We start from the raw sequence: 72,089 nt of genomic DNA, 5'->3' as shown, positions 1-72,089 counted from the left end.
AGGCCGATCTCAAAACTTGCCTTACTTCTGGAAGCCACTGACTGAGACTGACGAGCCTTCTTTCTATCTCTTTTTCTATCTCTCTGTCCCTCTCTTTTCTCTTGCTCTTTCACTTGACGTTTACACTGATTCCTGTAAATAGCATTTTTTTTTTTTTTTTCTTCATGATGAACTGATTTTTGATGAACTGATTTTTTATGAACTGATGCGTTACGTCTACTAAAAAAAAAAAAATTAACAAAAAAAGGAGTGTGTTGGTAAACTGGATGTAAATTTTTTGTAAATATTATCTGCCTCCTATAGTATGTTTGTAATTGTACTGTTTTTTCACAGAACAATTAGGGGCCGGTATGTTGGAGCCAGACTTGCTTTCTTTATTATGGTTTGAGTCGAATTATTATAGTAATGTGTTTTGTTAACAATAGTTTGGTGTGGTTATGTTACATTTGTTTATATTCAGATTTTTTTTGCTTTAATATTGCTTTGGTTTGTTTTTCTATGAGTGCAACATGGAGGTGTGTGTTATTGAACCCGCCCACCAGCAATCAGGTGACTGCAGCACCTGTTTTATGGGTTCAATCAAACCCGGAGCTCAGTGGTGTTTGAAAGTGATTTGTCGTGGCTAGCGAGGTGCAGCCGTATATTTTCTTTGACCGCTCATTTATCCCGTAACTTTGGATTATTTACTGAAAGCTCCATCACCCTCCCTGATGCACGGTAGGACAATAAAACCACTGGAAATTCAGGTACAATCATTCACATGACATGCAATAAAAAACTTCAATGGAATGAAACGGACTCGATGAGTTATGTTTGAGCGCGTCAGTGATTGGCTGCAACACTAAGAAAAGTACAGTGTGGCTTTCAACCAAGAACATTCCTCTCCGCTCCGTTTCTAATAAACTTGCTCCCAAATTCATCGGCCCGTTTCCTGTCACCAAGATCATTAGTCCGGTGGCAGTCCGACTCAAACTTCCTCCATGAGAATTCATCCCGCCTTTCATGTGTCAAAGATTAAACCTGTGTTTCGTGCACGCATTAATCCGCCAGTCCCGGTCCCCCCCCCCCGCCGCGTCTTGTAGATGGGGAACCAACGTATTCGGTTAACCATATTCTGGACTCGAGAAGGAGGGGATGCGGATTTCAGTACCTGGTGGACTGGGAAGGTTACGGTCCGGAGGAGAGAAGTTGGGTTCCTGCTAGAGACATTCTAGATCACTCCCTTATCGATGATTACAATCGACAGGTAAGTCCGTCGGGAAACGCCAGGAGGCGTTCCTAGGGGAGGGGGTACTGTCACGGTTCATGAATTCACTGTCTCTCTCTAGTCTAACTTGCTGTTGTGGTTGTGGTTTCCCGGTGTGTTTCCCGTGCCTGTTCCTGTGTTCCTCGTGTTGAATTGGATTCCCGTGTCTTCGTCGTGTCGTCTTTGGATTCTCTGCACTCTGCACTGGATCATCGAGCACCGTCACGAGGGATTATTCACTGCACCAGAGCACCATCACGAGGGATCATCACTGGACCACAGCACCAGCACCTGTTGCCCACTGAGGTCCCTGCGTCACCATACCACCAGCGTTTGTGTCCGCCCACCAGTCCCGCTGTGTTGGCGGTCATCTGTGTTCTGTGTCCTGACCCATTGTGTGTTTCTAATAAAGAGCGTTATTGCATTTACTTCCTGTTCTGTCATCCGTTACATTAATGTTATGGGGCTATTTTTTTTGCTGGAGGTCCAGGACATCTTGTTCAGATACATGGCATTATGGAATCAAAATCAACAGAAAAAATAAGAAAAAAAATACCTGATTGCCTCTGTTACAAATCTTATAATGGGACTTGTTTGGATCTCCCACCTGGATAATGATCAAAAACAAACATTAAAAACAAGGGTAACTGAGCACAAAATCTTCTGCAGAATGCAGGTTCTGCCATGGCCATCCCAGTCCCCTGACCTAAACCCTGTTGAAAACGTAAGAGGAAAGTGTATCAATGTGGACTTGGGGAAACTGAAGGATCTGGACAGATTCTGTATGGAGGAGTGCTCTCTGACCTCTTGTCAGGTGTCAGGTCTGGTCACCTTCGACTTCTGTTGAGATTGTGAAGTGTGCATACGATGGACACTTTACTATCCCATGAGGCCACAGGAGAGGATTTATGAATGACGTAACTGACGCTGGTAGGTCACATGATAATGACAACATGGTGAATGAAGTACGTCCGGATTACATTCATACTATATAGAACATACTTTTTTTAGCGGTCATGAAGTAATTACTTATTCAAAATAAGGAACCTGTTCAAGAGAGTATGCGATTTCAGAGGCAGCCCGTGACATGAAAGAATCGGCGGATGAGCGATCATTATACAGTGCTCCTACTGATGACGGTTTGGTCGCGGCTGACCAATCAGGTTTAAGCATTTCAGAGAGCCATGAAAAACAAATTACCTTCAATATTGAGACAAATGCATTACCTGCCAAATACCCGTAGACTCCAACTTCAGCAAGAGTAAGAATCTTCTGATCTCCAGGAATATGAACAACCATATAACGTCCCACCATCCCGCCGCATGAGTAAGTGGCCGTGGCACTGTCAGCAAGACTAGAAATTACAGCACATCTACAGACAGAGAGATAATCTGTTATCAGTTTCTGGTCATCTTCAGCCACATTAATCAAAACAGTCAAAGAAAGACTCACATGGTGTTGCTGTAAATGTCAAGGTAGTTCCCGATGCGAATCACTGCCCCGTTTATCCTCGAAGCATAGCCGATTCTGTTAGTGATGGTCACTCTGTTCACTCTGTATACCTTCAATAGATCCACTCTCCACCACGGGTTTGTCACGGATGGTCAAAAAGTGAAGCGAGGATTCAAGTGCAGGTAAGGATTTTAATAAATAATAAACAAAATAAAACTACAAACAAAAACTCCCCGTGGGGGAAAACAAGGCAGGCATAATCAGGAACATAACACAGGGGAAACATAGACAACGATCCACACAGACTGCAAACAAGAGGGAACTAATAAAGGGAAACTAATCAAGGGGGAACAGGTGGGAGAACTCAAACAATAATCAGATAACGAGTGGGAGGGACCAGACAATGACATGAGCACATGGCCCAAAATAACAAAACACCCATGTGCAGCACAAGACAGGACAGGCATGTGACATTACCCCCTCCCTACGGAGCGGCTACCAGACGCTCCATCAGACCAGGGCGGGGCGGGAGTGACAGACCAGGGCGGGACGGGAGTGACAGACCAGGGCGGGACGGGAGGGACAGACCAGGGTGAAACAGGGGGAACAGGGGGAACAGGAAGGACAGACCAGGGTGGGGCAGGGAAAATGGACAGTTCGGGAGGCCAGGGCGGAGCTGAAAGTCCATCGGGCGGCCAGGGCGGAGCAGAGAGTCCATCGGGCGGCCAGGGCGGAGCAGACTTTCCCTCGGGCGGCCAGGGCGGAGCAGACTTTCCCTCGGGCGGCCAGGGCGGAGCAGACTTTCCCTCGGGCGGCCAGGGCGGAGCAGACCTTCCCTCGGGCGGCCAGGGCGGAGACCTTCCCTCGGGCGGCCAGGGCGGAGACTTTCCCTCGGGCGGCCACGGCGGAGACTTTCCCTCGGGCGGCCACGGCGGAGACGACCCCTCGGGCGGCCTGGGCGGAGACGACCCCTCGGGCGGCCAGGGCGGCGACGACCCCTCGGGCGGCCAGGGCGGCGACGACCCCTCGGGCGGCCAGGGCGGAGACGACCCCTCGGGCGGCCAGGGCGGCGACGACCCCTCGGGCGGCCAGGGCGGCGACGACCCCTCGGGCGGCCAGGGCGGCGACGACCCCTCGGGCGGCCAGGGCGGCGACGACCCCTCGGGCTGCAAGGGCTGCGACGACCCCTCGGGCGGTGTAACTGGCACCAACGGCTCAGGCACTGGAACTGGCACCAACGGCTCAGGCACTGGAACTGGCACCAACGGCTCAGGCACTGGAACTGGCACCAACGGCTCAGGCACTGGAACTGGCACCAACGGCTCCGGCTCAGGAACAGGCACCAACGGTTCAGGCACTGGAACTGGCACCAACGGCTCCGGCTCTGGAACTGGCACCAACGGCTCCGGCTCTGGAACTGGCACCACCGGCTCAGGCACTGGAACAGACACCACCGGCCCAGGAACAGACACCACCGGCCCAGGAACAGACACCACCGGGCCAGGAACAGGAACAGACACCACCGGCTCAGGTACTGGAACAGACACCTCCGGCTCAGGAACAGACACTGGCTGCGGCTCAGGAACAAACACTGGCTCCGGCTCAGGAACAGACACTGGCTCCGGCTCCGGCTCAGGAACAGACACTGGCTCCGGCTCCGGCTCAGGAACAGACACTGGCTCCGGCTCCGGCTCAGGAACAGACACTGGCTCCGGCTCCGGCTCAGGAACAGACACTGGCTCCGGCTCCGGCTCAGGAACAGACACTGGCTCCGGCTCCGGCTCAGGAACAGACACTGGCTCCGGCTCAGGAACAGACACTGGCTCCGGCTCAGGAACAGACACTGGCTCCGGCTCAGGAACAGACACTGGCTCCGGCTCAGGAACAGACACTGGCTCTGGCTCAGGAACAGACACTGGCACTGACTCTGGCTCCGGCTCAGGAACAGACACTGGCTCTGGCTCCGGCTCAGGAACAGACACTGGCTCTGGCTCCGGCTCAGGAACAGACACTGGCTCTGGCTCCGGCTCAGGAACAGACACTGGCTCTGGCTCCGGCTCAGGAACAGACACTGGCTCTGGCTCCGGCTCAGGAACAGACACTGGCTCTGGCTCAGGCTCAGGAACAGACACTGGCTCAGGCTCCGGCTTAGGAACAGACACCACCAACTCGGCGGCGGCAATCTTGTCTGAAGACACAGGCTCTGCAGACGTGATGTGAACAGTCGCTGTGGCGGCCATCTTGTCTGAAGACACAGGCCAGGCAGACGTGACGTGAACACTCTCTGCAGCGGCCATCTTGTCCGAAGACCCAGGCTCGGCAGCGGCTGCCATCTTGTCAGAAGACACAGGCTCGGCAAACGTGACGTTAACAGTCTCTGACTGGGCAGACGTGACGTGAACAGTCTCTGGCTGGGCAGGCGTGACGTGAACAGTCTCTGGCTGGGCAGACGTGACGTGAACAGTCTCTGGCTGGGCAGACGTGACATGAACAGTCTCTGGCTGGGCAGACGTGACGTGAACAGTCTCTGGCTGAGCAGACGTGACGTGAACCGTCTCTGGCTGGGCAGGCGTGACGTGAACAGTCTCTGACTGGGCAGACGTGACGTGAACAGTCTCTGGCTGGACAGACGTGACGTGCTTCCTCTTCCTCCTCCGCCTCCGGACCACCGGACTCGAGACCACCGAATCCGGGACCATCGAAACTGGGACCCCCGGAACTGGAACCACCGGACTCGGGACCACCGGAACTGGGACCACCGGAACTGGGATCACCGGCACTGGAACCTTCTTAGCAGGGGGTTTACAGTGACGCTCCAAGGAATTAACTAATTCCTCAAACGTCAGATGTCTCAGGGCTCTCATGACCATAAAGTCGATGGGTTCATCAAGGGCGTAATTAAACAAATCCTTCATAGCCATAACCCCAAGCCCCAGTCCCTCTGCAGCAGCGCAGAACCTCAATGAAAACTCCCGGATGTCAGTCCCCTTCTGACGAAGGGAACTCAACACACAAAATCTCTCGATGCGTTCAAAATGAGGGCAGGAAATAGGAGGCTGGAGTGAATCCTTCCGCTGAATCCTCTTCATGGTGGATCGTTCTGTCACGGATGGTCAAAAAGTGAAGCGAGGATTCAAGTGCAGGTAAGGATTTTAATAAATAATAAACAAAATAAAACTACAAACAAAAACTCCCCGTGGGGGAAAACAAGGCAGGCATAATCAGGAACATAACACAGGGGAAACATAGACAACGATCCACACAGACTGCAAACAAGAGGGAACTAATAAAGGGAAACTAATCAAGGGGGAACAGGTGGGAGAACTCAAACAATAATCAGATAACGAGTGGGAGGGACCAGACAATGACATGAGCACATGGCCCAAAATAACAAAACACCCATGTGCAGCACAAGACAGGACAGGCATGTGACAGGGTTGGTCTCTGTGTCAGTGTGGGCCCAGGTGGTTAATAAACCATCAATAGCATCTGTAGATACCCAATCTCCATAATTTGATGACAGACTAGTATCACCCCATAGTGCTGCGTTCTCTGAAAAATGTTTCAAGGACAAAGACCAGAAAGTTGTCACCATCGTTTTAATCTTTTTTTTTTTATTCTTTTTTTTAATTATATTTATTGTAGTATTTTCAGTTTTACAGACAGATAGACAGTACAATCACAGGACAGGACCAAAGATTCAAGTTTGCAGTTAACCACAACACTAAGCACAGGCAAGCGAGGTAAAAACAGATTTTTCCCCAACGTGACAATATGGAAAAGGTGACATTGTACAAATGGACCAAATAACTGTACTGTAATACTGTATAGGCAATCGATTAGCATAATGAAGGCGCTGCGAGGAAGCCGACCAGCCAAGAACGGCAGTCGAAGAACCCAAGGGAAGCTCACATGCATAAGCTTCAGAAAGAAATTGAAAAACTTCTGACCAGAATTCACCAAGTTTTGGGCATGCCCAGAGAAGATGACCAAGAGAGCCCTCCGCAGATTCACACTTATTGCAGAGGGGGGAGAAAGGTTAATAAAGTTTTGCTTTTTTAAATTAGGTTTTATTTTAATATCGTTTTCAATTTTGCTTTAAACTCAGTTTAGTTTTAGTTAGTTTTTATTTTGCAAAGACATTTCTATTTATTTTTTATTTTATTTAGTTTCAGTTTTAGTAATTATAGTTTAGCAGAGCAAACAGAACACTTCCAGTGTAGACCAAAGTGAGACGTTTAATTTCGGCAAAGTTTAGTGTTTGCACAGATTACAGTTAACTGTCGTGCAGACATCTTAATAATAAAAATTTAATAATAGTTTGAGATTGAAAAAAGCAAATGGAACTTAAAAGTATAACTAAATAAAAACCCAGCTCAATTCAACTGACTACAGCCAACACAACCAGCTGTGAAGCCAGTGTGATTAAATAATGAAGTATCTATGCAGCGTGTGAGTGTGTACATGTTTTTCTATCCCGGTGGGGACTGAAAGCTACAATATGTAATTTTTTCGCCGCTAGGGGTCGCTAACCTCTTACAATAGCAAAGGCGTCTATTGATGACGCATGATGACGCATAAGCAGAATTATGGAACTTGCCGTCATGCCGAAGGATCTAATAATGTTTATGGATGAGTGAATACATTGATGTTTTTAACATGACTGTTGTATGAAGGTCGCGATTACTAATGAGAGACAGATATCAGCGCCACACGCGAGTCCCGCAGATATAAAGGAATAAGGACATTTCATTCTACCGAACTAACTTACCCGCAAGTGCTGAATTACTAACTTACTCACACAGGTCAGTTTATAAGACGAAATAAACTTGTGAGGTAACGCAGCGCTGTTTCACATGGTCTACACTATCACACTAAACTGCATTTGAGTGTGTTGAAAGTTATAATGTTATTCTATGTGTTAGTTTGTGTGTATGAGACTAGCAGTGCGCTAGATCAACATTAGAATAACACACTGATCATATTCTAACATTTCATCATGTTGAGCAATATAACATTGATTAGTTTTATGTACATTTGCTCACCTCTACATTTGCATGAAACATTACATTACGAAAATGATTATTTATTTTTGCTAATTATTATTTTATTTCAGTAAGTTTTTCAGTAACTGTTGTTAGTTTCGTTTAGTCTTAGTTTTTCATTTATTATGAATTTATAATTTTATTTCAGTTTACAAAATGTTTTTTGACCAATAGTTTTACTCTTAGTTTTAGTTTTCGTTTACAAAAATAACCTTGGAGGGGAGTTAAACCCTTGTTTAACCCTTGAGTAATGCAATCTGTGCAACACCTTGTACTGAATAAGTTGGTGTCACGGTTCGCAGGTTCGCCTGTTCATTCTGTGTGTACTGTTCTGGTGTGATTGTTTATCGGCATCAGCTGCGCTGACAAGCAATCAGATCAGTGAGGACTCGTTTATGTGTCCTATATGTAGTCTTGTGTTTGTCATGTTCATTGTCAGATCGTTTGTCACTGTTTTCACCTTGTCTTGCTGTCTGTGCAGTTCTCTATCCCGTTCCTGATCAACCGGACTATTCCTGAGCCTCAAACTTTTGCCCGGGTTTGTTTTGGCTTGTCTTCATCGGATATTTTTGTCCACTAGGACTTGGATATAGCCCACTGCAGTCTCCGCCCTGCCAAGGACTTATTGCCGACCTGCTATTCTACACCAACCTGTCTTGTCTTGATCATTTGCTGTTTCAAAATAAACCTTACCTTTCATTCGCAACTGGATCTTGTGTTCCGTGACCCAACAGTTGGTGTCTAGCATTAATAGAACAGGTGTATATATTTTTAAGAAACTTTACCCAGTCCTCCTCAGAGATTTGAACATCTAGTTCGTCTTCCAAATAATTGTTTCGGATGAAAAGTGGAAATATCTTACGTCTCAGTTACATATGTAACCAGGATATCAGGATATCGTGAGAGTTGGCTGGCCCGAATTCTAGGCACGTTTCGTTGACAGAAAATCGTTGCCCTCACTCCTACCCATCTTGCAGGAAAGAAAGCACAGAAGTGATCGAACACCTTTGGGGTTTTTTTCGTGAGAAGAACAGGTTCCACTTCAGGTCGTAAGCAAGCCTCACTTTTTTAGAGGGAGCTCTCGCAGAAGTGATGGTATCTAAGATCATTTTGAGGTAGATACCTGAACCAATGCATCGAGACATGGAGTTTCCAGAGGTCTGGCGCGGGTGCCAATGGTGGAGTAGACAGTTCTGGGTTGCTGAGATACAGAATAATATAATCTGCATAGAGGGAAATATGATGCTTAATTTGGCCTAAATTCAGGGGCGAAAATAAAGGGATCTTTTTAATTGCAAGGGTGACAGGTTCATTTGCAATTGCAAAAAGCAGGGGCAACAGAGAACAGCCCTGTCGAGTGCCTGTATGTAATTGGAATTGTGATGACTTGTTGAAATTGGTGAGCACTGAAGCAGTAGGATGGGCATATAACATCTTCCCCCAAGAGGCAAAGTTATCAACCATGGCCCGGTTTCCCGATAACGCTCACTCTTAGCGCGCTAAGAAAGCTCGAAAGATATATCTTACCAAAGTTGTTTATGTTCCTAAGTGTGTTCCCCGAACCATACCTTAGGAAGCTGCTTAAGATATACCTTCTTACGTGCAACGTTACCCGGCACTGTCCGTGGCGATGGTGCTGAATTGGTTGATATCGATGGCTCGAGAATCAATTATTCTCTCGTGCAGGGGCTGTTTATGTGAGAAAGCGGTGATCTTTATAAATGAAGCACTTCAGAAATAGTTGAAATTGCAATTTATTATGATTATTGGATATTATAAAAAATAATCCAAACTATAATAGCCTATAATAGCCTAGCCTACATATTTTAAAATTGTAACATATATTGCTGCCACAATAACCTTTTCAAAAATTTACGTGCCTTCTTCTCTTTCCCATTTTTGTTCGCTGAGGTGGAGCTGCGATGAAATATTGTTCTTGTAAATACTTTCCAGCATTTCAGTAATAAAAGTTTACATCTTGCGTACGGTGCTCGGCAGTGATCAAAAAGGATTTAAACCGTGAATTTTGAATCTCTTGTAAACTCAGAGATGTGGATTCAGACGGCAATTAAATGACCACACGACCTGTTTGTCAAAAAACAGAAGGTACTAATTTGGCCAGGGATTTTTACGCGGGTTGGGTGAGAAAAACACTGTTATTATGGATTCGGACGGCACTAAAATCACCGACTCACCCCTATAAATGTTTAAAATACCGGACGAGCCCATGAGAAACAATATTAGCGTCCGAATAGGACTTAACTGACAGTAGCCTATGCTTTCACTGGCCTTTAAAAGAGCGTTTTAATTAAATTAATAATATTGTATAATAATATAATTAAAAATCTCTTTTTCATTTATTATGAATTTATAATTTTATTTCAGTTTACAAAATGTTTTTTGACCAATAGTTTTACTCTTAGTTTTAGTTTTCGTTTACAAAAATAACCTTGGAGGGGAGTTAAACCCTTGTTTAACCCTTGAGTAATGCAATCTGTGCAACACCTTGTACTGAATAAGTTGGTGTCACGGTTCGCAGGTTCGCCTGTTCATTCTGTGTGTACTGTTCTGGTGTGATTGTTTATCGGCATCAGCTGCGCTGACAAGCAATCAGATCAGTGAGGACTCGTTTATGTGTCCTATATGTAGTCTTGTGTTTGTCATGTTCATTGTCAGATCGTTTGTCACTGTTTTCACCTTGTCTTGCTGTCTGTGCAGTTCTCTATCCCGTTCCTGATCAACCGGACTATTCCTGAGCCTCAAACTTTTGCCCGGGTTTGTTTTGGCTTGTCTTCATCGGATATTTTTGTCCACTAGGACTTGGATATAGCCCACTGCAGTCTCCGCCCTGCCAAGGACTTATTGCCGACCTGCTATTCTACACCAACCTGTCTTGTCTTGATCATTTGCTGTTTCAAAATAAACCTTACCTTTCATTCGCAACTGGATCTTGTGTTCCGTGACCCAACAGTTGGTGTCTAGCATTAATAGAACAGGTGTATATATTTTTAAGAAACTTTACCCAGTCCTCCTCAGAGATTTGAACATCTAGTTCGTCTTCCAAATAATTGTTTCGGATGAAAAGTGGAAATATCTTACGTCTCAGTTACATATGTAACCAGGATATCAGGATATCGTGAGAGTTGGCTGGCCCGAATTCTAGGCACGTTTCGTTGACAGAAAATCGTTCTGTCAACAGACAGACCACACAATTAAATGGTCAATTAAAAAACAGACGGCAATTAAATGACCACACGACCTGTTTGTCAAAAAACAGAAGGTACTAATTTGGCCAGGGATTTTTACGCGGGTTGGGTGAGAAAAACACTGTTATTATGGATTCGGACGGCACTAAAATCACCGACTCACCCCTATAAATGTTTAAAATACCGGACGAGCCCATGAGAAACAATATTAGCGTCCGAATAGGACTTAACTGACAGTTCACTGCTTTCACTGGCCTTTAAAAGAGCGTTTTAATTAAATTAATAATATTGTATAATAATATAATTAAAAATCTAACAACAATCAGTGTAATGACAATTTTATTCTTTGCATGAAAACACTTGAATTAGCTTAATTTAATACTGTCTGGGTGTATTAAAACTTCAGAATTATATTCATATAGACCTGCAACAGTGATAAGGTAAAGCTAAGAGTGGTCCAGACCAACCTTACGAAAGTGTGACTTACAGAAGATATACTTAGCGAACGAACGTTTCGGGAATCGTGCCATAAGGTTAAGAGAGAGGTTAAGGAATAGGTTAAGAACTACTTAGAGATAAGAACGCTTTGGGAAACCGGGCCCATATCAAATTCTCTAATTACAGCTAAAATATAATCCCATTCAATTTGGTCAAACGCCTTTTCTGCATCTGGTATATAACATATTCATTAAACGCCTGACATTAAAGAAAGAAAAACGGCCAGGGATAAAACCAGATTGGGTCAGGGTGGATAATTTCCCCAATGCAGTTATTTACCCTATTAGCCAGAATCTTAGTAAAAATGTTAAGATCAGAGTTCAAAAGAGCTATGGGTCAATATGATGATGGGTCAGTTTCTTCTTTACCATATTTAAGAATCAAAGAAATATTTACGTCACACAAGGACTGGGGGAGTTTGTGTATGCCAAATGATTAATTAAACATCCTCAACAACAGAGGAGAGAGCATCTGAGCATATCTTTTATAAAATTCAATCCCGAAGCCATCTGGGCCCGACGCCTATCCACTGGGGAAAAATTTAATAGCATCTAGTATTTCAACTACCGTTATGTCTGCATTCAAAGCTGTCTGCTCTATACACCCCAACTTTGGATGATGTAGTGAATGAAGGAAAATAGCTAATGCTGAGGGGTCAGAACAATCCTTTGATTTGTATAATTTTGCATAAAAGTCTTTACATGTATCATTGATTTCTCTGGGATTTGTTAGAATGACACCATTTTTGTTCTTGATTTTATGAATTGCTCAGGTGGCTTGTAGCCCCCTCATTTGGGGAGAAAGCAATTTGTCTGGTTCATCCCCAAGTTCAAACTGTTTTTGCTTAACTTTTAACAACATATTATTAACTTGAATCAAAAGAATCAAGTTATATTCCAATTTAAGCGCTGTAATTTCATTAAGCACATCCGAGTCTGCAGAATCTCTGTAAGCTTCTTCCAACCAGACGATTATCAATTTCTAGAAGGCATCTAGAGTAGGGTCCAACACTAAAGGTGTATTCACACCTGCCTTGTTTGGTTCGACTGAATTGAACTCAAGTTCGTTCCCCCCCCTTGGTGCGGATCTTTTGGGCAGGTGTGAATAAAACAATCGCACTCGGGTGCGGACCAAACAACCGAACCGAGACCCAGCTGAAGAGGTGGTCTCGGTACGGTTCCAAACGAACTCTGGTACGGTTCGTTTACAGTGTGAACATGAACCGACCCAATTGCAGAAAGCACTGCGCCTTTAAGACTTTATTTGACTGCTCTTATGAGGATACTTAACAAAACTGACATTTTGGCATAATTGTGTATTATTGTTCGTTCACGCGCGAAAGAGAAAGACAATTCCAGCGCGCTGTGAATATTTATGTCTTTTTTTACTGCATCGAGAAACAATCCAGAACAGCAGATCAAGAAGGGTTTTGTTCAGTGATGGTGTTCACAAAAACTTAAGCCTCCGAGACCAAACCAAAGATTTTCTTGTTAGTGCCCTGGGTGACAATAAGACGTGCGGGGAACAGCATTCCAAATCGAACACCGGCATCCTTCAATTTCTTTTTGACTCCGTCAAACGGCCATCGCTGGGAGAGTACCTCTGCCGTGAAATCTGGGAAGATGGAGATTTGTACACGATCAACTTTAATCCCTCCAGGAAAGTTCTCGGCTCCAAGGAGGTTCGAGATTAATTTTTCCACAAACTCTGTTGGGCGACCAGACTACACGTTCTCGGGTAGGCGGACAATTTTAATATTCTGTGGTCGGGAATGGCCCTCAAGATCATCCAGTTTAGCACATAGGGCCTTATTAGCTGTTAGGATTTCCTGACAGGAGGCCTCAAGGTCAGAAATGCGGATTTCGTGCTCAACTTTAACATTCTCAAGGTCTGTGATATACAAAGTGGTTTCAGACAGCGCTGTTTGTAACTGAGATAAAGTCGAGTGCAGCTAATTAAATCTGTCGTTCATACTGTTGTTCATAGTTTGAATGGCCGACAGGATAACAGTTGAGTCTGGGAACGTGCAGCAATCACGATCAATCTCATGTTTGTTAGATGACGGATTCTCGGCTTGGATTTAGCCTTTTTCATTTCACTGTTAGATATTGTTGAGCAAACTTTCATGGTGAAAATAGTCAAAAAACACAAATTTATAGAGGCTTATTGAGGGAGCTCACTTAAAATTACTTCCACTCCATGTGGTGCTCTCTAGCGCCCCCAGCGTTTTATTCTAATCAAACATTAGGTCTCAAAGAGGATTTTTAAAACATCTTACCAAACTGATCTTTATTACTCATCATAAGTAACGTGTGTCACAGAGACAGAAACTAAGGCCCTTAGTCTAAGGGCAGGTATTTAAAATGAAGGGGGCAAAAGAATTATCCTTTTTTATTTTATTGGTTATTCAACATTTCTCATTTGATGGTTTTGGTGTGCTATATTATATTATTATTTAGTGATAAAAAGGATATCAAACTGCCCAGTGCTTAATGTCAGAGCTACATTTCTATATTTGCCAGTTCAAACAAACAAAACAGAACAAAGATTTGAATAAAATTAATGATTCGTACCTTCTTGTCCTCTTGCCATGTCCTCAATCAATAAAAACCCTGTGGAATCGAGATTCAAGTGAGTATCAGAGAACCAGGTTTTGTTGAATCACATTCAGATTTGTGTTTAATTTACTTTGAAATTGTCAGTAACAAAATGTAGTCAATGATAATAGAAACACTGATCTGTGTAATGAACACATTGGAGGAAACTACTGACACAATAATAATAATAATAATAATAATAATAATAATAATAATAATAATATACAAACAGCAGAATATTGTAATCTAAAGTGGGATGAGGAATCACTTACAGAGATTCTTGACAAACACAGACATAAAGACTGTCAGACCATTTACATACACAAATGAGCATCTATTTAACATAAGATTTGTTTGGTAAAATAAACTGAGAAAAACTATCCCAGAGATCCACAAGCAAAGCCATAATCTATACTACCGTTTAAACTTTATTTAAATAAATTACTTATTTACTTCATTACTAATGCATTAAATTGATCAAAAGTGACAGTAAAGACAGTTATAATTTTACAAAAAATTCTGTGTCAAATAAACTCTGTTCTTTTAAATTTTGTTCATCAAAGAATCCTGAAAAATTAAATGTATCACGGTTTCCACAAAAATCTAAAGCAGCACAACTGTTTTTAACTTTAATAATCATAAATGTTTCTTGAGCATCAAATCATCATATTAGAGTGATTTCCGAAGGATCATGTGACACTGAAGACTGGAGTAATGATGTTGAAATTCAGCTTTGATCACAGGAATAAATTACAGTTTACTATATTTTCACATAGAAAACTTTTTTTTTTTAATTGTTATAATACTTCATTACTGGTTAATATATGCCTTCATTATAGGCAAGCATGAATGTATGAAACAACAACTAATCTAGAATATTTCAAAACTTTATGCTATAAACCCACAGTAGAGAGATGAGTGTAAACTAAACTACAAACAGAGCAACATTCTGAACACGGGGAGATTGTAGAAACCGCAGATAATATTAGTGTGAATCTAGTAAAATAGCAGATGCATGTATGTTGTACTTTACCCAGTAAGATCCACAGGCACTTGAAGAGCTTCTTCATGGTTGATTAAAGGTGTCTGTCTTTCTTTTAGGATGGAGAGTGAGAGGGATACTCGTTTTATGGAGGACGATGTTTAAATGTGCATCACATGATCAACCGTGTCTCTCCTCCCTTCTGTCACACACCTGTCTTCAAGCAAATACTATTTGCATTTACCTTCTCTGTAACACTTTACAATAAGGTTCATTAGTTAACATTAGTTAACTACCTTAGGTAACATGAACTAAGAATGAACAATACTTCTACAACATTTATTATTATTGGTTAAAGCTGCAGTCCGTAGCTTTTTTGGGTTAAAAATTATCCAAAATAAATTTTTGAGCAAGTACATAACCAGCCAGTGTTCAAAACTCTCTGCTTGCCTTAGCTCGATCCAAAATGGTAAGTTTGTAATAATGCTTTTAATTCCAGAGGTACTGGTGGATTTCCGCGGGAAATTCGAGCATGTCTTTGCGTCATTACGTCACATCTGAACACATAAAGAAGAGTCTCGGCTAGTCGGCTATGAATGTGAGGATGTTGGAGGTGGAGATTTATAGCCTTTACCCACAGCACTTGATATAATTAAACTTATCAATTTGATGGTGGATCCAGAAAGATTCAAACGACAATCACCAGTGACAACTGGAGATTCACCCGTTGTAAAACACAAAAGACTTCAGAGAAAAAAAGAGACTGCAACCGGCCCATGCGAAAACAAGGACAAATATCGGAAGTACATTAAATGTAGTCATGCAATGCTGATGTTGTTAACATTAACAATTTGAGAACAAAGTATAATTTGCACGGTTTGACGTGATATGATAAGCGATTGTTAGATTTAATCGCGATTTACTGCAATGCTTTTTTCCCCTTAGTTGGTCAGAACAAAAGTGGATGTTACTTGCTTGTTCAGACGACATTTTCTGGTGAAAATTCTTATGTTGGTCATACTTCCAAAAAGTAGAATCTGTGATTGTGAATGACAGTATCCACACCGGCACGGCGACTGACAGCCACACATTCTCCTCAAAACATTGGATTCATCCGCGGTGCCATGCCGAGGCACAACACATATAAAGTGTTACCACTTTGTCCTAATGTCTGTTGAATCAATGTGAATTTTCTGCAGTTGTTATTGTGTACATCAGAGGTCTTCAATCCTGCTCCTGGAGGGTCACTGTCCTACAAAGTTTAGTTCCAACCCTAATCAAACACACCTGAATCAGCTCATCAAGCACTTCAGAATCGCTTGAGTATTCAAAGGCAGGTGTGCTGAAGCAGGTTGGAACTAAACTCTGCAGGACAGTGGCCCTCCAGGAGCAGGATTGAAGACCTCTGGTGTACATCTTTATTTTATATTCATGAACCTGTATAAAGAACTGTAGCATATTGTGTTCAGCACAGTTCCCTTTCAGTCAGTCACTACAAGTTACTTCAGAGACTGACGAATGGGTTTTTTTCTAGAGAGACCTTCGAGTTATTAGAAAATAAGACAATGGTATGAAAATACCATGGGTCTGCGGAATTTGCATTGCGAACTCCACCCCACCGTGTGGGTATAAAAGGAGCCGCGAATGCAATCTCAATTTTTTTTCTGCTTCGGAGCCGAAATGCTGATGTGCTTCTCTTCGCCTTCATCAAAGCAACGAGCATCTCTCTTCAGCGGTGTTGGTGTGACGGCGCGTTTCAGCGGGTTCACGGTCCTGCTGCTGGTCTGTGCAGTAACTGCTGAGAGAGCTTTTCTTTTTCTAAAAGAGCTGTACGGGTACGTCTTTTTAAAGATGTCTCGCCCATGTGTTTCTGGATGTGGGCGCGTGGTCCATCCGCCTGACGGTCACGAGCACATCCTAAAGTGTTTGGGCTTTAACATGACTCGTAGATGAGTCTCATTGCGGGAATATGCCCATCGCGATGTTAAGATCAAGACTCAAGTCCCCTCTGCCACACCCCAATTTATCTCCTCCTCGAGAGGGGATACTTTGGCTGGTGGCCAGGGTACACTAGGGATGCAATTGTGTCCCCAGAGCGCCTCCACCTAGCCGTTGGTGCAGCACCCTCAGTCTGCTTCCCGCCGTGGCCGCCCTCCTGCGGTTCCCACCCCTGCCGTTCGGCCCAAGCAGCAGCCTTCACCCGGGTAGAACTGACTCCCCTTCCGCCGAGCCCCAGGAGGCCGCGGATGGCAGTGTGCAACGCTATACCTCGCCACTCTCGTCCCCCTCTGTTGCCAGACCCCTGTCAGAGCAGGCCGCCCGCGAAATGCTCGTCCTCCCCTGGCCTCCTCTGTTAGGACACGGAACTTGGCCACGCCTTCACACCGGGACGCTACATGTCTGGGCTGGTCGTTCCGCATCGCTGCCCCATCATGGGTACGCCTGTAGTTCCAATGACCCACAATGACCCACAGTTTTCCAGGCATGTTGTTGTGTCAACAGATGCCTCCACCACGGGTTGGGGTGCCATGTGCAATGGGCATGCTGCTGCAGGCTCCCAGACAGGACCCTAGCGCCTATGGCATGTCAATTGCCTTGAGTTGCAGGCTGTATGTCTAGCACCGTTTTCAGACGTTGCTGGAGGGCAAGCACGTACTGGTCTATTCAGACAACATGGCGACAGTAGCGTAAATCAACCATCAGGGTGGTCTGCACTCCTGCCGTATGTCGCAACTCGCACGCCATCTCCTCATATGGAGTCAGAAGCATCTGAGGTCCCTTCGAGCCATTCACATCCCGGGAGAACTGAATCGTGCAGCCGACGAGCTCTTACGACTATGGCCTTATCCCGGGGAATGGAGACTCCATCCCCAGACGGTTCAGCTGATTTGGGAACAGTTCAGCGACGCACAGGTAGATCTGTTTGCCTCCACAGACACTTACCACTGCCACTGGTTTTACTCCCTGACTGAGGGGACCCTCCGCTCGGATGCACTAGCTCACATCTGACCACGGGGCCTCCGCAAGTATGCGTTTCCCCCAGTTAGCCTTCTTGCACAGGTCTTGTGCAAGATCAGGGAGGACGAGGAGCAGGTCCTTTTGGTTGCACCTCATTGGCCCACACGTACTTGGTTCTACGAACTGGTGCTCCTCACGACAGCCCCTCCCTGGCCAATTCCTCTGAGGGAGGACCTCCTTTCTCAGAGACGGGGCACCCTTTGGCACCCACACCCATCTCTGGAACCTGCACATGTGGGTCCTGGATGGGACGCGGAAGGTTTGAGTGCCCTACCACCTGAGGTGGTGGCTACCATCACTTCAGCTAGAGCCTTGTCCACGAGACACACCTATGGTCTGAAGTGGAACCTCTTCATCACCTGGTGTTCTTCTCGCCGAGAAGATCCCAGAAAACCCGACCCGATCAGGTCTGTGCTCTCCTTCCTCTAAGAAAGGTTGGAACAAAGGTTGTCTCCTTCCACCCTTAAGGTTTATGTGGCTGCGATCTCTGCGCACCACAACATTGTGGAGTCTAAGACGGTAGGACAGCATGACCTGGTCATCAGGTTCCTTAGGGGGGCCAGGAGGGTAAATCCTCCCCGCCCCCCTCATATGCCCTCTTGGTTCTATCTGCACTGCAGAGAGCTCCATTCGAGCCATTGCACTCAGTTGAGCTTAAGTACCTATCTATGAAGACGGAGCCCCTGGTCGCTTTGGCCTCCATCAAGAGGGGGACCTGCAGGCATTTTCGGTGCGTGCCTGGAATTCGGGCCGGCTAACTCTCACGTCATCTTGAGACCACGGCCTGGATATGTGCCCAAGGTTGTGTGATGGATTTTTTAAATTAATCATAACTAACATTTATTTTTCTTGCAGGAACAACATTTATATGCTTTTATGCATTTATGCATTTATAACTGTTTCCCCTTTAGGCAAAAACTTGTGACTTTGAGTGTGTGAGTGTATAAATAACAAATAAATGGGAAATGAAACTAGACAGATGTCTAGGTTTGAAACCTTGTGATTATGAAGTAATCAAGAAAACAGAGTTTGCTTCTACCTAGTAACAGAAAACAGAATATTATTGCTGCACAGCAAGTTAGTAAGGGGAACAAGTTAGAGAGAGGGGACGTCGATTGTAGACGAGACCCAGATAGACTAAACGTCGACTGTAGACGTTCGGGGACGACAGTTGTAGACGAGACCCAGGTAGACTTAGGTCAGGTGCAAAATAGAGAAAAATCTACCACAATTCCCACCACTCCTTTGAGGGATCAGGTAACGTCTCCATTCCCTCCTTCAGGGAACGAGGGTTACATACGTAACTGAGACGATTTCCAGTGTGTTTGACCCCTGTCAGTTTACACAGACCTACAGGTTTCAATAACACAGACAAACAAATAAGTGTCAAATCAGCAGCTGCAGACAATACCACCAATGCTTATAGGTGATCATGCTTCTTCCATTGTTCATCTTAACTTTGGACATCAGAGCTTCTCCATCCTTTAACTCTTTCCCTACCAGCATTTAAATAATAATAATTAAAAAAAAGTTTCCAGCCAGCACCAGCTTTTTTGATCATTTAAAAAAACTTTCATGGCCTCCAGAATATTTAGTTCTATGAATATCTGAACATACAATATATCAAAAGAAAGAACAGAGTAACTGCTTTAAACATTATTTATTCTAGCTTCATGCATTCTTTTATTATCAACACTTGAATGTGGGTAAGACATGAAACATTTGAAATGGGTCTGTAATTTGCCATTTCACTAGGATCTAGTTGTGGTTTCTTAACGAAAGGGCTTAATAACTTAAAGGTTCTTGGGACATGACCTAGAGATAAAGACAAGTTAATATTATTGAGAAGAGGCTATTCTGCTAAGTATTTCAATAATTTAGTGTATGGGATCTAATAAACATGTTCTTGGTTTGGATGCAGTGATAAGTTTATTTAGTTCTTTCTGTCTTAACTCTTTCTTTGCCAGCTTTCTTTCTTTTTTTTTCAAGTCAGCGCCAGGATTTTTGATCAATTTTACAAAAATGTCATGGTCCCCAGAATATTTTGTTGTAGGAATATCTGAACATTGCAATATATACAAAGAAAAAAACGGACCCTCTGCTTTAAAAAAGAAAAAAAAAACTTGTATTCTAGCTTAATGCATTCTTATAAAGGTGAAAATGCCAAATGTGGGAAAGCGTTGTCTCATTTATGACAGAAAATTTCGTCATTGGTGGGGAAAGAGTTAAGTTATAAAGCACTGCAATTATTCTTGAGGGGAGATAATTATAAGAATCATAATTGACACTGTCAAAAGTTGTACATTTATAACTGTATTTCTGATACTTACGATTTTCCATGCCGGAGACCCGGGTTCGATGCCCGCACAGGGTTCTGCCCGTGGGTAGAACAAATTCAGTGATTTGAGATTTGGTGCTGGAGATATATAGAATATCCTGGAGATATGGTCCGACAGAAGATCTGCACAGATTCTGCTGGGATACAGACCATCAGCAAGTCACTCCCAAAAAAGATTCCAATTATTTACAAAGAGCAGTTTCTGTTCCTTACATCATGACATTAACCATTCACTTAGAGCAAATAATCTACCATGTTCTCGTAGGTACGCGAGAAGTGGTCCTGTTATTTGTGTTCTCCAGCTTTTTAACTTTTAGGATTATGTTACTGTTTTTATGATTGTTGTATGTTTTTTCATCAGTTTTAAATCGGATCTGATGTTTTGACATGCGCACACTGCACAAATATACAGAGTTTCCCGCTTTTCGTGCATAAATATTCTCCTCTATTGGTTCTTTATTTGTTTTAAACAGCAGACGTAATATTAATTCGTCTCTGGTCATAATTTAGAGCATATTAACCGTTTTGCCGTGCTGCTTATTGATCACGCAGTAAAAATGCCCCTCCCCGCGGCCAAAACCAGAAGTCTGTGGATGAGAATCCAAATCAAGGACTGGTGGGACGTTGTCCTGCTTTACTTCACAGACGCGCGAGTGAAATGAGAATTTTAGAATGACGGGAAACTTATTAATATGACACTTTATTCAACAGGAAGAACAGCTCGTTCCGCGCGTCATACGTCAGTCCTTTCAGTTTCGGTTTTCAATCCGATCAAGTGTTTACATGTTCTCTCGATCGGATTACAAAAGGGATAAACCACCCCTTTCAATCCGATCGAAATTTCATTCGGATCGAGCTCAATCGGATCGATTAAGGTGTTTACATGAAGGTTTTTTAGTCCGATTGAGCCGTCAATCTGATTATAAGTGTCCATGTAAATGCAGCTAGTGTGGGTCTACTATGTGGTTTAAAAGTGTTAGCACGTGATATAATGAATGAACGAATAAATGCAATCACACACATTAGTGATGGAAAACATCCTAGTTGACCAATTTATACACCAGAGAAGCCAGAGGCGTTAGTGAGAATCCACCCATGCTCCATTTACATCCATTTTATGCAAACTTTTCATTGTCAACTCTCAAACATTTACATAAAGGTTTATGCACTAGGCCAGGGATAGGCAACTCCGGTCCTGGAGGGCCACTGTCCTGCAGAGTTTAGCTCCAACCCCAATTAAACACACCTGAACAAGGCAATCAGTGTTTTCAGGATTACTAGATAGATACAGGCAGGTGAGTTTTTATCAGGGCTGAAGCTAAACTCTGCAGGACAGTGGCCCTCCAGGACCGGAGTTGCCTATCCCTGCACTAGGCTGAGGTGGATTTTTTGGGAGTTTCCCCTGTCTGTTTGTTACCATGGTTACAGATTGATTTGAGTATTCAATTCAGGTGTTGCTCATTTAGGTAGGGTGACCATATTCCAGGTCATGTCCGGCCGGGATTTCGAGATCGCCCAAAATATCCGGGATACAGCTTTTGCTTTCTCGTCGCCATTCATTTTGTTTACATGCACACCTTCTGATTCAGTAGGACTGAATTAATTCCGATTGGTGAATCTGAATGTAGTGTTTACATGAACGCTAAACAAGTGATCGGTTGATGTGCGTTTTGGCATTGCTAAGAAAATTCCTGTGTTTTCGTCTCGATCGGGATCCGTGTGAAGCAGAATGCATGACCTGCAAAGCTGGCACGTACGTGTCAGTGTCAAATAATGTAATGTAAACATAATGATGAATGGTGACTGTAGAAAGCAAAAGCCAAATCCCGGGCATTTTGGGCGATCTCGAAATCCTGGCCAAATATGTCCTGGTTAAACAGGACGTATGGTCACCCTAATTTAGGGTCTGTTTACACCTGGGCACTTCATGCGTTTTCTGTGATCGGATCGCTATCCGAGACGGATTTGAATCCGATCGCTCAAACCACTTCAGGAGGAGGTCTGAGGCCTGTACCATGAAGGTAGCTGAACAAACTCAGGGTTACAGGATTAGTTTTGAATTGACAAAACCAAACCGATGCAATCAGGCTTTATTGGTACCATGATGCAGCTCATCAACTTTCTCTGTCAACTCAGGCTTTGATCCTTAAGCTATGATTACTCCACACGCGCGTGCACATAAAAGAGTGACGTCGACATTTCAAGCTCGAAACAATACGGTCTCTGCTGCCAAAGCAAGAGAAGACTGTTGGAGAAAGATTGCTGATTGTTAATGTGTAAGTTAAACAAATACGTTCTATATTTATGTCAAATTATGTATATGTATGTGTAGCCTATATGTGTACTATACCCTATAGCCTATTTTTATAATATATAAAAAATGTACATGTATGTACTAAGTGTGACGTCCCTGAGTCTCCTGATCCCATTGGTCCTGGACGTGGGAGTTCCTGATTGGTCTTCCTCATCCTAATTGATAATCAGTTGTGTATAAAAGAGTGCTGTGTCTTGTTTAGAGGAGGCACTCCATGGGGATACTCTCCTCATGAGTGGCTCATTGTGTTTTGCTTGCACATGTTGTCAATATGTTGTTTTCCCTTAACCCTAGACTTTTGTTTATTATTATTATTATTGTTACTGTTTGTGATATGTTTAACTCAATAAATCTTATTTTTGAATGAATATTTCTGTTTGATCCCCCTTTTATGTTATGGCTTGAGCTGGTCGTAACATAAAATTGGGCGCTCGTCCGGGATTTGCTGCATGTGTAAGTAAATACATTAATGTCCTTAGTGTGTTTACCTTTTTGGAATGAGTAGACTTCAGGTATTTAGAGTGTTCTCAGCTGGGTTAAAATCCTTCCATCGAGACACTGTTTGTTATTTTTTTTGTTATTTTGCCTTTCTTATTTTTGAAGGTTATTCTGGGCGGAGGTTTTAAATCTCTGTTGGGGGTACGCTTCAGGCTTTTGGTATAAAACGCCAATTGTCCATGAGTTTAGCGTTTAAATACCACCCCGAGTCCGGTACACCTTTGAAGATTAGTTAGGTTTAGTTAGTGTTGTTTATAGTTAAGATCTGGAGTCTCTCATTTTTCATTTAAGGTAACACTTTGATTAATATTCCTTGATTTTTAGATGCAACCCCAACTCCAAGTTCTTGGCAGCAGATAAAGACAAAATATAAAAATAATAATTCAAAGTGGTGAGTATTTACCACAACCTTTTATTACTTTTGTGAACATTTTATCACAAACACTTGTTTGCAGCAAACAGAAATAAAGAGTTAAATTCAGAAAACCAGAATACACTGGCGGAGGAGTTGGCTCTGAGTAGGCAATAAGGGACGGCCGATTATGGATGGGATTACAGGTGCTGTACAGTCTGACCCTGGTGCTGGCTCCTCTAAGCAAGTAACACTGGGTACGTGTGCAATACATTACTACTTTTAAGTTTTAAATATGGCTGACTGTATGTTCAGTAGAGGGAAATACAGTGTCCCTGTTGAAGCCAGCACACACACACACAGTCTCCCACACAGAGGTCAGTATGCAGCAGACAGAACACCAAACATAACCTGCTTTACAATAGTTATGCTTTACATTGGCCTACTTTTATTTATTAGGGTGGAGGAAATGAAGACACTCTGTCTGTGTGTTCTCAAACAGTTGCTGATGTGAATGCACTGGGCTTTTTATTATGGCAAACATTTGAATGTGTGGCATAAAAAGGGACTGGCCCTTACACATCTCTTTTATTGTAGGATTTTTCACAACCTGCCCCAGAAACTGAGGCCTCTACCTCAATGGGCTTCAGAAGAAATGTGTAAGGATTTAAAACCCTTGACGTAAATTAGTCAGTCCTGTGTTTGTAGGAAGTCAAGGAACTTTTTGTGATTTGATGAGCCTCCAGAAAACTTGTAATGATCATGTTTGTGGTGGAATTATGTTTCAGGTGGAAACAGACTCAGTCAGGGCCCTGTACAAAAGGAGTCTTGAACTAGACTGTTCACTAAAGGAGTCTTGAACTAGACTGTTCACTAAAGGAGACTTGAACTAGACTACACACTAAAGGAGCTGACTGTGAGCTGAGGAGGCTAAAAAAAAAAAAAAAAAATTGGAGATCAAACAGCTGGATAAAACTGATCTTAGTATGTGAACTTATTTAACCAAGTAACACTTTAGTATGAATATTTATTAATGCAACTTTGTGCTCTCTTTCTCCCTCCCATCCCACAAAACCAATAAAACGGTTTGAGACCTATCTGCAGTTTCAATGTGCTTTTATTAAGTGTAATATTGTATGGTGATTGCATCTACATCTGCACCAGCTGGGTGATCCACTCTGGTGACTCTTAAGGGCCGAACACAGTTGAAACGTGCCTTTAGGATGCCAAAGGTCATCTCTATCTTCACTCTGGTTTTACTGAGGGCCACATTGAAGCGGTGCTGTGGCCCTGTCTGAGGGTCATGATAGGGGGTTATTGTGTAGGTTTTTCTATCTCAGTTCAAATTAAGTGTTTTGTACTGTACCAAATTTAACTTGCTTTCCTCAAAGCACTGACACAACAGACTTGCGGAAAGTTTGTGAGACAAGCACTGGAGCCAGGACATTTGGCATCCAAACTTGATCATACGTTCATGACCACAAGTCGTCTGCAGATGAAATGTTTAATAGATCATTGTTATATCTGTTAATGTTACTATTAATTTAAAGATTCATCTCACAGAAAATAATCATCTCACATATTCACATCATCTATACCTGAACATTAAGGCTGTGATAGGACTTCCTATTAACATAATCTGCCTCATGTTCCCCTAGAGCAGTGGAGACTGGAGCAATAGACTGCATACATGTTGCAATGACTCTAGGGAATCCTATCATAAGATTAACAGAATAATAATAAAAAAAGATTTAAAATAATTCTTAACATGTATTGTATAGTACATTTGTGAAATTTGCTTTTTGAAAAACAAAACAAACAAGGTGTTCATATGATGTCACCCTATCAATATATCTTACCGGCAATTTTATAAAAGCCCTCTTTTATGGACATGGTCGATAAATGTCCGGGGAACATTATTAATGAAACTATTCATGTACTCCTGCAGAGCGAGGACCACTTTGTGAATGGTTCGCCAAACCGTGTTTTCCCCTAGCTTCTGTGCATCACCGTGCAAGTATGTACCACCTGCAAAAAAACGCAACGCAATATTTGCGGTACAGTAAGTGTATGAATTCGACGTGTTAAATTATTTATGTGCGGCTCAAGAAGTTTGCAAAGATAAGACATTGCTTCCGCGGAAAAAAATCTGTATCTTTCATACAAATAACTATCAGGAAAGGCAAGGGGATTTTGTCAGGCTAAAAACTCTTTCTTTACGAAGTGCTCGTCTAACAATTTGCGCTGAGATGTCCACCGGATTTGGAAGAAAAGGTGAAGTCATTGCAACAGACTCTTGGAATAAGTTACGTCACCTATATGTTTCTTTGCTCTCAGCTGATTGGTCAAACTTCAGTCTGAGATCTCGAATCCAGAACATAACCTGCCCCGGAGCAGGTTAGCCGTGCAGCGTAAGATACCATGGCAACGAACACCGATTAAAGCCAAGCTACTTTCATAGTACCTAAAACCCAGGGTTGGCGGAAACTAAACTGAAACATAGCTGGCTAGCCACCTAAACCGGCTTCATGGTACAGGCCCCTGGGCCGCATTCCAGACGAAACCGGACAGGTGTAAATGCATCTGGTTGTTGAAACCACATATGTAAGTGAAAAGTGAAAGTCATTCGCAGACGCTTAACACAATCATCTTCATTAAAAGTAAAGAACTGAAATAATCTTACCAGGGCTGATGTGCACTCCATTAAATCTGCATATAGCGCAGGAATTGAAGATCAGATTTATATCCGTTTTGCAAAAACACATTTATGTGACCAAGTGTAAATGGAATCGTTTTGATAAATCAGATAGCTATCCGATCTGTGAAAACACATGAAGTGGCCAGGTGTAAACAGCCCCTTAAGCCGCGTTTCCACCGCAGGAACTTTCCCCAGGAACTAGGAACTTTGGGCTGGTACTCGATGTGTTTACACCGCAGGAACCAGGGTCTAAATGAAGTTCCGGGTAAATATTTCCCCCTCCGATAGTCCCTGCTCACGAGGTAGTACTTTTTCAAAGTTCAGGAACTTTCAGGGGTGGGACTTGTGCGCTGCACAAGCTGATTGGTTGTGTTCACGCCGCATTTTGGTTGGATGACTCCACGCAGCATTTTATTTATTTTTAACCTCCCTTTTTAAAAAATCTATTGCGGTTCGTGTCGTGGCTTCATGCAGTAAGAGTTGTCTGTCTGCAAATATGGAATTTAATTTTAAAAAAACTGGTGGACTGGCGACGAGTTCTATCTATCTAGCGTTAGCATTACGAGCTTACTGAACACGCTTTATCAGTGCTCGTCTCTTTTCTGCCACAGCTTTTATTATTAAGTCATTATGTTTACACATTGTCATCTATTGAAAGGCACTCCAAACCATGTTATAAATTTACTAACAGGATTGAAATAGCGCTTTGAGGTTAGTAACAAACAACTATTTACAAGACTGTCACTATTTATGATTGATAGACTGGGTTCAGGCTTTTTTTAAGCGTATTTGCGAAAGAGGGAATTTCTGCGCGTTCGTCCCAGGCATCTCACAATAACTGATAACATGCGTTGTCTAATTTTATACGCATACGAGCTTTCTGAACACGCTTTAGTATCAGTGCTCGTCTATTTTGTTTTGTTAATTACCTCGTTAGTAAACCAATACATAACTGCAGCACAGTTTGAATCTCCTCCATACTTATTATAAATGTGGTACTCAAAACTGATTACTGTCTGTCGCAGACTGGGAGGAGCAGTTGTGCGCAGTTTACCTTCCCGGTACTTTAGACCGCGGTGTAAACGCAGAAAGCAACCGGTCTGGGGCAAAAAAAGTTCCTGGGAAAAAAGTTCCTGGGACAAATTGTTCCGGGTAATTTCGGTGGAAACGCGGCTTTAGTTACCCTCACTCTATTTATACTCACAGTCTTGGTTCACCCTTTGTCCTGGTATTAGTCGTGTTTTTGCTGTTTAGTCTAGCTGAAGCTGTTGAGTTGTGTTATTTTTACTGTGATTTCCTAGTCTTCCATTTGAAAATTTAAATAAAACATCCTTAGATTTTGATTCTGGCTTCCAGTGAGTGTCTGAACCCAACAGTGTGACAGAATACCAGAAACTTCACACAAAAAAAAAAAAAAAAAAAAAAACTGACGGCAAGATGGGCATTTACCTCACTCCTATTGACCCGGCTGACCTGCTTCTCTCTGTGTCTCAAGATGCCCATCCGATCGAGGAATGTGTGGAGGAGTTCCTCAAGCTCGCCCATGTAGTGCCGTGGAGCAACAATACCCTGAAGTCCATCTTTTGGGCTGGATTGGACGATCATCTATTTCATCAGGTGCCTGCAGCAGCTACCACATGTTCTCTGGCCCGATATATTGAGTATGTGCTGTGGTCACAGTCACCCCAGTTAACTCCACCCAGCCAACACGTTTATGTGGGGCCCATATGGGTTACAAATGGGCGACAGGGGTACAGAGTGGGCATGGGCTCAAAATGGGCTTCTTATCTGGGGCCCATATGGGTTACAAATGGGCTACAGGGGTACAGAGTGGACATGGGCTCAAAAGGGGCTTCTTATCTGGGGCCCATATGGGTTACAAATGGGCTACAGGGGTACAGATGGACATGGGCTCAAAAGGGGCTTCTTATCTGGGGCCCATATGGGTTACAAATGGGCTACAGGGGTACAGATGGACATGGGCTCAAAAGGGGCTTCTTATCTGGGGCCCATATGGGTTACAAATGGGCTACAGGGGTACAGAGTGGACATGGGCTCAAAAGGGGCTTCTTATCTGGGGCCCATATGGGTTACAAATGGGCTACAGGGGTACAGATGGACATGGGCTCAAAAGGGGCTTCTTATCTGGGGCCAATATGGGTTACAAATGGGCTACAGGGGTACAGATGGACATGGGCTCAAAAGGGGCTTCTTATCTGGGGCCCATATGGGTTACAAATGGGCTACAGGGGTACAGATGGACATGGGCTCAAAAGGGGCTTCTTATCTGGGGCCCATATGGGTTACAAATGGGCTACAGGGGTACAGATGGACATGGGCTCAAAAGGGGCTTCTTATCTGGGGCCCATATGGGTTACAAATGGGCTACAGGGGTACAGATGGACATGGGCTCAAAAGGGGCTTCTTATCTGGGGCCCACTTGGGTCAACTAAGTAGGTCCAACATGGGCAAACCCAGATGGGCTCCCTATGTGAGACCTAGTCAGTTCACTAATGGGAAATGAGTAGGCTACATACCCAGCCAGCACATGACCGACCTTCAACGTTGAAATATGGTTGAAATAATGTCAGTTTGTTGTTGAAAAAGATTAACAAAAACCATTCTAAATCAACGTTGACATTTTTACAAGATCCCCAGCCAACACATGTGGGGCCCAAACGGGCTGCAAATGGGCTGATATCCGGGGCTCACCTGGGCTACCCAACTGGGAACCCAGCTAATTTTGGTTTTGTTGGCCACGGATTCACGCGCAAACATTTACATCACGTTTCCCAGCTCAACGTGGATTCATCCGCAGACACCAGAGGACAATCTGGACAGAGCTTGCCCCAGCTAACACACCCATGTGGGGCCCAAACGGGCTGCAAATGGGCTGATATCCGGGGCCCACATGGGCTACCCAACTGGGAACCCAGCTAATTTTGGCCGCGGTTTCCGTGGTGGCCCCACATGTGTTAGCCCAGATGGGTTGATGATGGGCTCTTGATGGGCTCCATATCGGGCCCATGTGGGTAACCTAGGTAGCACCCATTTAGGGCCTACAGGAGTCTGCCCAGATGGGTTGATGATGGGCTCTTGATGGGCTCCATATCGGGCCCATGTGGGTAACCTAGGTAGCACCCATTTAGGGCCTACAGGAATCTGCCCACATGGGTTGATGATGGGACCCATATAGGTCTTATCTAGGGCTCTTATGGGCCACAACGGGTATATATATGGGCTACCATATTTGTCTGTTTGGGTTACCTTATTTTACAGTAAACCCCTAAATACAATCATTACATGTAATCCACTAAACTATACTAAAATGTTAAAGGTATTCAATGAACAGAAACCAGTAGTTCACTTTTAAAGTTACTTTATTAAGCAAGTACAAGTATCACAAAACAAGAAAAGAAAAAAGTAAAAGATTTAAAACACTTCTAAATCAGCGTTGACATTTTTACAAGATCTGTACGTTGAAACAACATACAGCAGAAATATCTGCCTTTCAACATTATTGTGACAATTAATTAGCATTTCATAATTTTTTTGATATAACAGCTCTTCAGTATATGTTAAAATATAATTATCATTATTAACAATAATAGTTTCAAACCTTTTGCCTTATGTGATTTTGTTTGAATTTACAATTTTGTCTGCTTGCCTAACCGTTTACATTGCATTATTACATTTGTATTCATACACTGTCATGTCATTTGACTAATTAATTAAATAATAATACAGACTGCAAATAAAACTCAATACACCGCTATGTTAACTGTTATTAAACTATTGTTATTGGTTGTTTCGCCGTTTTACTTTGAGCATGATTGGTTAATCTTTCTGTCTTCCAGGAAACTGTCCAATGAGAATGTGCGCGGCTCTGCGCGGCTCAGTCACCGACCGAGAGTACGGACGTATTTTCAAATTTAAATAGGCGCGCACTGAGCAGCAGCTGAGCTGCTGCTTGCATTGATTAGCCTACTCGGTCAGACCTGGATTATTTTATATCTGCCTGTTGAATTCTTAAATTTTGAGCGAATTTAAGTTGATATCAATGAAGAACAAAAGCTGGAATGTGAACAGAGGAAGGGTTCGTACGTGGTCTGTAAAAATACTGGCGATATCAGGTAAGAAAACATTTTTCAGTCCTTATAGCAGTCAGTTAAATTAACGTTAACGTTTATGGACATGAGAAACGTTAACAGTCATAGGCTTAATGCAACCTTATACGTTCAATAAGTTATCTCTGTGTGTGTTTTTGTACTACTGTAGCAATATAAGCACGTATTTCAATGTAATTTAGTACCATCTGACATTGCTGTGTTTTGTTGTTGGTAACGTTGTGTGTTTAATGTCAGCTAACGTTAGTTTAAAAACGCATGAGAGGTAAAAAAGCGTTGGAATGAGTAAAGTGATAAAACAGTCATTTATTCGTTATAAGAAGTATGTTTACATAACCTCTTCAAACACTGATAACAGTATTGGAAATATATTTGTTTACATTTTTTTTTTTTTTTTTTTTTTTTTTTTTAGATCAAGCATTGGAATAATTTTTATCTGGGGAGAACACCCAACAGAAAGACCCATTCACCAACTAACTGTTACAGTAAGTTAATTTTACCCACTGTTCAAACACCTACACTGGGTTTAATATATAGTATTAAGTATGATTTTCACCTTTAAAGTAAGACATTTAATGTTAACGTTACTAATAGCAAGTCTGAGTAACTTTTTTGTCCTTGTGTCTTTTTTCTGCTGTAGTGGCGCACAGAAAGTGGATTCATGTCACCTTCATCAGTCCTTTCTTTAATCACTGGACACCGTAAAGGGAAAGACCCTCAGACGTGTCATAATAGGATAAATGGGTGCAGGTAAAATTATTTGATGGTTTGATTTTGGTACCAATTGTTTTTTTTGTTTTTTTTGTGTGTGCTTCCCTTGCAATGATACACATTTCTGATGGGATTGCCATGCTTAAAGTTTATGTTTACATTTTTAATCATCATGTAACAACTAACAGTCTCAAAGATGACATTACTAGGGCTGGATTTATTGGATGGGATGCACGCTACAATGTTCCATTCATTCATCAACTGAAAACAGGTTGACTAATCGATTCTTGGGATTTAAGAATTGATATTGTTTCGTAAAAATGAGAATCAAATAAAATCGAGAAATCAATATTTTTTACCCAGCCCTTGACATTACTCAGTTCATGTAGTGTGAATGTTATAATGGCAAACGTTTTTTTTTTTTTAAATTTAAGATTGTTTGAAGGAATGATATAAGAAAATACTGCTTTTTAAGGACTTTTCATTGAATAATTTCTTCTTTCCCCCTCTTCAGATTCGCCAAGGACCAGCTGATTACTGGCAATTTGGTGGAGGATTATTCTTTAGCTGCTACATTGCACTATCACTTCTGGTACAGATTCATTGGCCTTTTGTGTTATTTTTTATTTTACTTGATTTAATAAATTACTTTTAATTAGTAGCCTACAATGTATGGTTAGGATTCTGAATTAAAACAGGGTAATGTTTCTCCACAAATATTATCAGAAATATACGGAGCCCCCAGGGGTCAGGCAAATTGTTGAAACAATATAAACCTGCATTGAAAGATATAATTCAAAGAGCAACAGACCACAACCCTCTCAGCTCAACACCACAATTTGTTGATTTCTTCATCTGTTTTAAAGATGAAATCATGACCTTATCATTATAGTAATCGTAACTGACACATGGGAGTAATATTAATTTTTTTACAATTCCATGTTGGGGCTCTGAAGAATTGCTTGTGTGAATACATAAAATGTGTTTTAGAATGGATAGTGTTGTATACTTTGTTTTCTACCCGACTAATTGAACTGTAAAGTGAAAATCTTGTACATGACTTATTTTGTATTGAGTTTTTCTTGCTTTTATTTATACAGGATAGTACAGACAGCAGGCAAGAAGTGAAGAGGAAGTGATGGCATCAGGAGCAGCACAACCAAAAGCTTGTGACCCCATGGAAGTTGTCCGAGTGCGTGGAAGAACAAGTGTAAGTGCAGAAGCCGATCTTAGGATGTAGTGGAGGAAGTGTATATGAAGAAGATATAAAGGAGCCAACTTGTTTAGTTTTTAAAATTGAACTAAGAGCCAGTGCAAATGTTGTAAAACAGGAGAAATATGTTCTGTAACATAACATTAGAGCGAGTAGACTTTGTAAAGTTGCTACTACTTACATGTCAAGTGATAAGCAATATTTGAGTTGGATGAATGATGGGCAAATATTTGGTTTTCTAACTTGTCCTGGGAACCCTCAGTACTGCACACCCACTTCAGATCTTGCAGTTTCTATAAATGAGCTGTAAGGCCCGTGAAATTGGTCCAATTGCCGGTTCACCAATAACACAGGGAAGGTTATCACGTGCTCTGTCCTTACCCATGCAAAGTATTTGGTTGGTTAAATTTACAATACATTTAGTTATGTATTCTCTCGTTAATTTCATCTGACTCCATAAATGAAAAGGTTTTAATGATATCTGTGGATCATTAATCATGAGTGAATGTTTTGACTATTCCGTTTAACTTCTTCAATGAAAATAATATCAAAGTCAGTTAGAATAATCAAATGTAACAATTTATTATTGTCAGGTAAATGTATCATGCCAATTTCATAATCAATTCAAAGATAATCGATACAAAACATCAAATGCTCTGGAATAGAGAGAAGATGCAAACCCAACATTAAGAAATACGTGAGGCTGAGAGATCTATATCTCTCAGCCTAACGGACCGATCTGAAATACAGAAAAGGCCTCGATCTCCCTGCTGCAATTCCTTAAATAGACAAACCTTTTACCTGGAAACATGTAACAATAGAAATTTGCATGCAGTGGTCGCATCTTCATGGGGGTGTGGGACCATTTGCTTAGAGACCACCTTCCTTTGTAAATCAGTTATCCATAAGCTCTTAAAAACCTTATTACCTTTTGTTTTATCTATCTGGATATGAGATATCTGTACCAGTCGCACTGTGACATTTTAAATGATACCAAACATGAAAATACTCTGTGATAATCATTCACATTAAACTATGCATTTTCTTGGGTGATTTCAGCTGATCATCTGAGCATGAGAGAGACAGGGGTGAGGGGAGAGGGAAAAGGATGTAGATTAGATGACTCGGAGGTGAGACTTTCGTCTCAATGATGCATGAGAGCCAGTTCAAATGCTAATCTCCAGAGAGGTCCTTTTGTCCTCTCAGGGCCTGGTCACCCCCAAAACAGACTGTTTGGAATTTCCTAATTTATCAATTCTTACAGAGCTAATGTGATGAATCCGGTATATTAGATGAGGGAAACATACAAAGTCTGCATCTGAAAACTTAGGCAGCTGACTCATTGCCTCGCTGCCCTATCAGGCAACGACTTAGCAGGCAGCGTTTGCCTCACAAAACCGATTTAGTTTAGTTTTTATTTATTTGAGCAGTAACCATTCTGATTTCAGACAGACTTATGAGGCAGCATAACGGTTTAATGATCTTCAACACTAATTATTTTTTAGAAATTACTTCAAAGTGGTAAAAGTTGGTCAAAATGTACATTTTGTGCTTCCAATATGTGCAGTGCAGGGGGTGTTCCAGGACAGGTTTGCAAACCCCTTATCTAGATACACTTGATGTGGGGCACCAAAAGGCTAACCTGACACATCTGATTGAACTGTGAAAAGGAATTAAAAAAGTGGCATAATGGTTGACTGATTTATTTTCTCTTTTCAAAGGGCCGTTGGGAGAGCGACAACAGAGGAGTGAGAAGCTGCACGGTTATTGTTTTGTTTGTGAAATGGTTAATTTTTCAGATATGCATATATAACGTGTGCATATATATATATATATATATATATATATATATATATATATATATATATATATATATATATATATATATTACTTTTTTCTTTTCTTGTTTTGTGATACTTGTACTTGCTTAATAAAGTAACTTTAAAAGTGAACTACTGGTTTCTGTTCATTGAATACCTTTAACATTTTAGTATAGTTTAGTGGATTACATGTAATGATTGTATTTAGGGGTTTACTGTAAAATAAGGTAACCCAAACAGACAAATATGGTAGCCCATATATATACCCGTTGTGGCCCATAAGAGCCCTAGATAAGACCTATCTGGGTCCCATCATCAACCCATCTGGGCAGATTCCTGTAGGCCCTAAATGGGTGCTACCTAGGTTACCCATATGGGCCAGATATGGAGCCCATCAAGAGCCCATCATCAACCCATCTGGGCAGACTCCTGTATGCCCTAAATGGGTGCTACCTAGGTTACCCACATGGGCCCGATATGGAGCCCATCAAGAGCCCATCATCAACCCATGTGTGCAGACTCCTGTAGGCCCTAAATGGGTGCTACCTAGGTTACCCATATTGGCCCGATATGGAGCCCATCAAGAGCCCATCATCAACCCATGTGTGCAGACTCCTGTAGGCCCTAAATGGGTGCTACCTAGGTTACCCATGTGGGCCCGATATGGAGCCCATCAAGAGCCCATCATCAACCCATGTGTGCAGACTCCTGTAGGCCCTAAATGGGTGCTACCTAGGTTACCCATGTGGGCCCGATATGGAGCCCATCAAGAGCCCATCATCAACCCATGTGTGCAGACTCCTGTAGGCCCTAAATGGGTGCTACCTAGGTTACCCATATGGGCCCGATATGGAGCCCATCAAGAGCCCATCATCAACCCATGTGTGCAGACTCCTGTAGGCCCTAAATGGGTGCTACCTAGGTTACCCATATGGGCCCGATATGGAGCCCATCAAGAGCCCATCATCAACCCATGTGTGCAGACTCCTGTAGGCCCTAAATGGGTGCTACCTAGGTTACCCATATGGGCCCGATATGGAGCCCATCAAGAGCCCATCATCAACCTATCTGGGCTAACACATGTGGGGCCACCACGGAAACCGCGGCCAAAATTAGCTGGGTTCCCAGTTGGGTAGCCCAGGTGGGCCCCGGATATCAGCCCATTTGCAGCCCGTTTGGGCCCCACATGGGTGTGTTGGCTGGGCAGAGTCTGCTCACAAACTCACTCAAGCCAATGAGTTCATTCCAGCCCCAGAATCTTCCACATCCAGAATCTTCCATGAAAACGGGAACCCTTTGGCCAGTGGCAGTTTCTACAGGATGAATAGAAAGGACATGGTACAGGAGATGAGTGAGGTATTGATATCTCACTGACATTATCCTGCTGTACTCATTCTATCAAGCCCACAAACATTCATATGTACAGTAAATTGATGTCTAATGTATACTTAATTTATGTATACTGTAAACGGAATTAACGCAGCACTTTTTTTTTTTTTTTTTTGCCTCGTTTTAATGATTTCCTGTTACGGCTGCTATTGAAAAGGCCGAAAATATGCCGTCCCGCCCCTCCGTGTCCGGTTATCAGGTTTCATTCTCGCGCAGCTTTCATGAGCGGGTCTTTTCCGCTCCGTGTGTGCGCCGTGCTCTCCGTTCCGTGTGTGTGTGTGTGTCGGCGCGCTGCTGCGCTCTCTGCTCAATGTTCCGCTCCGTGTAGTGTTTGCGCTGCACGTTCTGCTCTGTCGTTAACGGCCCAAATGCTCCAATCATGTACCGATCACGCACTGGAAAAGCAAAGTCCGCTCAAATAACATGAAATTTCTCTGTTGTAGACTTCTGTTTGCAATAGCCCTACTGAGCTGGTATAGTCATACTGGGCAACAATGGTAAAATGACTTGCTCTGATCACATGCTCTGGTAATAATAGCTTTGTAGGAGTATATTTTATTGTGATAATTAGTAAAAAAAAAAATAATAATAATAATCTATTAAATTGATTATGTTGATTGATTATTGAAAAAGAATAATATATTGATATACTGATGTTTAATATTATTTTAATATAGGGCTATTTTCTGTTCCTTTATTTTCCTGTGTTGTTTCATTTAATTAGGTGATTCTAAGTTTAAATATTGATGATTACAAGCTTGGGGGAAATGCAATTAATTACAGCAAATTGTGCAATTAATTAGTTTTTTTTTTTTTTTTATCGATTCCCAGCCCTATATATATATATATATATATATATATATATATATATATATATATATATATATATATATATATATAAATCCTATGCATTTTTTCAAATACATCCTTCATTAAGGAGGAGTTTGATTTTGTTAATGGTTGCCCTTTAAGATGTACGTGATACAAGAAGTCACTGGCTATTTTCCATGTAAATGCATGGCCATTTGAATGAAGAGCCTTATGTTGTAGCAAAGTTCAAATGGAAATTAGTGTAGCCATACTGAAAGATTTTGCATCTGTGACAGACAACAGGTTCCCTTTCAAGGGAACTCGCGTTGCGTCGAGAATGACGCTATGGGGAACGCTTTGCGTGATGACGTCTTGAAGCACATGTAAAATCAGTCCAATGGTGTAGCGGGACGTCAGAGGCGGGTGACGTCACGTACCAGGAAGCTATAAAAGCCGGCCTGAAACAGAAAACGAAAGCTTTCTGAGTCTTCAGTTGCGCTCTGTGTAAATCTGTCTTGTTATTTGGTGTTGTCTGTCAATATATATATTATCAGTATGGCGGGCAAGCAGCAGTTTAGAGTGTGTGTCCATCCCTGCCCGCGTTATTTAACGGGAGGTGACACACACACTCTTTGTGTTGTTTGTTTGGGAGAGGAGCATGCCCAGTCAGCACTCGAGGGTGGTGACTGTGTGCATTGCTGTGCGCTTCCATTGCGTACGCTCCAATCCCGCTTGGCTCGGTTCAATCCCGACCACGCTCCCCAGGGCTCGGGTCCCGCCGCTGCCGAGGCACGGCGTCGATCTCAGACCTGGGGTTCACAGATGGATTTATCAGTGGATGTTGAGACGGGCTCTGCCTTATCTCAGCATCCGTCTGATAGATCCAGTGCCTCTTATCAGGGTGTGGAAGCACGCGCTGCGGTTTCTTCCCCCCCGATAGAGGTACCAGTACTGCAACTATCCAGCTCTGAGGAGTTGGATGTTGTGAGTATTGAAGCTGAGTCTGAGGATTCGCCACCTCAGTCTCATGCGTTTGAGGAACTGCTCGATGTCATTACTAGAGCTGTTGACAGACTGTCTATTGAGTGGCCAGAAGATAGGCAGGACGTTCGTTCGAAAAGTAAGCTCGACGAACGCTTCCTGCCATCTCGTGCGCAGCCCCAGCGCAGGAGCCTGCCGTTTTTCCCCGATCTCCACACCGAGGTGTCGAGATCGTGGGCGAAACCAGTGTCTCACAGAGTTTATACACCACAAACATCTCACTACTCCTCAATATCTAAATATAAAGAGTATGGTTATGGGGAGATGCCGAAGGTGGAAGAGACGCTTGCGGGCTATCTCTCTCCAGCAACGGCATCTTCTCTGAAAGCTCCTACACTTCCCTCTAAGCCAGTTAAAGTAACATCTTCCCTGGTTCATAAGTCGTATGCAGCCGCTGGTCAAGCTGCAGCGTGTCTGCATACGATGTCCATTTTACAAGCCTATCAGGCTGAATTATTGGGGGATTTGGAGGAGGGCGGGGGAATTGGTCCTGACACTGTGGCCGAACTTCGCAGAGCCACAGATTTGTCTCTCAGGGCCACCAAGGAGACCGCTAAATCTATCGGGCGGTCTATGGCAGCCCTGGTGGCCACTGAGAGGCATCTGTGGCTCAATCTAAGTGATATCAAGGATAAAGAAAAGCATGTTCTCTTAGATGCTCCGGTCTCCACTGTTGGTCTGTTTGGTGACGCAGTTAGTGTTGCGGTAGCAAAATCACAAGAAGCCGCTAAGCAAGCTGCTGCTCTCCAGAAACTTCTCCCCCGCCGTTCTTTCTATGAGGCTGCTGAGCGGGAGCAGCCTCACTCCTCTAGAAAGAGCGCTGAGCACCGTGCCACTCAGAAACAGAGCGTGTCCTCCCGTGCTCCCCCACAAAAATCTCGGGGACACGGAGGGCGCGCTCAAACCCAGCAGTCCTCGAGGGGTAAAGCGGATCTGCGGACCGTTATTACCGCCAAGAAGGCTGCTGGGAAGAAATCCTGACGTCCGAGGGCTCAGGACTAATGAGGGTAGTCCCCCCCGAAGCAGAGCGGTTAACACCTCTTTTTACGGTGCCCGTCTCTCTTCGGTACCCTCAGGGGACCGTTCTGCTAACCCTGCCGCCTCCGGTGTTACAGGGCGCAGCGGTCTCCGGCGAGCACATGTCTCAAGGACCACCCGGAAACGTAGTGGCCTCGGGATGCCCGCCCCCTCCGAGGAGGGTGTTAGAGCAGTCTGTTCGATCGTTCCCTGCCGGTGCGCCGTTACAGGGCGACGAATTGACTGCTCAACAACAACAAAATCCAGAAACCAGTCTCGAGAGGCTGGTACCTCTAGTAGAATCTTTGACAGCGTGGAAGCTACTGTCAAATGTTTCTCGTTGGGTCCTGCAGACCGTGGAAAAAGGGTATCAGATACAATTCAAAAAACGCCCACCTCGGTTTATGGGGGTCCTGCCCACAGTGGTGGGCCCCGAGCAGGTTCTGGTCATGGAACAGGAAGTGAACACTCTGTTAGAGAAAGGGGCCATAGAATATGTACCTCCCTCCGACAGGGAAACCGGGTTTTACAGCCGGTACTTCATTGTTCCGAAAAAGGACGGGGGATTGCGTCCCATTTTAGATCTTCGAGTTCTGAACGATTCAGTCATGCAGCTCAAGTTCAAAATGTTAACATTGAGACAGATCGTGCCACAGATCAGGTCCGAGGACTGGTTTGTCACGATAGATCTCAAGGACGCATATTTCCATATTTCCATCCGTCCGTGTCATTGGAAGTTCCTGAGGTTTGCTTTCGGGGGCAAAGCATACCAATATCGTGTTCTTCCATTCGGCCTAGCTTTATCACCCCGCACTTTCACCAAATGCATGGATGCAGCTCTGGCGCCGCTGCGCCTCCAGGGTATTCGCATCATGAACTACATCGACGATTGGTTGATTTTAGCTCAGTCGCATCAGTTGGCGGTTCAACATCGAGATGTTGTTCTCGCCCACATAAAAGAGCTGGGGTTACGGCTGAACGCCAAGAAGAGTGTGCTTTCTCCACTCCAGAGGACCACTTTTTTAGGCGTGGTTTGGGACTCAGTGTCGATGCAGGCGCGCCTGTCACCGCCACGTATAGAGTCCATCCTTGCAGCTGTGAAAAGTGTAAAGCTAGGCCAGCTACTCACTGTCAAACAGTTCCAGAGACTGTTGGGTCTCATGGCAGCAGCTTCCAACGTGATACCTTTTGGACTGCTGCACATGAGGCCCCTGCAGTGGTGGCTCAGGACCAGGGGGTTTTCCCCGAGGGGCAACCCTTTTCGCACAATCAAGGTCACGCGGCGATGCCTACGTGCCTTGGTTATGTGGAAGAAACCGTGGTTCCTGTCCCAGGGCCCAGTGTTGGGAGCTCCTTGTCGTCGCAAACTGCTAACGACGGATGCTTCCCTCACGGGTTGGGGAGCGATCCTGGAGGGTCGCTCATCTCAAGGTCTGTGGGAAGACCATCATCGTTCCTGGCATATCAATCGCCTAGAGATGTTAGCTGTCTTCCGGGCTCTGAGGAGCTTTATCACAGATCTCAGGGGACACCATGTGTTAGTGCATACGGACAACACGTCGGTAGTCGCCTATATCAACCACCAAGGGGGTTTGCGCTCGCGCCCATTATCCAATCTGGCACGCCATATCCTCTTGTGGTCCCAGGGGAAGTTGCTGTCGCTCAGGGCAGCCTACATCCCCGGGGTTCAGAATATAGGAGCAGACACTCTGTCGAGGCAGGGGCCGAGGCCCGGGGAATGGAGGCTCCACCCCGAGGTGGTGGAGCTAATATGGAGGGAGTTTGGCCAAGCTCAAGTGGATCTGTTTGCGTCTCGAGAGACGTCTCACTGTCCACTTTGGTTCTCCCTCACGCATCCAGCTCCTCTGGGACTGGATGCTATGGTGCAGACGTGGCCGAGGCTACGTCTGTACGCTTTTCCCCCAGTTGCTCTGCTCCCGGGAGTTCTGGAGAGAGTTCGCAGGGACCGGGTTTGCCTGCTTCTTATAGCCCCGCGCTGGCCGGGCAGAGTATGGTTTCCCGATCTTGTGTCCCTCCTCGACGGGCCTCCTCTGGAGCTACCCGTCAGGAGGGACCTTCTGTCCCAGGCGGAGGGCTCGATATTTCACCCTCGGCCAGAACTGTGGAACCTGTGGGCTTGGCCTCTGAGGGGGCCCAGCTCATAGAGTCAGGTCTCTCAACTGAGGTTGTGGAGACCATTCTACAGTCCAGAGCTCCCTCCACGAGGAAACTTTATGCCCTGAAGTGGAGAGTATTCACTTCTTGGTGTAGTGACCGTCGGTTGGACCCAGTTAACTGCCCAGTTGGTACAGTGCTGGAGTTCCTGCAAGAGCGGTTCACTGCAGGTCTGACCCCGTCCACCTTAAAGGTTTATGTGGCGGCCATAGGTGCTTACCACATTCCTTTGGGTGGAATGTCTGTGGGGAAAGACCCTTTGGTATCTCGTTTCCTTCGTGGCACTTGGAGGCTGAGGCCTGCAGTTCGCTCTAGGGTGCCACCTTGGGATTTGTCCATTGCGCTGCAAGGCCTTTCCCTGGCCCCCTTTGAGCCCATTGAGGAGGTTCCTGAGAAATTCCTGACTCTGAAAGCTCTGTTCCTTCTCGCCATTTCTTCTCTCAAGAGAATAGGGGATCTCCAAGCGCTGTCAGTTGCTCCGTCGTGCTTGGAGTTTGCTCCGGGTATGGTTAAAGCCTTTCTTCATCCTAGACCGGGTTACATCCCCAAGGTCCCCACTAATGTGGCCAGACCTATTGTTCTGCAGGCCTTTTGTCCTCCTCCCTTTCAGAATGCGGACCAGGAGGCTAATAATTTGCTTTGCCCAGTTCGAGCGTTAGACGCTTATGTCCACAGAGCTGCCCTGTGGCGTAAAAGTGATCAGTTATTTGTATGCTTTGGGTCCCCTAACAAGGGAGGTCCGGTGTCTAAGCAAAGAATGAGCAAGTGGGTGGTCGAGGCTATCTCACTTGCTTATGAGGCGGCTGGGCAGCCTTCTCCTTTGGCTGTCCGGTCACACTCTACGAGGAGGCCCTTATTTCAGGAGTGTCCTTACAGGACGTCTGTGATGCGGCAGGCTGGTCCTCACCGCACACCTTCGTCAGGTTCTACTCTTTGGATCTAGACTCTGCTCCAGGGTCTCATGTTTTGTCTTCCTAGTGCTGCTCTCCAGATTTCACACAGGACAGACACTTGTAGCTATGGAGGCGTTGGTATAGACGTTCCCCATAGCGTCATTCTCGACGCAACGCGAGTTCCCTTGAAAGGGAACGCCTCGGTTACGACTGTAACCTCGGTTCCCTGAAGAGGGAACGAGCGTTGCGTCGCCCTGCCATATCTCCTTCATGCCTGTCAGCCCGACTTCAGACTATACGAAGCTTTCGTTTTCTGTTTCAGGCCGGCTTTTATAGCTTCCTGGTACGTGACGTCACCCGCCTCTGACGTTCCGCCACACCATTGGACTGATTTTACATGTGCTTCAAGACGTCATCACGCAAAGCGTTCCCCATAGCGTCATTCTCGACGCAACGCTCGTTCCCTCTTCAGGGAACCGAGGTTACAGTCGTAACCGAGGCGTTTTGCATTAAAGATAACTTGAGTAAGTCCACTGCTGCAGGTAAATGATCATCATGTTTATTTGTTCAATGAATAAATCCCATCACATAGAGTCTCTTTTACCTAGATATCATCATATAGAGACTGTGTCTGTTCCCCGAATTAGGAAATACAAAAAAACTTCTCCTAAACTTCTCCAAAAAACCTACTCATTGTCACAATCATACTTTAGATCTAATATTATCAGAATGTTGATGGTGTTGAAATTCTGCAGCAGAGCGATGAAATCTCAGATCAATATTAGTCTCTCTGTTTATCCGAGGTTTACCGCAGTCCGCCAGATCCAGGCCGTATCCAGATCTGATGAAGGACCCGCGCCTGGACACAATGACAACGCAGTCCTGAAGTGTCAACCAGTCCCTCCCTGTTTACTGAAGTAAATTTACTGGATTTGGCATCATTAATGTTATAAAAACCAACATATCAACGTTATAAAACCAAATGTCTACAAGAACTTTATACAGGATACCGCCTTTTCACAAATTTCCCTGACCACCCCCACCGACCACGAAAGGCCTGTTCGTCCCCCTGACCACCCCCTGACCACGCCCACTCACGCGAACGGCCTATTCGTCCCCCTAACCGCCTGCACGACCGCGAAAGGCCCTGTTGTGAGGTTTTACGCTCATGCACGGCTGCATGCGAAGTCGGAGCTGAAGAAGAAGCCAGCGTCTATCAACGAACAAGAGAAATTGAACATGGCTGAGTCAATCCCCAAGAGGAGGAGGAGGATTAGGGCGAGGGAATACCATCATGTTTATTCCAAGACACGAATAGTTATCGGGAAGGCTTTTGAAAGGTGGAGAGAACTTAAAGAACTGAAAATGTTTAAATCGGACGCCGAGGTTGCACTATTTCTTCTGGACAGGTGAGTAGCTGCTAGTGCTGACTTGTTTGGATGTGAACTGTGTGTGAAAATACCCTTCTTGAAAAAATATGAGCGAAGCATGATCGTTTTTTTCATGATGCACGAAATGGGAGGGAGGGGCAAGCTAACTTGGTTTGTTTGGGATCTCGCTTCAAACACAAACAGAAGTGACGTCACCCACAATCGCTGATACAACCTTTAAATTGACATATCCACAGACAGCTTACAGGGACCCTGTCAAATAAGTTACAGGTGGGCTCAGGAAGGGTCCACCTGTAACTTATTTGATGGGACCTCTTTAGGCTGTCTGTGGTCAATGCATTAATAGGTCATAATTCATATTGTAATTGTTTTATTGCTTAAAACATGCAGCACAGTGCACAGGAAAGTCAATCCAACATGGGGTACTTTACAGTTCATAATTATGCATAATTAGCCTTGAAATTACATGTCCACAGACAGCCTGCAGGGACCCTGCACTGGAAAAAAGGCCACTCCAAAAATAAGCAAAAAAAAAAATTAATACAAGATATTTTTGCTTGTAATAAGCAAAAAAAATCTGCCAATGGAACAAGTAAAAATTCTCTTGGTAAGATTTCTTGAAATAAGACATTATATTTAAGCCTTACAAGATATGAGTGATCTTGAAATTAGCTGGGAAAACTCATTTTTTGCTATATTTTACTAGTATTGTGATGTTATGTGTCTCATGATAAGCTTGTCATGCTCAAAAATAGTATTTTCCCCTCAAAAGTAGCATTTTTTTTTTTTGTCATACTGTTTGTTTCAAGTGTATTTAACTAATTTTTAGTTCTATAATTGTTACACTGTTCTAGATTTAAGTCACCACCAACTTGAAATAAGATTGGAAACTGGCATTTTTGAGACAAAATGTCTTGAAGTTAGCATTCCTGACTCGTATTAGGCAGTGCTCTTTTGCCATAATAAGCCATAATTTACCATCCTGTCATCATCTCAAGTGTAGCTTATTTACCTTATTGTAAGCTCAAGAAAAGTAATACTGTTCTAGATTCAAGACATTTTACCTTCTAGAGTCAAGACTTTAACTACTGTTTACTAGACAGAAAAAGTGAAAAATAGACTTGCATTTAACCTTTTTATTATTATTATTTAAACAGCAAAAAGTCCCAGAGGCCTGCATAAAGGGAAACAGCTTCATTTTTTATAGATTATAAATGTAAGATCCCTTAACCCTACTCCCACACTTAAACATACCCATTTTATAGACTATATTAAAAGGATAAAACGTAATGGACATGTAGGCCTATGTAGGGAAATGGCAGTTTTATTAACCATATAGCATTAAAAGATAGTTTGAGCCACTATATCCTACCCCTACCCCTAACGTTAAACCTAACCATTTCTTAAAACTACGTAACTACAATTATAAAGAAAAACAACAGACACGTTTAATCACAATAATTTAGTTAGTGAGAAAATGTCAAAACCGGTACCAAAAGTCGTTCACATGACGATGTGTTGCAGTCCTCTCTGGCAGTATATAATAGTTTTGTTTGAGGTAACGTTACAGAGCAGAATTTAAGTTATTAATCCATGAAAATGTTAATCCGGTTTCGGTTCGCTGTTCGCTCTGTGAAGGCGCACACGCTTCTCCATTTCAAATGTAGCACACCAACTTAAACACGGCATGTCGCAATCTGTGACGAAGCATGCGAGAGCCAATGAGCGTTTGATATCACTGCCGTAAAACATGGCGTAACGCTTCGGGCGCAATTTTTGAATTCACCACGAGCGCGGGATGCCGGGATTTGACGTTTACGGTCGCTGCTGAGAGAAATGATGAAGATCACTGGATAAAGGGCTGAATTTGGATCTGTTTCTTGCAAACAACACATGGATTCTAAAGATTTGGATTACACCAATCTAATACAATTGATGTCTTTTGTGAATTTATGTTGTGTTTTAGTGTATTATGGGTCTATAGGAGAAAACGCCTTTTGTGTCTCACGGTAAATAAACCAAATATTACAAAATGGTTAAACGATTAAAGAAGGTATTTTTAAGGTTTTAAAGTGTATTCTTGTTTAACACCATGTAGACTAATCCTCCAAAACGAGTTTGCAGCAGAAGGCACGAACAGAGCGAAATGTTATTATTTATGAGTAACGTTAAACTATTAATAAATGCGACTGAAAATTTAATTGATAAGACAATTGAATGCAATAGAGTCAAAACCACTATTTTAATATGCATAAGTTAAATAGGAATACATACAAATTTGTACGTCGGTAAAGTTGTTTATACGTAAATAAATTACGTTTTTTTGCTGTCAATACATAAATATTATACGTACTCACTGTACTCTGCATTGTGAGTTGTTGTGAGTTGGGCATGTTGACCTGCAGTTTTCAATAAAGCAGATTTGATGTCTCAATTCAAGTCAAGTCTATTTCTTGAAACAAGACGATTCATCTTTTATAAATAACACAGCAGCTTAAAAACCTTATGACATGTCAAAAAAGCTTGTTTCATCTGATATATGACAAGATAACAAGATATTTTAACCAAAATATCACTTAACAAGATATTCAAGATGCACTGTCTAAAAACAAGCTCCTTTATCTCACTTAAATCTTGGTCTTTAGGTGATTTTGTCTTATATTAAGTGTGATGAGATATTTTGACTAGAAATTAGAAAAATATACTTGGCAAGATTTTGAGTTTTTGCAGTGTGTCAAATAAGTTACAGACGGGACGTCAGAAACTATGGTGAAAATCCCGTAAACCTTACAGGAATTCAACCGCTGAAAATTTCTAAGTCAAAAACAGCATCCCACCTGTAACTTATTTGACAGGGTCTCTGTGAGCTGTCCGTGGTCAATGCATTTTAGTCTCCCTGTGTTTGCAGTCCTGTGCTGGTTCGTTGTCTATGTTCCCTCGTGTTTCCAGTTTTGCCAGATGCCTGTCTTGTTTTCCCCCCCACGGGGAGTTTTTTTTGTAGTTTTGTTTTGTTTATTTTTATTACTTAATAAAGATCCTTATTTTTTTGCACCTGAATCCTCGCTTTACTATTTACCATTCCGTGACAACCTGTAACTTATTTGACGGGATCTCTGTAGGCTGTCTGTGGTCAATGCGTTAATAGGTCATAATTCATAATTACAGTGGTTTTATTAGGTAAAACCTACTGTAAACCACACAGGAAACACCATTTAACTGTGTCATGTACATGTACAGCTCATAAAAATGATGAATATGCATAAAAATGCTTTGTCCACAGAAAGCCTATCTGGGTCATGACGGGGATCAGCAGCCGCACCCAAAAACCAATCATCCAGCTGCGAGCGCTGAGGACAGGGCGGAGGGTTCCACTCTATCCCAATGCTCGCGGCGGCCCGGGAAAGCATGGCCGTCAGCTCGGGATCCGAGTCGGGCAATGCTGGCACACCCGAAGGCGGCAGCACAGCCGAATCATCACTTCCCAAGGACTCCTGCCCACCTTGTGATGCTGCGATGGACATATTATCATTGCCTGGAGCGCCAAAAGAGACACGTGGGACCTCCGAAGAGGAACCTTCCGTCTGAACGCTCGCGGGTTGCAACACTTGAGAGGGGGATGTGGGTCGAGGACGTATCGTCGGCATGTTAGTCCACACCGTCACCCTCAGGTCACCCTGGCCACCAGCCGAAGTACGACCTCTCGTGGAGACCGTAGATCGGGGTGTGGATGAGGGGACTCTCCCTCTTGCGAGGTCACTGAGTCTCGACCGTAATGTTGCATGATCAATGATCTTTAGCGTGATCAATGCCCAAACACACAAAGCAACGACTGTGCCCATCAGAGTCAGAGATAGACCGACCGCAACCAGAAGTGCACAGGCGAGGCATCTTTGAAAAGACGTGCCGTGTGCAAAGCTCTTTTGTGAGAGGAAAACTCTGCAGATGCTGAAGTGACCAGGGAGAAACACATTCACTGGCAGACCACTGCACAGATCAGCAAGCAATGTGAACTTGCTGGAGATCGCCGTCACACCAACACCGGAGAGTCGCTCGTCTCGAAGAGTGAAGAGATGAAGATAAACTCAGGATTGGCTTGTGGAGTGAAGTGCCCTTGGCTCCGATGTGAAAACATACTGCTTGATGCCAGCGTACTTCCTTATATACCCACGAGGTGGGGCGGAGTTACATGTGCAAAATCCGCAGACCCATGGCTTGTTTTCTAATTCTCGAAGGTGATAGGCTTTCTATGCAAAACCCCATTCGTCGTCACTGACATAACTCGTAGTGACCACGAAAGGGAATTGCCGCACACAGCGGTGATTTGTGAACAAATCTGTGGCTTTGAACGAATCGTGAGACTCAGTGACCCGTTCATAAATACAGCCACTTGCTTACTGAATGAATGAATGACTCACTCATAAAGATATTGACTTACCGCCACCTACTGGCGATTTTTATTTAATATTTAAAAATATCACTTCGTTTTTACAATAATTGCATATTTATTGAACATTGTTTTAATTAAAGCATTAATTATTTTATAAAGGTATTTATAAAGGTAAAAAATGAACTGGAAAAATCGATTAAAGGGGGCAAATATTGTCCCTTACTGGAAAAGGTGTTACAGTCTAAGTGGAAGAGAGGGGGTAGAATTGCACAAGTGCTACTGCTAAAGAGTGCAATGTCAATACAGCCTGTTACCTTAATTTTAATTTCTCATGAGCTTAATTGAATTGGCCTAGAGAGAAAAATTATAATAAAAAAATTTGTCTAAAGACTACATATCATATATATACCAAAATTAATGTCAGTGGCTGCAGTTTGACTAAAAGTAATGACTAAAAGTTAACAAAAAAATGCAATGACTTTTTGTCAACTAAAACTAGACTAAACCTATGAAAGACAAAATGACTAAAATGTGACTAAGACAAATAAGCATTTTTGTCTGAAGATGAAGACTAAGACTAAATCAAAAATGGCTGCCAAAATTAACACTGATTAACACAGCGCAGTGGTCATATGGGAACCACCAGCAGGGTGTTAAAGTAACACTGAAGCAGTGTTAGTTAATTAGATATTCAGTGATTAATTGAGTGATGATATTTTGATTACTGAAGACATCTGATGATAACGAGCAGAATCACTTTCCAGCCACAGCTTTAGATGAAATCAACTGAATAGACATTAAATCTCTCTTATTATAAACCAGACTGACTTTATTTCTGTCATTCATCTTCAGTTCTTTTTGAGAATCAACAGAGGTTAAGATGTTGATGTTTTATTGAAAATGTTTGTCACCATTATGGTGATAGGTGTTTGCTTTAGTTGGGCAGTTTGACTTAATTTTGTTGCAACATAATTTTGTTGCAAAAAAATCCATAAACAATGATGATCAGGTGATATTTTTCATCATCATAATGAAAAATTATTGACTAATGTCATCACTTACTAAAAGTGGTTACTTCTTATTAGTAGATTTTTACCAACAATGATTTCTTGCCAGAGATCAAACATTATGAATTTTGATTTTTAAAAACATTGTTACAATAAAAAGTCTTTAAAAACACAAAAACATCAAGAATCAGCATATGAATCTCAACAATGGTGACATACTTTGTGCAGCAATGCATGCTGGGAGCCACCATAGTATACAATTCATGACTCCCAGCATGCATTGCAGCATTAATTATGTCATCATTGTTGAGATTCATATGCTGATTCTTGATGTCTGTGTGCGTCTAAATTTTGTTTTTCCTAGAATGTATTATAAATCATAATCTCTATTCTATATTGGTCAAAATCTATTAACAACAAATAACCAGTTTTGGTCAGTGGTGACTTTAGTCAAACGGTTTTCTTTGCGATGATGAAAACTATATCATCTGATAATTTTTGTTTATGGATTCTTTTGCAACAAATTATGTTTTTTTTTCTTCTGCTTCCCATAAGAACACCGTGGAATTTACTGCGAGTAAAAAACTGTACGAAATCCATGTAGTGCTTATTTACCAATTAAAAATGGAGATGTGAATTGCGTTCAAACACAACCAGAATGTGGTTTACACAAGATGCTTAAGAAATTTGTTTTGTTGTAGTTAATTATGGCACAAAAATAATAACGAAACATTTTACTTGAGAGAAGAGAGAATATCTGTAGCTGATAATTTATGATGTTTTTTTGTATTTCTCCTTGTGATTTAATTGTGTTCTGTATTGTCTTCACATGTTAGAGATGATCACATGTTAGGATTGATAAACACCTAAATTTGCTGAACAAGAAATCTGCACCCTGACAGGTAAGTATTGGTTGAAGCAGACACTTTGCATTTAGTGGACAAATTCAAATGGACTAAAGTAAATGAGACAGTTATTGAGACTCTAAAATCTCAATTTATCATTTTGATTATTTTGTTGCAAGAATCCAGAATCCACTGATAAATAAAGTGTGAAGTAAGTAAAGCATGTGCACTAAAAACACACCGATGTTTAAGAAGCTGTGGAAGTTTGTGGCCTTTTCTTTTCATTGCATTCATTCAGGAGCTTATTTGCTTATATATCCAACATCAGCATAATCTTGCATAATCAGATGTCTTCTGTGTGCATGCTGCATTTCTTAGATTGTGGCCTATATAGGAGAAATGCAGAGGTGGACCATTTACCGGAGTACTGTACTTAAGTACACTTTTTGAGTATTCTTTTTTCTGGAAACATTACTTAAACTTGTAAGTACAAATATCATACTTTTTACTCCACTACATTTCTGTCAAGTTCCTTGAGTAGAAAGTAGTAACGTCAGTCAGGGGATGATTTTGGTTTTAGGGGTTTCATTTTGGTTGGAAATGAAAGTCGAGTTGACGTTAGAACCCGACTGATGTTGGTTTCTGACATCAACCCGATTTTCATTTTCAACCACAATAAAACGTCTGTCCAACGTTGGACATTAATTTCAATCTGACGTTGGATTCTGACATCAACCTGATTTTCATTTTCAATGTTGGGTTTGGTCTTCTAAATGCAAATTTTGTCATTGTTTTGGAGCACACTAGCTTATAACAGTAAGGCTAACATATTCATACTAAAAGCCAAAAAAAACTTTAAATAGGACACTATTTGAGGGAACAGCCATTTGGGTGTCCAAAACCATTGTGGACATTACTGAGTGACTTATTCAATCTCACATTCAATCCCACTACTGGAACTGTGTTCTAGAAATAAATGTGATATTGATATGAGGGCAGGCAGATATAGACTGAGATTCAGGCATAAGGTACTGTAAGTATTACACACAACAATGCAACAATAATAAAACAATGCATTGACATTTACTTTTTACTTTAGTACTTTTAAAAACAAGTACTTCTGTAGTTTTACTAAAGTAAAAATCAGTCTTTACAACTTTTACTTGTAACGGAGTAATATTTGACTAGTAGTATCTGTGCTTTCACTCAAGTAAGGAAGTTGTGTACTTTGTCCACCTCTGCAGAAATGCAAGAACAGTATAAATGGATTAGAAAGAACACAAATATGAGCACTACTGTTGCAGCATTCCACTAAGCCGCTGGTATTGGTAACAAGAGTGAGCAAGTAATAGATGCGTACAAACTCCATGAACACAGATGTAAGATGCAAACAGTGTCTTTCTTTATTGTGCTTCAGTTAATAACATTTTTGCCAATTAGCCTCCTGTGGTGTCTAATTCTTTCTAGTTCACAACATAGAAATATGAAGTCCATACCTTGCAGATATAGCGCACACACTGTCCATATTTTTTCTTAAACATCACTCTTTACCAATTAACCATAGTAAAACATGCATTAGCACAAACCTGTACCGTCCTGCATGCTCTTGCACAGTCAAAAACTTTCCTATTACCAATACACACCTGTTGTCTCGTTGATACCCAGGTATGAGCCCCGCCTCCACTCACTCACTCAGCTCAGAGATCCACTGGTTGACGATCACACGTTGATCTGATTGGTTACAAGGTAGTTTGTGACGTCAGAAACACCAGTGATTTCAAAGCTTGTTTTTGAGACTGTCTTTGGTTCACTGCAGTTTTAAGGAGAAAATACTCAGCAATGGTGTCGACTTATGAATTTACACATGGTTTGTCTTAAAGCACATTAAAAACACCACATAAACATATAAACAACATTAAAACTTGATTTTCACTCCTACTTTAACTAGCAATGGTATAAAACATTGTTGTTGTAAATGGCAGCTTTTTACTGCATCATGAACATTATGTAAGGACCACCCATTGGCCCAACAACGGAATCCAACGGCCTGGCGAAGGGATAATGAGTGTATGTCTTTTCAGCGCTCCAGTGAAGTTCACTTAATTTATTGGAATTTAGTTTCAATATTACTTTAGCTCCACGCTTAATCTGACTCCAATTTCAAATGATAATCAAATTTAGATTGTGTTTCTGATTAGAAAATAATCATAAATATTGATTATGAATTAATTTAGATCTTTGATTATTCTGAGCATCTCATCATTTCAAATATTCGTTCATTAAGGACCCGGTGTCGCTTTGAGACGTCACGCCGTGAATGTGCGCTCACGATCACAAACAACAAAAGTTCTGAAATAGTCAGAGGGTGCACTGCAACTATTTTACCCTAAGCGCCCGCTCACTACTGACCCATAGGTGTAATTTTTTTGTAATAGTTGCAGCATACAACATGCTAAGTCAGGAATAGTCAGAAGTCAGAAGGTCTAATGATTGTGGAAAATATTTTTGTTAATATTGTTATTGTCACACATAGTTTTGCATAATTGTACAACATAACTACTTCATAACTACTTACAGGACAGGTGTTAACCTACAGGTGTCATGTCTTGCTTTCCAATTTACATTTACATTTATCTTTTAGGTCAGAACAAGACTCAACTAACAATGCAAATGCATTCAAAGTCTGGCTAAACCATCAGTGTAAGATGCAAGGATGATTTATTGTTATAGAAAACATACAAATCCTATTTTTGCAGCTTTACAGAAGTGCACATATGACAGAGAGCAGCTACCCAGCTAACAAAAGCATATGCTAACAACGTTTTACTAAAGCAAGCTAAAAAACGTAATTTCTGAATGTTCTGTAAACGTTCAAAACATCCAGTTTTTTTAATGTTTTAAAAGTGTTTTTTCTTGGTTACGCAGACATTACATTTCATCATAACGCAAACAGGAACGTTACTTTTGAATGGACGTTCTGAAACAAGTATTATCATTTAAAAAATGTTAGACTAACATCAAACTAAACGTTTAAATTATGTTTTTGTGCTTTATACATTATAAAAGACCAGCTAACTTTGAACAAACGTTCTGTTAACGTTACTGGAAGAAGGTTTGTTCATAACTTTCTCAGCCAGAACATTTACAACTAAAATGAGACGGTCAGTTCCTGATTCTGCTGCAGGGCGTCTTAGAAACTTCATTCTTCTGATACCATATTCTCTGAAAGACATTTTCTTCATCTCCAGAAATCAGTTTCCACGACAGTTTGGCTTCTTCTGTCAGTCCTTTCTCTTTCAGCATCTGCTCTATCTGAAGAACACAGACCTTTATCACACAAGGCTCTTGGTAAGTCATTAATATATCTTCAATGTTCAGTGTATTGAACTAACCTTCATTAAAATCTCTTTCTTCACTTCAGGATCATTCAAATTCAAATTTGGACTTGATTTCACCTCCAATCTCACGATCTGTCTCTTCATCTCTGTGAGAGAAACACACATGAAGAAGTTCTCAGGCTAATAAAGAAGTTAAAATAAGTGGCAATGACAAGCAGCTGTCTAAGAAAAATGTAAATTTCCTTAAAACACTTTACAGTAAGGTCTCATTTGTTCAGATTAGTTCACTGTATTAGTTCATCTGAACTAACAATGAACATTACTTGTACAGCATTTACCATGTTAATTTCTAACATTTACTAATAAGGCAACACTCTGTTAACATAAGTTAATGCAGTGTTTCCCAACCATTGTGCCGTGACAGGCTGTCAGGTGTGCCGTGGAGAATTATCAAATACAGAAAAAAGAAAACAATAAATAAAAATAAATGCTACAAATAACAATATATTGTTCCGATATAAAAAATCAATCCTATGAGCAGTTAAGTTAAATTGCAAACAACTCACCATAGCAGATAAATGGCCATTTTTCCAGACACACCTCGTCGTTCCAGGATCCATCAGAATATATGAGCACACAAAGCTGGTTGCCACCAGAGTTGTTCGGCTGTCCGCTACTCCAAAATCTGAACTCGGATTTGCTCTGATCGGACCAGATCCAGGGAGAAGTCACTGTCTTCCGATAGAGTCCAATCCACATGACTTCTTTAAAGTTGGGGTAAGTTAACAGCTCAGCAATTTCCGCCTGGTCATCAATAGTGGCGAGATCAGTGTGTTTCTGTCTGCAGTACGTCTGTGCATCTGACCAGCTCATACTCTCAGGAATAATGTAAAATACACGGGAATTCACAGCGGAGCTCAGAGCTGTGGAGAGACATTAACCCATCACATGGCATTTATGTCTTAAGTGAATTACGCAGTACTTTCCGGGCTGTAATCTAAAGCGTTACCTATTTAATTTACACAGTGAAGACCATGCAGTGTTTTTATACATTTGATTACTTTATGCAATTTATGTAGCAGCCTATTTGTTCTATTGTAGTTTGTTTTCCTATATACTTGTAATTAATTTATTTATTCACACGGTTTACTTGTCTTCAGTAAGCTTGAGTTTTTTTTTATTATATATATATATAGTTAGGCTAGTAGTTTTTGTGATATTGAAAATGGTGATAAGAATTATGAAATTTCAATGGTTTAAAAAAATTTAATATTAAAACCTTATTTAAAGCAAAAATAACTATATTGTGATATATTGTTATCGTGAAATAAAATACCTCGTATCTTGTTATAAGATTTCATCATATCGCCCACCCTCATCAAGCCCAAGGGTAAATATTTTAAGTCAAAAGGTACGGTGGCCGAGAGAGCTCAACGCGCTGCAAATGAAGATAACGCATGCAAACAGAAAAAAACACATGCAAACAGAAAAAAACACATGCAAATAGAAAAAAACCCACCAGCGAATAAGAAAACATCTTCATCAGTTTTACAACTCACGTGCGTCCCAATACTCACAACAACCAAATACTGAAACGCGCTGCAATTACAGAAACGCGCTGCAAAACTTCACAACACAACGGAAATGTTTCGAGGGGAACCAAATAAGTGACGAACTCGGTAGGGACATGCTTATAAGACCTTAATAAGACCTCATCAGTGGTGTTGTCGTCTGTCCATCTGAAAGGTGAGTTATCTTTTACTTTATTTAAAAATCCTGATCATATAATTCATTGGCCCTTTAGATAGTATTAGCCTAAATAATCTGAAATACACAATTAACTGTGAACGGTGTAAAGTTAATATGTAAGCACTTAAGCAGGCTAATTACTTTTACAACTAAACATCAAGGCTCACGAAAGTACAGTAAATTTTGCAATGCTTAAATTTGGTTTCTATTTTATTTTTTACATTTTATGTTTACAACTTCTGCATTTATTATTTATGCTGTAATACAGTCAGTAAAGTGAAATACGATCTTATTCTTACTATATAATGAATATTTATGTGGAAAAAAATAATTCAAACGTAAAAAAATTAAATCTATGTAATGCTCCCTGTTGTTAGTGGGGTTTTTTTAGGCCAGTGTGTTATGAATTATACATATATGTTTTCTGAATGAGAATAGTTGCTAGTGATTGAATTAGCTTATTTTGAGACAAACATGAAGTTATTTGTTGGTCTGAGTGAGTTTTGGAAGTAAGATTAACTATTTGACCAAGATTGATCTTAATGCAGACTGAATTTTTAAAAATGTGTCTTCATACTGACCAATGCTTGTTAGCAATAAAAAATAAAAATACAACTATAATGATTAAAACCAGATAAAAGTAAACATCATGCTAACTTCATTCCACTCATTTTTTTTTTTTTTCAGATAAAAATGTTTTGTCCTTTCTGTGGCATTCAATGGCCGACTTTGCCCAGATTTAGTAGTTCCTGTGAGCGAGATGTAAGCTTTATAGAGAACGCCCCTAGAACTGCAGGTGATGGCCATGTGTCACGTATGACTGTGCCCAAAGGTAATATTACAGAGGTTTCAATCTAGTTCCGTCCATCTAAAGTAACTACATTTAGTCTCTTTGTCTCTTTCTGATTGTGCGTGTGTGTGTGTGTGTGTGTGTGTGTGTGTGTGTGTGTGTTTGTTTCAGTGACTGATGCATGTGCCATTCCAGCAAAGTCAACTGTTCTCCAGTTTATGAAATACAGAGAAGTAAAAGAAACTGAAAGGAAGACATTCTCAAGTAAAAGTAAAAAGAAATCAAATAAAACAGTAAAGGTAAGCACATTTTTTTTTATTAATGATGTTGTTGACGTTGATAATTATCATTATTCCATCTTTTGTCACTGATCATCTAGATTTCTGTTGGGATCATGAGCAAGACCAGGAATGGCTTTAGGCCCATGAGAGGGAAAAACCTACCTCTAAATGTTGACCCCATGTGGTCATCTGAGCAACTTTTGGCAGCTGCAGTGAAAAAACAAAAAGATTTCAATCAAGACATGGAAGATGGAGAATATGCCTTGCTTTATCCAGATGGCTCTCAGATAAAAAATATCCCTGGGACTGACACACCTTTTACCATTGGACAATACAAAGAGGCCATTGGAAAGGCGTATCAAAGGATCACATTGTACATCTGTACCATTGAGGATTTGTCAAAGAGTAAGTATTGAAATTGTATGTTTTTATATATTTTATGTACATTTAAACTAAAAACAAAGTACATGTGATACATGCTTTAAAGGGATAGTTCATAATTTACTCAGCCTCAAGTTGTTCCAAACCTTTCTTTGTTCTGCTGTACACAATGGAAGATATTTGAAATAATGTTTGTAATCAGGCTGCTCTTGACCCCTCTTTGTGGGTCAATGGTGGGTTAGATCTGCATATCTATATGTATACAGGTTTGGAACCTGGGGGGGGGGGGGAGTAAATTATGACAGAGTGTAATTTTAACTGCTGTAACTGTACAGCCTACACATTTAACTATACTGGACATGTAATATTAAATAAAGATTGATCACAAAATCTTTTGTGAGGTCATGAAGATGACTCCATTTCAGAAGATGAGGATGATGATGAAGTTGTTAGGGTGCAACCCAATATGTCACCTCTTTCTGACACCGTGGTAGGTACATCTTAGGGATTTAGGTGTTCAAAATGTCTTTGCAGTACATCACATCACTTTTATTCATATCTTTCACATCTACTGCAGTCAGATTCACCGTGTTTACTCTGAAGGAATCACTCACATTGGCTGTGCACTTGTAATGACACATCAAGGATGTTAAGAGGCTAAAAGCAGGTTTAAAACTTGCCCCGTTTAAGTCAACAGGGTGCAAATTATAAAAAGAGGATAACACGGTGTAGGCAACACCGATTTTTGTCGTTGTTCTCTGTATTGACAGCACTCCAAATTTACAAAAAAATGAGCTCAATGTTAAAATTGACCGGAGTTCTCCTTTAAGAAGTTACACTATACTGTCTAGATAAGTAAAATAGGGATTATATAACACTTTAAAGTATGTGAGGGCTGTTCACAGGATCTAAAAAATCAATATCCTCCTGGAAGCATAAATGTTCTTTGCAAATAGCAGATCAAGCCACCCAGTAGATTATGAGAAGACTTAACTGTAATGGCATATCAGATTATAAGAAACTAATGATTTTAAAGTCGAGATATTTTTGAGTGTTATGTAATGCTCAACAGCATTTATCCAGTTTACTGGTCGAGACAGCCCACTCTGTCTCTCTAAGTCTGCAAAATGAACTTGGAGATTATCATCACCACAAAGACTTCGCTGCGGTGGTAGAATGTCCTCAAACTCTTGAATCACTTCCTGTGACACTGGGAATCCACAATCTCTTGCACCAAACCTAAGGCCAGTCAGAAATCAAAAAACTGCAAGTCAACTCATTTTCAAATTTTAATATTAAAAGCTACTATGGCTAAGGTAAAAAAATAAAATTAAAAAAAAACTCATTCTGCAAGTCAGTTCCCCAGCTGTAATAAATTATAACCCAACATCTATTTTTTTTAATGGTTTTGAATTTGATGACAAGTCAGCCAAAGGCTGATTGAGAGGTCCTCCTCTGTTGTCAAATATCGTCATTATATTTGCTTCTACTACAAAGGCACTTTGTGGTACTGTATCTTAATAATCCACCTTTTTTGTGTTGTGCATTGTACATTTGGGTTTTGTTGTGGAATGTTTTTTTTTTGTCTAAGAATATCTGAATTCTTTTTTTTTTTATCTGTCTTTTTTTCTGATTTAAAATAATAGGATAATCGTCAAGTGAGGGACTTGTGGAAAGAGTGCCAAGTAGACATTTTTTAAACATTCCACTATACACTTCTGTGTCAGCTATAGGCAACCCTATAGTAATAATTCAATAATTAATGATTACATTTCTGCGATAATTAATGATTCAATTTCACGTGAAAATGGAATCTGGTTTTTAATGAAAATGGTCACACATTGTATGGATAAATACGAACCTGTGAGGCAGGTGATACATTGCTTCTGGTTTACCAGAATGACATCGAGACTGACGAACAGGTCGGATGGTGTGGTTGTTCCAAAGTTGTCTGTACTCATCAAAGTCCTTCTGCAGGATGCTCAAGAAGACATACCGTAGAAGGCACTTATGCTCATGGCTGCCATTGAAAAGGTGCCTCTCTCTCAGGTCACTGAAGAGCTCAATCCAGAACTGTGTCCTAACGATGAAATGACAGTATACACAATGTTTTACTTTAGTGCTGAATAAATGTTATATGGATATGATTTCTAAAACAAATGCTATTATTTAAACTGTATAACAATTTTTGTTTTTTAATAATTTTAAACATCCATGTAAATAAAACCTTAAAGCATAAGGAAAAAGATTTGCATCACATTTAGTCTAGTGTTATGGTAAATGTTGTGGCACAGCTTAAACCCTCAGTCATGTGACAACACACAAAAAAACACGACAGACTAATAAGTAGCAATACATTTGCAATTATTTTTAAAAGGACTTTACCTTTGCCTCCTGAAAAAGGACCACCAACTTTCAATTCGTTGATTTGCAGTTGAGGTGCCATACATGTGACTGAGGGCTCCTGCAAAATCATCTGTATGATGTGCTCTTAATGCACAGTGAATGGCTACCATAGTGCCATTTTCTGTCCCACAGTCTGTGCGAAGGCGTGCTGGAAGTCCAAAGTTTGATACACACTGCATGTAATAGGAAGCAATTATCCCTGGGTCGTTATTAGAGCTGCCACTGCTGAGCCACATCACTTTCCTAGAAAAGCCATCAATACAGCCACTGATGGCAACACCAAATGGTTTGAGCTTATCATACCCATCGACATGCCACACTTGGTTTGGTCCTGCTGTAATGTATCCTCTTCGGACAAATCTGTGCCTATGACGAAGTTGAACTCCAGATGGATCCAGCCTGCGAATTGTATGCATTACATCATCCCTTTTAACTGTCAGGAAATACTTCTGTCGCAATGTCTGCCACAGTGCTCTGTAACCCAAAAGCTGACCTGCACCTGTCAGTTCACGTGTAATAGCGGCATTCACAGTGTCAATGGGAGTATACTCTGTCCTCCTTGTTAGGCCTGCATTTCTTAGCCTTCTCTTTAAGGTGCTCAGACTCAGGAAAATATTGTGCTTTGTTGCAAGAAAATCAAGGATCACTTCATATGTGTGGCCCTCTGAGAAATACTTGTGGATAAGGTCTGCCTCTGTGAGTTCAGCTGACACTGTTTCTGGGCCTGAAGGGAAAAGAGAACAGCATCATTATAAGAAATGAAGGGTAGCTCCATCACCATCACATTCACAGTGCAGCAAGAACAGCACATAACAAGAATGTACATGAAAGAAAGGTTTCTATTTTGGGTCTTATGAATATGAAAGTGTTAAGAGTCCAAATTACTCTTAACATAATCATTGTATATACATTTTTCATAACACATTGTTCACAACTTGCAGACATGTCCATGACCCTTAATGAGGTCAAAAAAGAAAGATTACCAATTTTTCAGACAACAAACGTGAAACAGGTTCAAATTGACCCATGAGATTTTAGGAGGTTTAATCAGCCAAAAATAATCACAATCACATTTGTAGGTTTATCACGGTGTCTTTATGTTGATTTTTATAGCAGAGCTTACCATTCTGTAGAAAAGGTGCCAGAAATCTAATGTTGCTACCACAGGAACCACAAAAGCATCCAATATATCCAGCCAATTCAAGTCCACAATATGGACAATACATAACCTGGAAGAGGAACAATGTGACTGCTTAGTGCAAAACAATATCAATATGATGTTCTAAGAAAATTAATGCCACTGATATAGCCTAGACCTTTTTATAGCATTCATTTTTACTTGAAAGGAAAAACACAGATATACAGTAAGAAATGCTTATGATGATTACCCCAACATACACAAAAGTTATTCAACACTTATTCTCACTGAAATGTAAATATAGCTCAACACTCATAAGAAATGGGCTATTTTGTCTAAATTTTATGCTCAAAGTTCTTTGTTAGTTTCATAAAGTTATAACTTGTATTACTATCCTCCAATCAGAGTTTAATTACTTTAAGCAATGCCAGTTTAGGTTATTAATTGTTAACTGATAAGAAAAAGATAATAAAATTAATTTAATTTCATATTAGTAGCTGTCAGCTAAACCTGTAGGTCTAGTTTTACTGTTTTGTTCCCAATTAACTTACAGAGTAACTCCTGTAACATTAACATAACGTTTCACAGTTAATTGTGTATTTCAGATTATTTAGGCTAATACTATCTAAAGGGCCAATGAATTATATGATCAGGATTTTTAAATAAAGTAAAAGATAACTCACCTTTCAGATGGACAGACGACAACACCACTGATGAGGTCTTATCAGAGCCTGTCTACGGAGAGCCTTGGCACTCCCTATTCAGCCCCATTGTATTGATTTTGGTTGCAGTTCCATTAGAATTCCACTGGGGGTGATCGCGAGCGAGTGCAGACTGAATGGGAGTCTATGGGGCTATACGGCTAAATGTGTCTCTTTCACCCGATTGCCGTTGAGAAATCTCAGATTTTATTGTAGGCTTTGCAAGTTCAACATGGGTTATAGGTCGAAAGTTGAATGAACGAGTACTTATGTCCTTTCGATTTCTTACAGGTTGAGTTGTTGTTGCCCATAACACGCTAGCATTCTGCTAATGAATGCTGATTGGTCAGTGAAGGACTGATTACGACCAGAGATACCGCTTGATGGCATCGTGGCATCCGAAGCGGGACCAGAAACAAACAAAACAAAAACTCTTCTAGCACGTGTATTTACCTGTGTCAGCTGTGTTGTCGATGCCTCGAGAGAAAAGAAAGTGCAGAGCGCGAACTCACCAGAGTGAGTGAAGGATTCCCGTGAAGCAGTATCTCTGGTCGTACGATGTGTGTGACGTCATTGACATTTTAAAAGACTTTTTAAAGCAAATAAGTGACTCTAAAAAATCTAACACCCAGCAATGTGTAATTTCTTTGCATCTCCTTTCGAATACAACATTCAAATTACTAGACAAAAAATTATATCCTGAGAAAAGTGGGTTTTGAGGGGTATTTCGCCATAGACCTCCATTCATTCTGCACTCGCTCGCGAGCGCCCCCGCATGGATAGAGACGTGTTACTGCAACCAATCCAGAACCCGGAAGTAAGCAGAGAGTGCCAATTCTCTTCCTATTAGACATTCTCTGGTCTTATTAAGGTCTTATAAGCATGTCCCTACCGGGTTCGTCACTTATTTGGTTCCCCTCGAAACATTTCCGTTGTGTTGTGAAGTTTTGCAGCGCGTTTCTGTAATTGCAGCGCGTTTCTGTATTTGCAGCGCGTTTCAGTATTTGCAGCGCGTTTCCGTATTTGGTTGTTGTGAGTATTGGGACGCACGTGAGTTGTAAAACTGATGAAGATGTTTTCTTATTCGCTGGTGGGTTTTTTTCTATTTGCATGTGTTTTTTTCTGTTTGCATGTGTTTTTTTCTGTTTGCATGCGTTTTTTTCTGTTTGCATGCGTTATCTTCATTTGCAGCGCGTTGAGCTCTCTCGGCCACCGTACCAAAAGGGTTCATTGACAAAAACAAATTGGGAATCCCTGCATAACCCGTTATTTAATTTCTTGAAAATTATATTCATACTTATGTAAGATGCAGATTCAATATCATAAACTCACCTGACAAAAGCACAAAGATCAAATCAATCCTCATCATGACGACACGCCAACAGATGATCACACTGATGCACAACTGAACTGCTCTTTTCAGGGACGAGAAAGGTTGTGTGGGATTCGTCCACTTTGTAAAGCCTGTGATGCTCTGTTTGGAAACTTTTTACGTGAAGCGCCTGTAGACATTCATATTTTACATTGAAAATAACATTCAAAGAGTGTCAACAGAGATTTCCATTTCTATGACACCCGAGCTGTGTCTGGCTAATGATAACAGATGAACTTTCCCTGACAACTAATAACCCTTCAGCCACCAAATGCAAAATATGGTAAAAACAAGCCCAGCTAATGACATGTTTGGTTAACGTCTAGTTTTTTTTTTTTATATTTTGCTTGGCTGTGCGAACATTGAGGAAACATATCCTTTTGTCATTTTCCAAACAATATGGGAATGTTACTTTTGAATGTTTTCTGAAACAAGCATTAACATTAAAAACATCCAACTAAAACGTTTCAGAATTTTTCTTTCCACGAACAATGTATAAATGACGTTTGACATTTTAGAGAACCATGCCAGAACGTTACCCAAACTTCTGAGAACGTACCTTTTTAGAAGGTTAGTTCACCAAAAATGTTAAATTATCCCATGATTTACTCACCTTCAAGGCAGCCTAGGTTTATATGACTTCCTTCTTTCAGCCAAACACAATCAGAGTTATATTAATAAAATATCCTGGCTCTTCCAAGCTTTATAATGGGAGTGAATGGTACCTGAGATTTGAAGCCCAAAAAAGCGCATACATGTATGTATGTAAAAATTCCAGCGAAAGAGTGACCTCTGACCCCACACAACGTACTGACGAACGAGGAAGCAAAGAGAATAGAGCAAAACAAAACACAGGTTACGAATTAGAAAAGAGAAATGTGGGAGGAGCTTGAGTTTGTTGTTTGAACCATGACAGGCGTGTGCTACTCCTACATCCTACGTCATGCGTCGGGTCAGAGGTCATCTACTCTCACCTGAGCTTACACTACTCCTACATCCTTCGTCATGTGTCGGGTCAGAGGTCATCTACTCTCACCTGAGTTTACTCTACTCCTACATCCTACGTCATGCGTCGGGTCAGAGGTCATCTACTCTCACCTGAGTTTACTCTACTCCTACATCATGCATCGGGTCAGAGGTCATCTACTCTCACCTCAGCTTACGCTACTCCTACATCCTACGTCATGCGTCAGGTCAGAGGTCATCTACTCTCACCTGAGCTTACGCTACTCCTACATCCTACGTCATGCGTCGGGTCAGAGGTCATCTACTCTCACCTGAGCTTACTCTACTCCTACATCCTACGTCATGCGTCGGGTCAGAGGTCATCTACTCTCACCTGAGTTTACTCTACTCCTACATCATGCATCGGGTCAGAGGTCATCTACTCTCACCTCAGCTTACGCTACTCCTACATCCTACATCATGCGTCAGGTCAGAGGTCATCTACTCTCACCTGAGCTTACACTACTCCTACATCCTAAGTCATGCGTCAGGTCAGAGATCATCTGCTCTCACCTGAGCTTACACTACTCCTACATCCTAAGTCATGCGTCGGGTCAGAGGTCATCTGCTCTCACCTGAGCTTACGCTACTCCTACATCCTACATCATGCGTCAGGTCAGAGGTCATCTACTCTCACCTGAGCTTACACTACTCCTACATCCTACGTCATGCGTCGGGTCAGAGATCATCTACTCTCACCTGAGCTTACTCTACTCCTACATCCTACGTCATGCGTCAGGTCAGAGGTCATCTGCTCTCACCTGAGTTTACTCTACTCCTACATCCTACGTCATGCGTCGGGTCAGAGGTCATCTACTCTCACCTGAGCTTACTCTACTCCTACATCCTACGTCATGAGTCGGATCAGAGGTCATCTACTCTCACCTGAGCTTACTCTACTCCTACATCCTACGTCATGCGTCGGGTCAGAGGTCATCTACTCTCACCTGAGCTTACTCTACTCCTACATCCTACGTCATGAGTCGGATCAGAGGTCATCTACTCTCACCTGAGCTTACTCTACTCCTACATCCTACGTCATGCGTCAGGTCAGAGGTCATCTACTCTCACCTGAGCTTACTCTACTCCTACATCCTACGTCATGCGTCGGGTCAGAGGTCATCTACTCTCACCTGAGCTTACTCTACTCCTACATCCTACGTCATGCGTCGGGTCAGAGGTCATCTACTCTCACCTGAGCTTATACTACTCCTACATCCTACGTCATGCGTCGGGTCAGAGGTCATCTACTCTCACCTGAGTTTACCCTACTCCTGCATCCTACGTCATGCGTCATGCGTCGGGTCAGAGGTCATCTACTCTCACCTGAGCTTACACTACTCCTACATACTACGTCATGTGTCGGGTCAGAGGTCATCTACTCTCACCTGAGCTTACACTACTCCTACATCATGTGTCAGATCAGAGGTCATCTACTCTCGCCTGAGTTTACCCTACTCCTGCATCCTACATCATGCGTCGGGTCAGAGGTCATCTACTCTCACCTGAGTTTACACTACTCCTACATCCTACGTCATGCGTCAGGTCAGAGGTCATCTACTCTCACCTGAGTTTACTCTACTCCTACATACTACGTCATGCGTCAGGTCAGAGGTCATCTACTCTCACCTGAGCTTACACTACTCTTACATACTACGTCATGCATCGGGTCAGAGGTCATCTAGTCTCACCTGAGCTTACACTACTCCTACATCCTACGTCGGGTCAGAGGTCATCTACTCTCACCTGATCTTACACTACTCCTACATCCTACATCATGCGTTGGGTCAGAGGTCATCTACTCTCACCTGAGGTTACACTACTCCTACATCCTACGTCATGCGTCGGGTCAGAGGTCATCTACTCTCACCTGAGCTTACTCTACTCCTACATCCTACGTCATGAGTCGGATCAGAGGTCATCTACTCTCACCTGAGCTTACTCTACTCCTACATCCTACGTCATGCGTCAGGTCAGAGGTCATCTACTCTCACCTGAGCTTACTCTACTCCTACATCCTACGTCATGCGTCGGGTCAGAGGTCATCTACTCTCACCTGAGCTTACTCTACTCCTACATCCTACGTCATGTGTCGGATCAGAGGTCATCTACTCTCACCTGAGCTTACTCTACTCCTACATCCTACGTCATGCGTCAGGTCAGAGGTCATCTACTCTCACCTGAGCTTACTCTACTCCTACATCCTACGTCATGCGTCGGGTCAGAGGTCATCTACTCTCACCTGAGCTTATGCTACTCCTACAGCCTACGTCATGCGTCAGGTCAGAGAGGTCATCTACTCTCACCTGAGCTTATACTACTCCTACATCCTACGTCATGCGTCGGGTCAGAGGTCATCTACTCTCACCTGAGTTTACCCTACTCCTGCATCCTACGTCATGCGTCATGCGTCGGGTCAGAGGTCATCTACTCTCACCTGAGCTTACACTACTCCTACATACTACGTCATGTGTCGGGTCAGAGGTCATCTACTCTCACCTGAGCTTACACTACTCCTACATTATGCGTCAGATCAGAGGTCATCTACTCTCGCCTGAGTTTACCCTACTCCTGCATCCTACATCATGCGTCGGGTCAGAGGTCATCTACTCTCACCTGAGTTTACACTACTCCTACATCCTACGTCATGCGTCAGGTCAGAGGTCATCTACTCTCACCTGAGTTTACTCTACTCCTACATACTACGTCATGCGTCAGGTCAGAGGTCATCTACTCTCACCTGAGCTTACACTACTCTTACATACTACGTCATGCATCGGGTCAGAGGTCATCTAGTCTCACCTGAGCTTACACTACTCCTACATCCTATGTCGGGTCAGAGGTCATCTACTCTCACCTGATCTTACACTACTCCTACATCCTACATCATGCGTTGGGTCAGAGGTCATCTACTCTCACCTGAGCTTACACTACTCCTACATCCTACGTCGGGTCAGAGGTCATCTACTCTCACCTGATCTTACTCTACTCCTACATCCTACGTCATGCGTTGTGTCAGAGGTCATCTACTCTTACCTGAGCTTACGCTACTCCTATATCCTACTTCATGCGTCGGGTTAGAGGTCATCTACTGCAGAATACCAGAACCTTCACACACAAAAAAAAAAAAAAAAAAAAACGACGGCAAGATGGGCATTTACCTCACTCCTATTGACCCAGCTGACCTGCTTCTCTCTTTGTCTCAAGATGCCCATCCGATCGAGGAATGTGTGGAGGAGTTCCTCTAGCTCGCCCATGGAGTGCCGTTGAGCAACAATACCCTGAAGTCCATCTTTTGGGCTGGACTGGACGATCATCTATTTCCTCAGGTACCTGCAGCAGCTACCACATGTTCTCTAGCCCGATATATTGAGTATGTGCTGTGGTCACAGTCACCCCAGTTAACTCCAGAGTCCGCTCACAAACTCACTCAAGCTAATGAGTTCATTCCAGCCCCAGAATCTTCCACATCCAGAATCTTCCATGAAAACGGGAACCCTTTGGCCAGTGGCAGTTTCTACAGGATGAATAGAAAGGACATGGTACAGGAGATGAGTGGAGTATTGATATCTCACTGACATTATCCTGCTGTTACTCATTCTATCACATTTTTTAAATACATCCTTCATTAAGGAGGATTTTGATTTTGTTAATGGTTGCCCCTTTAAGGTATGCGTGATACAAGAAGTCACTGGCTATTTTCCATGTAAATGCATGGCCATTTGAATGAAGAGCCTTATGTTGTAGCAAAGTTCAAATGGAAATTAGTGTCTCCATACTGAAAGATTTTGCATCTGTGACAGACAACACGTTTTGCATTAAAGATAACTTGAGTAAAAACTGATAAGAATGCTGAATCAGTCGCCATCAACTCCTCAGTCTGTCCACTGCTGCAGGTAAATGATCATCATGTTTATTTGTTCAATGAATAAATCCCATCACATAGAGCCTCTTTCACCAAGATATCATCATACAGAGTCTGTGTCTGTTCCTCGAATTAGGAAATACAAAAAACTTCCAAACCCATCTAAGGGTAAAAGTTTAATTGATGTTCAACATATAATAAACAAATATAATACAAATGAGCAAATGATAACGATTGGGTTGCTGAATATTCGATCCCTTACTTTCAAAAGCACTTATTGTTAATGATATGATTACAGATTATAACCAATATGTGCTGTGTTTGACAGAAACCAGGCTAAAACCAAACGATTACATTACTTTAAATGAGTCCACCCCGCAAGATTACTGTTATAAACATGAACCTCGTCGGAAAGGCAAAGGGGGAGGTGTTGCTGTAATTTATAGTAATATTTTCAGAATTACTAAGAAATCTAGTTTAAAATATAATCATTTTGAAGTGATGGTGCTTAATGTAACAATATATAGTGTAAATGATAAATCACTTTGAGATTTGTGCTGGCTACTGTATACAGGCCACCAGAGCACCATACAGACTTTATCAAAGAATTTGCTGACTTTCTATCAGAGTTAGTACTGGCTGGAGATAAAGTCCTAATTGTAGGTGATTTTAATATACATGTAGATAACGAAAAAGACTATTGGAGTTAGACAACACGTGTCAGGACCTACTCACTGTCGTAATCATACTTTAGATATAATCTAAATCTAATCTAATATTATCACACAGAATGTTGATGCCGTTGAAATTCTGCAGCAGAGTGATGAAATCTCAGATCAAATTAGTCTCTCTGTTTATCCGAGGTTTACCGCAGTCTGCCGGATCCAGGCCGTATCCAGATCTGATGAAGGACCCGTGACCTGGACACGATGACAACGCAGTCCTGAAGTGTCAACCAGTCCCTCCCTGTTTACTTAAGTAAATTTACTGGATTTGGCATCATTAATGTTATAAAAACCAACATATCAACGTTATAAAACCAAATGTCTACAAGCACTTTATGCAGGATAAACCTCCATAAAGTAATTATTTTGTGTAATTTAAGTGTAATTCCACCTAGTTTTGATTGTATGTTGTTGTCCCTTTCTGTCAAAATTGAAGTTAGCAACATTGACACATAGGGCTGCTTATAGCTGAAATGAACTTATTTCATAATGCATGAACTTCACACAATAATCTTATTGCCAACATGTCAATGTTTTCATTGACTAAAACTAGATAGTTTAGGTTTTCTTTCACTAAAACTAGACTAAAATGCAGAGACTTTTAGTCGTCTAAAACTTGACTAAAACAAAATAGGATAAGGTTGACTAAATATGATAAAAACTAACATGGACATTTAACACAGGACTGAGACTTAGACTAAAATTAAAAATAGCTGACAAAATTAACACTAGAATTAACCAGTCTCTTATATTTGCAGGGATGGTGAGAGATTGTGACGGCTGAATCCTGGAACGCACAGTGAGTACACTACACACTACAGTGAGTAGGTGAGTGGTGTCCATTGTTGAGAGTCACACCATCAGCTCGAGTTGGTCTGCAGGTGGTATCCGGAGGAGAGGCTCACGGTCACCCCTTCCAAACACGTTTGCTGTTACTGATATCATAATTCCTTTCTGCCAGGGTGAGTTTCTTTAAAAAGAAAACACGAATGGAGTTTAGGAGGGTTGCCCTGCTGCTGCGACAACATGCTAGTAAAAGCCCTCTTGAGATTATTACACCTGCCTGTTTCCCCCCATACTGGCTCTGCTATATAGTGCAAACGTTAGTTAGGCAACATGTGCATTTCACTTAGTACTTATTTATTAGTAAATATATATTATTTTTTTTCACTGCTTATTTTTCTGTGCCAGAGCATATGCACATTATATAACCACACACGTTTTCTTTTGATTGTTTAATACTTGTTTTCATCTTTTATTGATAAATAATAAATTGGTTTGTTGGTGCATTGACCAGGCTGTACGGCATCACGTAATACTCATAATGGCCTGTAGGGGTCACAAATGCGGTCTTCCATTCGTCCCCCTCATGTATTCGGATGAGGTTATAGGTACTCCAGAAGTCCAGTTTGGTGAATAATGTAGTACTGAAATGCATCATAAAAGAAACCAAAACTCAGCAAATACTTCCCACACAGACATGAGACATGATGTTTTTGAAAGGTTGATGTGTCTTTTAAATGAAGTAAGTCATATTGAAAACAAATATTCTCTGTTTATATGATCCGTATGAAACCAACTAGAGGTATATTTGCATGTGGCCACACCCACGCACTGTGCAAGCCATTCATACAGTAATCGTCCATGTGTGACTGTAAATGCCCCCATCACCTCGACAAAACATCAAGCTTCGTCAGGTTCATCTACTTTTCATCAAGTTTGGAAGATGCACTGTAAGGAATAAGCCTTGAATTTACCTCAGAAAAATAAGAATACGATTAACCCTCTGGGGACCACAAACGCGGCCGCGCGTTTTGCTCGTTTTTTTTTTTTAGCAATCAAAATAAACACTAAATGCTCTGTTAATTTTGATCTTTCATTTTCGTGTAATACATCAATCGATCCTGTTCAGTTTCTGTTTTTTTTTCTGTATACTCACAATAAAAATAAAGTGTTTTGCTTTTTGACAAATAAAGAAAAATTAACATGATGCGATTTCTGCCTTCTCTCTGTCAGTAAACTCCCATTTGAAACGCGTTCGAAAATGATCTATAACTCCGCGAAAATTCAGTCAAACAGGCAAACAGACCCACGGGCATAAAGCTTGAGATCGCATCTTTTAAATGAAGTCATTTATATAAAAAACAAATATTCTCAGCTTCTGTAATCTGTATAAAAAGAGAGCGACTCCTGTCGAGCTCATTAGGAGCTCATTCACAGTAATGTGACCACTCCCCGGAGAGCGCGTGCTATTCAAACGCAAATTCTGAGAACTATTTCAGAGCTGTGAAACGCCCACATCAGCTGTAAACAAAGCGCGTCGCGACTCCTCGCGAGTGAGACATTATAGCCTACCTTATGGAGAAAAGATTCCTCAGAACAGTGCTGATGAGGAGCAATATCTCCTGAAATGAGGAGCAGATTCCGCTGAGGAGTGAGGTAGGCTGTTTTCTTTTCTCACGTGTGGAATAACGTTATGGAATAACGTTAGTGTAGGCCTATGTAAACCGCAAAAAGATGAATCGCATTTCTATAATATGACTCGCCTTTCTGTGAGATGAATGAAGGGGACATATTTGTAAAGACTGTTTAGCCTAAATATGAATCGCGCGTCTGTGTGTGAAAGAATAAACTGCTTTGCTATAGCCTACTGAGATGAGTAAAAATCGACTAGTATATGTTGAAATAAAATGTATTTGTATAACCAACGTATTAAACTGCAAAAAAAATACTATTTTTGTCAAAAATAAATTCATAGACTAAGATGTTAGATGTTCCAATGTTGGCTATATTCAAACTAATGAATACATATGATAAAATGTAGGCCTATAATCTTTTTTTTTTTTTTTTTTTACAAAGAAAGAGTACACTTGAAATATTGTTGAAATTGTAATTATTGTTGTAATTGTAACATTTTGAATAAAATAGCAAAACATATTTACAAGAGAGATGTAAGCGAAATCTTAAATGGTCAATATAAGTCTTCTTCTAAATACATCTTTTGTCCTTGCATTGTGGCTCAGTCAGTTTCACACCTGAGTGAATGGCTCATTATACAGAGTGGGTGGGACATTCATAATCTAAGGTGTAAACTACTCCTCCCCCTCGCATATTGGCTTTCCAAGCAAAACCTGTTTTACACCATTTAAATCAATGTATTTTTTTTTTGTGAACGATAAAGCAAGACTATTTTTACATCATTTTGAAGCTAGAACTCAAAGGGACAACATCAATTAGTCAAAATTCTTGTGGACACATATTTAATATGTGTTTTGTGGTCTTAATTCAGCAACTTTCATTTTAATTTTTTTCAATAACCACGCATAAACATTATTCTCTTAAAAATACAAACATCTACATACACGTTGCTCGCATATTATGGTAGCCCTGTTTGTGCTATATAGAGTGAATTTACACCTTTGCCATTAACATGTTTATAAATAACTGAAAAAAGCACAAATGTCAAGGCATGTCAGAACATCTCAAGGACCCCAAAAACAGCTTGGTCCCCAGAGGGTTAATCCAGCATAGCATATAATTTCTGACAATCAAATCATTTATTCTTACTTATATTAGTTAACGTGTTGTTACATAAACTTGTACACATTTTACTAGTTGTGAAATAGCCTGAAACATTGAAATAGGTTATACAGGCAGGTAGACAACCTTTCATTGCTAAATGTTTAAATAAATCTAAGTGTTGTATGACATGAGTGTGGTGTTCATAGTTAACCACAAGGTGGCAGTGTAATGCTTAAGTGTTGAGGTGCTGCTGAGGAAGAAAGAGAAGTGAAGTTATCTGTACGAGAAGACATGTTTGACATGTGTTGAATAAAAAGCCTCGAAGGAATTACTCCGGTCTTGTGCTTCATACTACAAAACACAACAACGAGGATGTTTTTATGCTCTATAATATAAATCACAGTACGATATAAAAATAATATGAGCGTTTACAGTGTAACATGATGAATATTACAATGTTTAGACCAGTTTACTGTGAAATACCGTGTTTGTAAATAAAATATCGTCTTTCTAAAACAAAACATGTCTTTTAACTTTAAATTTTTAATCAATATATTATTTTATGTGAATGAGTGAGCAGGATGATTTTCACATCCTTTTGAAGCAATAATTCTAGGCTACAAGATCCAGTTCTCAAAAGTCTTGTGAAGAAATATTCAGTATGGGTTTTATGGTCTTATTTCAGTGACTCGTTTTTTTCTCTCTTACCACGCATAAACAACATTTTCTAAAAACGACAAACTTTTACATGCATTCTGCTCACATATTATTGTAGCAGAGTTTGTGCTGCATACAGTGTAATCAGACTTTTTCCCATGAAAAATATTATAATTAACAGAAATAAGCACAAATGGCAAGGCATGTCAAAACATCTCCAGGGCCCCAAAAATACCTCAGACACAAGGGTTAAATATGAAAGTAACGGCCAGCAGGTGGCGGCAAGGTACTGTCTTAAGGAGTGGGACATTGAAACAGTCATTCAACTGATTTATTCAAACGGCTGATTCATTAAGGAATGAAGCACATTAATGTCTTCAGAAATGGGTCATTGAATCACTCAACTGATTCGTTCAAATCACAGATTCATTCATTACCAAAACAACTGTTCTGCTGTAACACTCAGAAAGTATTATACAGCAGAGTATACACACTAAATAGTCACACCTACATTGTCTACATTTATAATATAATACAATTCAGTATGTATATCCCACATTTCATGGTGCAGTTAATATTACTAGGCTAACGTTACAGTATCCATGGTAAATGATGGGAATTTGTAGATGGAAAAGCCTTCTGACTGTATCTGTAACAATGAGGTAGGAACGAAGCGGAGAGAGAATCCACATGCAAGCACTACTTTAATAAAACAAACAGGTACCAGGCAGTTCAGGTGGCCAGGGCGGACCATGCAGTTCAGGTGGCCAGGGCGGACCAGGCAGTTCAGGTGGCCAGGGCGGACCATGCAGTTCAGGTGGCCAGGGTAGACCAGGCAGTTCAGGTGGCCAGGGTGGATCAGACAGTTCAGGTGGCCAGGGGAGACCAGGCAGTTCAGGTGGCCAGGGCAGACCAGGCAGTTCAGGTGGCCAGGGTGGATCAGACAGTTCAGGTGGCCAGGGGAGACCAGGCAGTTCAGGTGGCCAGGGCAGACCAGGCAGTTCAGGTGGCCAGGGTGGATCAGACAGCTCAGGTGGCCAGGGGAGACCAGGCAGTTCAGGTGGCCAGGGTGGACCAGGCAGTTCAGGT

General features: G+C 41.7%; 2 protein-coding genes and 1 long non-coding RNA gene across 4 annotated transcripts; 1 reads left to right on the top strand and 2 right to left on the bottom strand.

The window, feature by feature from the left end:
• The first annotated feature begins 30,192 nt into the window (after positions 1-30,192).
• LOC311080344 lies at positions 30,193-34,068 on the top strand. Its single transcript, XR_014605562.1, has 6 exons — positions 30,193-30,377; positions 30,784-30,856; positions 31,012-31,121; positions 31,597-31,674; positions 32,183-32,292; positions 34,017-34,068. It is a non-coding gene; the product is annotated as an uncharacterized lncRNA (long non-coding RNA).
• A 17,704-nt stretch (positions 34,069-51,772) lies between these two features.
• On the bottom strand, positions 51,773-53,292 carry LOC311078525 (C-type lectin LmsL-like). Its single transcript, XM_084107357.1, has 3 exons — positions 52,975-53,292; positions 52,463-52,554; positions 51,773-52,382 (listed from the first exon to the last, which is right to left on the bottom strand). The coding sequence occupies exons 1-3, from the start codon at positions 53,279-53,281 to the stop codon at positions 52,233-52,235; spliced, it is 549 nt and encodes a 182-aa protein (XP_083963483.1). The 5' UTR covers positions 53,282-53,292; the 3' UTR covers positions 51,773-52,232.
• A 2,972-nt stretch (positions 53,293-56,264) lies between these two features.
• LOC311080442 (uncharacterized protein) lies at positions 56,265-59,854 on the bottom strand. 2 transcript variants are annotated; one of them, XM_084110417.1, is made up of 5 exons: positions 59,837-59,854; positions 59,139-59,244; positions 57,995-58,739; positions 57,471-57,689; positions 56,265-56,848 (listed from the first exon to the last, which is right to left on the bottom strand). In XM_084110417.1, the coding sequence occupies exons 2-5, from the start codon at positions 59,239-59,241 to the stop codon at positions 56,599-56,601; spliced, it is 1,317 nt and encodes a 438-aa protein (XP_083966543.1). In that variant the 5' UTR covers positions 59,242-59,244; positions 59,837-59,854; the 3' UTR covers positions 56,265-56,598. The 2 variants fall into 2 exon arrangements, with proteins under 2 accessions (XP_083966543.1, XP_083966542.1); XM_084110416.1 differs by having other exon boundaries at positions 59,139-59,849.
• Positions 59,855-72,089: the final 12,235 nt, after the last annotated feature.

This window comes from Abramis brama (genome assembly GCF_963993115.1).
Source record: "Abramis brama genome assembly, chromosome: 3".
NCBI classification, from domain to species: domain Eukaryota; kingdom Metazoa; phylum Chordata; class Actinopteri; order Cypriniformes; family Leuciscidae; genus Abramis; species Abramis brama.
The sequence above is the reverse complement of the archived record's forward strand: the minus strand, read 5'-3'. Positions and strand labels throughout refer to the sequence as shown.

Bases quoted from the DNA above. Each gene is read 5' to 3' on its own strand.
- LOC311078525 (XM_084107357.1), bottom strand. From the start codon at position 53,281: ATGAGCTGGTCAGATGCACAGACGTACTGCAGACAGAAACACACTGAT. The intron at 52,555-52,974 runs GTGAGTTGTTTG...TTTCTCTCACAG, and splicing joins ATGGCCATTTATCTGCTATG to AGATGAAGAGACAGATCGTG. The intron at 52,383-52,462 runs GTTAGTTCAATA...TGTGTTCTTCAG, and splicing joins AGAAAGAGATTTTAATGAAG to ATAGAGCAGATGCTGAAAGA.
- LOC311080442 (XM_084110417.1), bottom strand. From the start codon at position 59,241: ATGTATTGTCCATATTGTGGACTTGAATTGGCTGGATATATTGGATGC. The intron at 58,740-59,138 runs GTAAGCTCTGCT...TTTTCCCTTCAG, and splicing joins GGCACCTTTTCTACAGAATG to GCCCAGAAACAGTGTCAGCT. The intron at 56,849-57,470 runs GTTCGTATTTAT...GACTGGCCTTAG, and splicing joins ATGTATCACCTGCCTCACAG to GTTTGGTGCAAGAGATTGTG.